Genomic DNA, 72,089 nt, shown 5'->3' on the forward strand with positions numbered 1-72,089 from the left:
GTGTTTCCCTTGTTGTGAGCAATTTCGGAAGGCCTATCAGTTAAGGTTCTTCACCCCTATCCAGCCAAGAGGTCGGCATGGGCCCAAGCTGAGTCAACCCAGATTATTCTGGACATTTTAATCTTGAACAGAACAAGGACACAAACTCAAGATAACCCAAAACACGGACACTTCCCTAAAGACAGTGTCCCTTACTTCCTGCTCCCTAAATTCTCAGGTGCTCATACTTTCTGATACTTGGTCTTCAGCTTTGGCTCTTAATAAATGTCTACTACATATCCTTCAATTAATTGTTTTTTTTTTCCCCTGTGAATTGCCAGGTTAATATCTGCAACTTCACAGTAAAAGGGCCCTAAATTATAGACTTTTTAAGCAACGAAGCCCAGAGCTCTACACCTGCTCCCACCGCTGAGGCCTCAGAACATGTTTATGTTACGCACCCTCTGCTAACTCCAGTCATCGGTGTGAAAAAGCCCCAAATAATTGAAAAACAAAAACAAAAACAAAACAAACCCAGGTCACTCTCTATCTCTGGTCTGCTGTAGAAAACAAAATGGCAGTTGCAAGAAGCTAAGGGAAAAAGAGTCTTAAAAAAAAAAAAATCTTATCTGTCTTAAAAGCCATGAATGAAATAAAGAAAACTGTGTTCATAGCACCTGCCTCACATGATTACTGCAGGTCAGCCATCAATATGTAGATAGAAAGAAAATAATTGGCATAAGCTCCTTGAAATTTCTGCCTACAGCCTCCCCAAGGAGGCCTTGGGGAGATCCAGACAGCATTTGAACAGCTAGGGCTTAGTGATGAGAACTGACATTCTAGTGTGTAGTACAAAAGACGCCTCCCTCTTGGAACCAGGAAAAGTACTTTAATCAGCCAGAAAGTTGCTACTGTAAAAAAAGAGAGAGAGAGAGCGCGAGACTAAAATAACCCCCCTCATTTATTGTTTCTCTACCATTGCTAGGCCCGCTGCTACTAACTGTACCAGCCCCGTGCCATCATCTGTGCCTACCTCGTTAATGCCATTTGCTCATTGCTATGCCAGAAAACCCAGCTGATTAACGGGAAATCCTGAGCTGAAGGTTGCCTGGGTTTCAAGTTGCTTATGCACACAATTCACACTCCATGTGTTAGGAGCTCCCTCCTTTCCTCAAATCGCTCAGTGAGTCTGGAAAGTGGGAAATCGGCTTTGAATTGTCTCTGGCTCCTCACTGACCGGTCAAACCCCAGGGTGCCCGTGGAATATTTGATTAGTTGTAAACTCAAAACAACCATCACAAAGAAAGATAAAAGGTTAAAACCACAAGCAAGGCACCCCAGAGTGAACAGCCTGAGACGCTGGAAAAGGTAAGCTGAGAAAATACTCAGACCCCCTCTAGCAGAAGCTAGAGATAAAACACAGCGTGTTTTGTGCCCAAGGCAGAAAATTAAAAATTGAGCAGGTTCCATTCTGAGAGGTGTATTGTAAGGTGAGGCCTCCTTCTCCATACCGCACCCCCAGCTCCTGTCATCCTCTCTGGAGTCCAGTCTTACCTGCTGGCGTGCTGGGTTTCTCTTTGTCCCCTCTCTTCTAGCTGAGACAAATACCCTGTTACTAATAAGTGTGCTTACCAGTGTCATCAGCAGACAATATTTTCAAGGCAATAATCACAGAAAACATTAGTGAGGCACCAGATCCTGAGGGCTTTGGGTGTGCACTTTGGGAATATATGCAGACCCCATTGTACAAATGGCCATACACGTCCTTGAACACATTTTCGGAATCTAAAGGCTGGAATAGGGCCAAGGTCATGCCCCCTTCCTGAGGGCATCCTACATCAATTTACTGGTCCATGTAGGGGATAAAGACCTGGCTCCCTTGCCTGATTTGAGACAGCTCTGAAAATATGTTCCAACTTCAGAGTGCCCTATTTAAAAAATGGCAGAAAAATGCTGTAACAGCATTGGAGTTCAACATCCCCCTCTGCTCAATCCTGTTCTATTATTCCCTCGACAATGTTGATCCTGAGAATACTCTCCCAATAAACTTATTGCATTAAAATAAAATTGTTTTGAAAGCTGGAATAGACTGCTTGAAACCTACCCTCTTACTCAGTGATCATTGTAATCTCCTCTGTGATATCCTTAAGAGAGAATCAAATGGCCTTCCATGGAAACTTCCCTGTGGTTGGAGTTCCACATTCTCACACAGGAGTTAAAAGGAGGTGGTGCAACACTGGGGAGGCCCCTCTCTGACACCAGAGTAGACATGGAACACTGTAATAGGATGAACTAAGGACCCCCCCCCAAAAAAAAGAACAGCTTCTGGGAGGGGCAAAAGGATGGGATACAAAGGTATTAAAATGTGATGATCCGGTAAATAAGAGTGTCCAAAAGCTAGCGGAGAAAAACCATCAAATGATACCCTGGCATACTTTTCCTTACAAAGTCGAGCTAATAAAGGAATACGGTGGGCCATCCTGCCAAGAGCGGTATAGAAACAACACAAGGAATTTATGATAAAAGACCAAGGAAATGGACAAGAATAAAGGAGCTAAGAATACAAAGATACTATAGAGAGAACCGTTAAACAAGCATCATGCCCCTGGCTTATCTCCTTTGCACACTGAGCTCCCAGAGGCTTCCAACAGAGCTCAACACGGTGAAGATTGACACAGAAAGAGTTTGGCTTGTCACATATCTAGCATGGCAGGGAAAAGTAGAAGGAGAGATTCTGAAACATGGAGTCAGACAATTTCTAGTAGTCAATCAAGACGCTAATGTTTGCAGTGACTGTCTGCAGACGTGGTCATCAAACTTTGTGAGGATGGCCTAAACTCCTCTGGGCAATGCCTAGATGAAGAACAAGGGAGCTGGTGATGAGTTGGTGTAGGTCTTCTTTTGGTGGGAAAACCTCCATAAAAGAGCTTCAACTGATATCAGAGTATGCATTGTTCAAGTCAACTCTAGATAGGGGACAGGCAATTTGCCTAAGCATGTTACTTATCCAGGACAAGACAATAGGAAGTGGGTCATCTCCTAGGCTTTACTTAGCAAAAACATTTCCAAATGTTCTGCTAGCTAAACTATTATTTTTGTGGCTGAATTTGGCTCTCTGGCTGCCAATTTGAAACCCCCATTCCAAAAGAGGAGGACCTTCCAAGATTGTCTCAAGCAATCACCTGGTGCTACCACTGTTCACATTCACAACTGAAGTGGTCTCACAGCTACATTCATGTTTATTCCATGTCAGAGAATAGCCTCCCACATACCCCTCTTCTGTGTCTTCGCTGCCACCATCCCTCTCATCATTTCTGGCTCCGAAAAGTAAGTCAAAGCAACTGCCAAAATAGAGGGGAAGAAATTGACCAAGTGGAAAAAGAAAAATGTTGAATAACAGTGAGCAAAACATGAAGGGTAAAGACCTTCAAGATTGTTCAGATGTGATATCCCAGCTCTTTATACAAAATCAGACTTTAACATCTAAAGATAGCTTCCTCCTTCTTGAAGAAAAGGAAAGCATGAACATCTATTGAATACCTGGACTATGCCAAGCAAATGCCTGGCACTTTACCCAGAGGGGCCCAGAGAATGTGGGGTGGTGGTGGGGCTGGGGCTGTAATCTACCTTCTTCCTTGCAGACCCTACAGACCCTCAGGCTACCCAATCTGTAGCTGCTCAGCTGATTGACATTATTTAACAAGGCATTATGCCCAGAAAGCAGGAATACCGGAACCAAGGAACAACCTATGCATTCAATGTTTGTAACCAATAGTAATACAGAACAAAACTGAGAAAACACAAGCTTAAGGTGTGCAAACATGCATGAGAAGCTTACTTCTATTCCCGAAGTTCATAAGCAAGGCTTTGCTTGACTGATGTTGTCCATACACTCTTTGGTTCTCTGAGGCTCTGATCAAAGGGTTGTCCAGGCACCAAGTGGAGATGGAATTGGGAGAAAAGGCAAAAAATTCAAAATCAAAACCAAACGGAGCCATTTCCAATGGGACCACCCAAACTACACACTGGAAAGGAAATGGAGGGGTTTTTTAAGCAGATAGATCTTCTACATTGTTTCTCATTCCCTCTACATAGGAAGGCAACAAGGCCTCCCATGGTTACATTATGAGACCAAGTTTATAGGCCAATTATTATTTCAGAGGTCGAGGAAATCGTGCGAAAGCCTAGCTTCCATTTCAAACTTCATCTCCAATTTTTAAAATAATTTTGTCTCATTCCCGGAATTATTTGTGCCTCAGGCTCTCCCTCATTTTACAACACCCCTTCAACTCCTAAAACTCTACATACATTTATTTGACAAATATGTATTATGCACCTAATGTGTACCAAGCCCTATTCTAGGTGCTGGAGATAAACTAGACGGAGGTCAGTAGAGAACCAGGTAGATAAACAAGGAGCTTATGTTCCAAAAGGAAGATGTTTGGAAGCATTTGTTGGCTAAGAACATCACATTTATTAATCTTCTTTCATTAAAGTTAATTTTTCCATGAAACTTAAATCATCTTACTCCTTTACATAAGAGTTCTTACAGAGAAGGAAGTTAAGCTTTCTTAGAAACCAGATGCAAAGACTTACAGCTTCTGATATGTAACAGTATTATCGTTATCACAGTATTAAAAATAAGAATGCTAATGCAGGTCACAGCCATTGCTTGCACCCACCCCATGACCCCTGAACCTCAGCCTACCGTAGAATCTAGAAGTGCTTGGAGCCCATCACTGAGGGGCACTGGAAGACTACTGGAGACAGACTAGCAAAAACAGGAAGGAAAAGAACAGATGAGACAGAATGGAGAGAGACGGCCAGGAGAAAGATAACCCTAATAAAAAGAGAACTACAGAGAAGATGGAACTAGGGAGTAAAACAGAGAGAGAACATGGGCATCCAAATGATAGGACCCATCAGATGACAGGACCAGGTTGAGGAGTTAGAGGCACCTAGAGTACCAGATTTAAGGAGATGCTCACTCTCAGTCACGCAAAGACCTAGACACTTGATTTCCCTTCCTAATCCCAGCATTGGCACCCAGGACCCCTTAGTGACCACATCCGTGCAGCTGGTACCCAACACCGACCTCTAAGTGCAGTTGCATCTCAGCATCTCCCTGTTGGATGTAGAGACATAAGAACTGTTGAGACTCTGGTTCTTTCTACCTCTCACACCATATCCTTCCTGAAGATGTTTTCTCATTCCCAGCCACCCTGAACTCTTCCTCTTCTCTGTTCAGGGTCGTTGAGCTGTTCAACACTTAGGGGATTGCTAATTGTTTCACGGGTGTAACTGTTGTGTCTCCAGCTGGTGTGTAAGCAATTCAAGGACAGACACCATGTCTAATGGTCCACGAGGCCAAGGGAAATGATGGGCACACAGTAGGTGCTAATTACATGACTAAACGAATGATTGATTCGTTGTCAGCTATAGAGACAGCAACAGAGAAAATGACCTTCGGCTCATTATTCCCACGCCACCCAAGTCATTCCTCATCTCCTGAAACACAAGAATTGCCCCATCACATTCCCCTAAGCAACTACATGTCACACACGAAGGTGTGAGAAGAGCTGAGGGTGACACTAAGGAGGTATCAGAGACCTCCCTGGACAGCGGCGGAAGAAGAAAGCAGAATACAAAACAATTGTCTCTGCGAAAAGGAAGATGAGACTGGAGTAAACTAAGAAACGATCATCTTTGCTTCAATAACACAATACCAGGCTGTCGTTTATTCCCACTTATGGGGCGGTGGGAGCTCTACTGTGTATGTAGCTGAAATTCAAAAGAACCCAAACTGCACAGAAAACTCCCAATTTCCAATCCACTCAGAATATTGTTAGTTGCAATGTTAAGCCAAACACTACAAAGGAATTATAGTCTTTGGTTTTCTTTATGCTTGTAAACAATCCCCCAAGCCCAAGGAGGGGAATTAGCCACTACTTAATACCTATCTGGGGCATGTAATGCCTAACTGGTCCTCAAAGTCAGCCTGCCCATCAGCAGAGCAAGCACAATCTGGCCTGCCTGAGTGAGTAGTAGACAATTGTGGGTGTTTAGGACAATCACCCTCAAACACCATTTGCTTGATCACCACACCATTTGCTTGATCACCACCCCTGGATCCACAGCCTTTTTGAGGCCACCCTCTTTAACTCCTGTTTGAACAAGGTCCCACCAGTGCTTGACCCTTGGCTGCCCCACCTCTGGCTTTCTGAACCCTGTGTTGCATCCCATGCAACACAGCTCTTGCCCCATGGGACGTGCCATGTGGCTGGTATCTTGACTGATCCAAGCATGGTAGCCCTGGGAGTGCAGTGACTCAGACACCAGGAAGTCACTGACGAAGCAGCAGACAGAAATGGCAGCAATGACAAAAGTCTCCACTACACTGGAACAAGGTCTGCATGTGGCTGGCAGAGGAGGCCAGACGAAACCCCCATTCCTGCTGCTATTTACTCCAACTGATTTACTCGGGGCCCAGGGGGACCTGGAGGGAGCATGTGATTTCTGGGTACCAGTGGGATCCAAACATATGGACATAGTAGATGGAGTGGAAAGGAGAGGGGGAGGGAAGGCAGCCCAAGTCAGTTTGCATGGAGGGAAGGTGGGGCACCTGATAAAGTCCACGCCATGATGGGAAGAGCCGGGAGTGTAAACCACACTCAGCAACAGGTTCTAAAAGTCTGAGGGAAGTCACGGTTCTGACTCAAGCTGGTGGCAGGGATTTGGGTGTTCCCACCCCAGCTGCCCCACATGCATACGCCAGGGAGAGAAAGGAGTACGTGTGTGAAATACAGGGCCACCTTATTAAACCCTATCTTAGACTGGAGCAGAAGCAACCCTGCTGTAGGATCCCCTGCTGCTGGACATATCACAGGGGAAGAAGGTCTCTCCTCTTTGTTGTCAAAGCCTGCCAAGTTGTCAAGGCCTGTGCGGTTGAGGAGCGGTTGGTGCTGGGGCAGAGGCCAACTGGGTCATCAGGGCCAGGAGATAGTGGTGGCTTCATGCAACACTGCAGGTCAGAGGCTCGGGCTCATGTGTGGGCCCGTGAAGGTGCTCCTTAGGCCCTCTTAGGAATACGCGTCGGTGGAAGGGTGCAGAGGATGGAGAAGAGTTTTGCAAACTTGTATGGAGATGTGAGTACCAAACGTAATGGGACCTTATTCTTGCTCACTGGCTGCTAAAGCTTGGGGATCTTTTCACTATGCCGGTATACCAAATATTCTTGTCCCTTCTGAAGGCTGTCAGGAGACATCTGATCTACCAGAACCAGTCCTGTTGGTTCCGTCCGAGTGATCAGAGGTCATAACGTGGGCACCATTAAGCACCTGAGCTTCCATCGTTCTCTCCATACAGAGAAATTGGAAGTGGTTCAGAACCGCTGTGCCCACACTGCCCCTTCGTTCCATTATGAAAGCCACCTCTGCCATCCAAAGCCTCCCCTTGCTCCAGTGAAGATGACAGGAAGCCGTTATTGACACGTGCATCCAACGTGAGCCTTGTCATCCGCCACATTCCAATATTGTCTATTGTACTTTATGCACCTCCAGCCAGAGAGGACAAGCAAAGCTTCCCATAGTGTTCTTTTCGTGTGCCTAATCGTCCCAGACATGCCTCTGGTTTCCTCCCTGCCCCTCCAAGCTCACAGTCTGTTTCCTTCTGTGGTAAATTTGGGCATGTCCCACGGCTCAGGGTGGAGAGCCATGAATCATGAAGGAGAGGCTCTGAGAACGCCGCATTTCTGCTGCTTCACCCACATGTCCCAAACAGCCTAGTGAGATCCAACTGTGACCCCAGTGGGGTTCTTCTTCCATGACTGGTGCCCTGAGGAATGTGCCTGTGGGAAGCAGAAGAGTTTGAAATACAGTAGAACGGAGTCGTTGACTTTTTTCTTTCTTTCTTTCTATGCTGGATTGCAAGCAGGCCCCGAAGGTTGGTGGACTGAACAAGTAAGTAGACGCAGAGACCCGAGTCCTGCTGCTGAGTCATTTCAACCTGTTTCAGATTCGATTTGCTCAGAGTATGGAGAGGAACAAAGCTCCCAGTGGAGATATCATGTAGCTACAGCTTAGAAGTATTTTCTTAATAGATGAAATTTAGAAAGAATTTGAATCTTTTATGCTGGGGAGGTAAATGGCCGAGTGAAATGGTTGGGAAAAGGAAACGTTTGGCCCTGGTGATTCCAAAGGACATTTCACGGATCTAAATATTTGTCCAGCTGAATGGCTACGTCCACTCTCACCTGCTCGGAATCGATATGTTCAAATCAAACACAATCATCTGCATCTGAGTGGGGAGAAAGAACTTAGATCTGAGCTGGCAGCTGGGAAGGTGAGAGAAGAATCAGACAGGGAGCCAGACAGGGGAGCTCTTGTCCACTAAGCAAGGGACCTGGAACAAGTTTTTAATCCCCTGGAGTTGGCTTCTGAATTCTGGGATTTAATGGCAAGCTCCAGATCATCCGGGTGGTGTGAAGAACTTCGATACTCAGGACAGCGTGTGTGTTTTTTGGGAAAGAACTTATCTGTTGGAACGAACACTTTCTCTTTGCTTTAGCCTTGAATGTCTCAGGAGGAGACGTGCTGCTGTGCTCGGAAGGCACTGACGAAGCTGAGCGTACTGGTTTCCTCACTTTTTAAGGAGTTCCCTCAAGATGCCTGTGTCAAGGCCTTTTCATTCTGAGTCACTCGAGTCTTATCCCCAAAAAAAGCACTTTTTGATTTAATACTGTTTTTCATCAGATGTGTGCAAGTTGGGAGCCATCTGGTACTACACGTAGCCCAGGTGCTTGCTGCCTCCCGCATTAGCACCTTCCAGGCCCTGCCCGGCATGCAGCATGGAATTAAGTGTTGGCCCCGACAGCGAGGAGAATCAGGAAGGACCCGAGTCCTGCGGCTGCCGTGGGCCACAGAGGAGTCTGCACATTTGTGTGGACAGCTGCATACCCGGGGCCAATTCCCGCCACTCCTGTCACCATAGCTATGCAACCGAGGACACGCGGGATCTCGTGACCCACCCTCTGCCTGGGGACATTTGGAAAGGCGCTTCTGGGCCTTACACATGCTCTTTACGTGCTTGTCCGGAAAGGCGGATGTGGCGCTCTGCCGTGGCCCCTTTTGTTGTCATCCTTAATGCGGTAGATGGATTGCGAAAATGCCCCCAATTCTTTACCCTCCCCTGAAGCCACGCCTTTGCAGCGTGACTTTGCATTTCCTCCCACCCTCTGAATCTGGGCCGGCCTGGTGACCCGCTTCGACCCACGGAATCTGGTGTCAGTGCTGGCATGCCAGTGCTAAGCCTCGGCCTCAAGAGCCATTGAGCCCTTCTGCTCTTTCTCTTGGTCCCATGATTACCACATGTGGACGAGCTGTACTGCTGAGGAACGAGAGGTATGGCCCGGCCCCTCGCCACTCTCACCGACAGGCAAACAACTGCCAGACTTCTGCGTGAGGCCGTCCTAGACCCAGCAGCCCTGGGCCAACCGGCCAGTGGAGCCCAGATCCGCGTGAGCTGAACTAAGATTGGCCAAACCCGGCCCAAGTTAGCACCGCGGCCCAGCTGACCCATAGATTTGTGAGCAGTGGTAAATGGTGGTGTGGTAAGTCGTTAACTTTTGGGATGACTTGTAGCACAGCAAGAGCCAAGTGACACGCTTACTCAGTTCAGGCAGAGGCCACAGCATGACAGGGTGGAATAATAGGACCCTTCAGGCATTCGTGCTCCTTTATTCCACAGACACTGGCTGAGCTTCTGCCATAGAACAGGTATCGTGCCAGGTCCTGGGGATGCGAAGCACCTGCTTGCTTGGGGTTTGCATTCCAATGGATGAAGACAAACCACAAAGAGATAAGTGCATAAATAAATAATAAACACATCAGCTAGTAGTAAGTAATATACAGACCGTCTAAAAGGGCATATGATAAAGAGTAACCGGGTGTCACTTTAGCATCATGGCCAGGGAAGCCTTCCTTATTGAAGAAGCATTTAGCGTGGGGGGAGGGGGTACAGAGCATGTAGGGCTTTTAAGCCAGGAAAAGAATTTGGATTTTATGCCAAATGCACTAAGCAAGCTATCATCACTTTTTAAAACAAGAGAGTAATATAATCTGATCAATGTTTAAATGAACCCCTCTGGCTGACAGACTTAGAGTAGTTATTAAGGGCCAAAAGTGGAAGAAGAGAAACAGTTAAGAAGCTCCCGCAATAATTTAGCGTGGCCGGGGTTATAGTAATGGAGATTAAGAGAAGTATGGTTTAAGGGAAGAAGTAACGGGACTTGGGATGAGTTGGATGCAGGAGTTAAAGGAAAGAGAGGAATCTAGGGTAATGTCTAGATCTCTGTTCAGTCTTGGATGAACCAAGATGGAAGACATCAGGGGAGGGGCAGGGCTAAGGTCTCAACTGCTCGAGTCTGGGACTTCCATCCATTAGGACAGGGAGAGGCCACGTGAGTGGAGGACCACATGGCCCTGAAGTCTTGGGGAGGGGTCAGCACTGGAGGAGTAGGTTGGGGGTCACTGGCATGCAGATGCCACAAGTCTTGGACCAGACAAGGTCACCTGAGGACAGCGATTAGAAAAGAAGTGTGCCCAAGGATAGAGCCCTAGACACACCCACCTCTACAGGCTGGGCAGCTGAGAAGGTGCCAGCAGAAGGGACTGAGAGTGAACAGCCAGTAAAGGAAGGGGCAAATGAGGAGAGACTTATGGTGTCACCTCAATCAAGAGGGCAGAATAGACAGAAAGGAGGTTGTAGTCGATGGTGTTGAATGCTCCTGACTGACACAGAAGACAGGAACCTTCCCACAACCATTGAAGTTAGCAAACATTCAAATGCCCAGAGCCCTCCTCAGGACAATTATACACCCATATGTTTACAAAACATCAAATAGATTGTAAAATAATTTTCTAGGCTCTCTGTCCAAGCAAGCTTCTGTCACTGGATAGCTGGATGACTTAATATGAGCTATCTCCACCCTTCTGAATCCCTGTTCTCATAGGTTCAGCTATTCCTCAAATTCCACAATTCTCCACAGGCCCAGAAATATAATGCTCCCTCAGGTGAATCCATATGGACTCTCTGGAAACTCTAAGTCCCATGAAAACAAAGATGGCATCCATTTGCATACCCTGTATCCCAGCACTCTCTTCAGAACCCACCCACAAATAAATTCTTACAAATATTACAGACATGAAAGAATGTTCAATCTCGTTTGACCTCCTATCACCAGTACTGCACATGGATTCTTCTGGTAACCAGGCTGCCGCCACCTTATCTCCCTGGGGATAGATGTGAGGCATTTTCTCAACATTCTCCAAAATGAGGTTTCTCAGGGTGAGGATCCTGCCTTGCTCTTCAAGGGTAAGGTGTGGCTCGAAGGCCAGTCTCCTGATACTGCCAGTGACTTCTCTGATGTGGACTTCTCATTGGCTGACGAGACCTTCCTGGTGGCCTGCCCATCCCCATGGCTGGGACAAGTCATACCCCTAAACTATGTTTAACAGTCCCATCTCCCAGGACCTTACATTTAAGATTTTGTAAGTGTTTCTTGTGGAATTTTTCAGCTGCTTCGTATTCGATTCACACTTATGCAAGGTCTATATGGCTGGATGCTAGGATGAGTCTGTGTCAGCTTGGCCCAAAAGTTTTTTCTGTGTCGAAAAGTCAAGGTTATAATACCTAGCACTGATAACTGGGCGCATCCATGTGACTTTTTGATCCCTAAAAGGTATGGCTTTTACCCTGTAATTCTGAGCCTGGTGCTCGTGTGTGAATCAATATTAAAGTTTGTGCTTCCAGTAGGTCATCTGGACCCTCTCTCGGAGGAGGGCATTTGGTCACCATTCCAAATACACCTAGAAGGAATCACCTGCTAGTCTGAGTGCAAGTCTGTTTTCCAGAACAGTCAGGTGTTAGAAGGTAGAGCACTGAAAAGTCAACCTCAGCGGACCTGAGCAAAAGGCCACCCTTTCTCACCTTTAAAATGATTTAACCTACAATCATTAGGATTTTTTCAATTTTGAAAGGCTTTAGTAATTCTTCTGGGCTTAACCCTATAACTTTCTGCTACCACTTCCTACCATTAGTAACTCATATTTGCTTGGCCTGTGAAAGGAAATTATCACAGAAGTAAAATCAGATTTTAGCTGAAGTCAAGACACATATTAAATCTGATGCTTCACAGATGAATACGAGCCCCTCCACCTCCAACAGGCTTCTCCCAGCTGTGTGCAGACACTTAATAAATGCTTTTGATGAAGGTCCCTCTGTCTTAAAAGGAAATTAGATTGTTCTGACAATATCTCCTCATCGCTAAACTGCTGGTTATTGTCCAGCAGGCTGTGATTCTCTAGGTGTTTGCAAATTGATTGTTTAATGTTTTGCATTCCTCTCTGTCCACATTTCCAGGGTCAGCAGGCACATCTACAATTCCCAGTGTAGGTGATGATGTGTTTGTCCTTTGCTGGTCTTTGGGTGTTTCACTGAACACACACACACACACACACACACACACACACACACACACTTTGTTTCAGAACAATTTCCCAAGCTCTTCCTGCATTCACTTCTTTGTATTTATTGAGTACAAACATGTATGAACTAGCACTGGGCTAATCACGGGGGATACATTGGAATGCAAGACAGCAGATTCATGTCCTTATGGAGCTTAAAATCTAGTGACTGTAATTTCAGATCGTAGTTAGGACTGTGGATAAAATAAACAAGTACTATGACAGAAAATAGATGGGAAGGCCTCTCTGAATGGGAAATTTTAAGCTGAGCTCTGAAGAGTATAAGACAGAGGGACAGCCTTAAAAAGTAGGTAGAAGGAAGTGATGAGTGCAAGGGCCCTAGGACGAGACAGAGTCTCATTTGGTCTAGCACCTAATGCAAGGCAAATAGGAGTGGACTTTGGAAAGAGCGTGAAGTGAAGGTAAGAGGCAATCCTATTATCAGGATCCTTATAGGTTGGGTAAACATCCATTCCAGTTTGCCAAGAACCATCCTGGTTTGACCCTTGTCCCTGTGTAATTATTGATAAGGCCTCCTTTCACCCTCAAAAGTGTCCAGAGTCATACAATAAATTGTATGGTCATCCCACTTAAAGGGCATGCTAAAGAGTTGGGATTTTATAATACGTAAGATGGGAAACCATAGAAGGATATTATAGACCCCTCTCAGGGGTCTGAGAGGACTGGATTTATGTTTCCAGACTATTCCACCTGTACTCTAAAGGGGGCCAGGTATGCAAGTGAGAGAGAAAGTTCTAGTAAGGCTATAGTAGTGGCCCGGGGAAAAGTAGATGGTCAATAGAGAATCGTACTTGGAAAATATCTTAAGCGGGGGTGCCTGGCTGGCTCATTTGGTGGAGCCCGTCACTCTTGATCTCAGATTCTGAGCTTGAGCCCCACATTGAGTGTACAGATTACTCAAAAATAAAATATCTGAAAAAATATATATCTTATATTAAGCAACTATCTACCACCTTTTTTCTTTTCAAGCCCCCAGTGCTGGTTCCAGTAGACTAGATACTATGGTGCCCTGTGGAGGCCCCACCCTTTCAAGACTGAACCCTCCCTTCCCCCAGCTACCAAAAATGTTAGCTGTTGGTAGCTCACAGCTGAGTCCCTCCCCAGGAATTACTGAAGGGAGCTGCCTTGCTCTAGGATATGCCCCCTCTGGGGGCAGCGCACATCTAATTAATTGGTCATTATAGGAGTACAAAGGGCCCACCCCCCCCCCCTTGCCTCAATTTGGGACATCTCTGAAGGGCCATCCCAGCTCCAGAGCTCCAGGTGGGACCCACTGAGGCCTCTGTTGCAGGTGCAGCACAGCTCAATCCCACCCTGTCCCCAACAGGGGCTGTTGCCACAGCACTGCCCCCAAACCATGCAAAGAGCCACTGCAGAGTCCGCTGCGTGGGGAACCTGGCCTACAATCCCAATGTTAGCGCAACTTTCCATTTAAAACACATCTTTACTGTTATCCCCTGACATCTCCACATCTAATCAAGAGGTAGAGCTTCCCCGGGTGCTTCTCTGCTGGGTATATGAAGGATCTTTTCCTATTGTCTTTAATGTCCTTTGTAAATTGAATCACCTACTTTGTTTTGACCTGGATGATTTTATCCGCAAACAGTGTATCGGTTCATGCTACTGGCTCCCTGTAAGCTGGCACCCTTCCCGCTTTTTACTGCATTCCACATGCTTATTTCAGATCTTGCAAACAACAGCTCTTCCTTAAACACCTTGATTTTTGATTACCTAAATTTAGTTTCTTCTTTTGGTACTTGAATTATTTCCTTAGGAAATGTAAAGATCCCATAAATTCCTCCTTTATTTCTTTTATTCATGAGATTATTTCTGGTATTTCTATACAGTAATTTGAAATCTGCTGAAATAAATTACAGTAGGACCCCATTCTTCATAGCTCATTATCACCAAGAATGCACTACATCATGGATTAAATCATGCTTTCCCAAAACATAACCACAACCAACAAAAGATGGATGCTGGGTCGTTAGAGTATAATAGGAGAGAGTCGGTAATCTTTACAAAGTAACACATCATGTCTTCACTCCCTCACAGGCATCAGAGGGAAAATGAGCATGCAGGTGATGGGAAATGGACACTAGAAAGGGGGAGGAGAACGTTCACGCACTTTGAGCACAGGGGCTTGCCTACACATCCTGATGAAGTCTCTTAACTTGTTTCCATCCACATGAAGTCGCCCCATCTCCACCGGGAGAAGGGAAAGAGTGTTTACATACACTTGCATACCTTAATTCTCCCCATTCATTCACTCAAAAAATATTCTTGAGCACCTACCACAGTGCTGTGCCCAGGCTGCACTCTATCAGGCATAGAGCATCTCGGGAAACGGCTCATGTTCCCTCCACCCACCCCTACCTCCACCACCAGTCATGACTCACCAATATGCCTCTTGGTCCTGACTCCCAAAAGAGTATAATAATAAAAATATCCCACTGTTTTTTTTTCCTTTTAATAAGTTTCCTTTCATTAAAATTCAGAACTTCTATTTCAGATTATCTGCCCTAAGCACATCTTCTACTGTGGAAATCTTTAATCCTTCAATTAAAGTTTCCAGTTATAGAAAGATTAGAGCAAAAAAGTATCTTCTTTAGTTGACCCAAACCAAACATTGTTCCTAATATTTTTCAATCACTTGCTTACCCTTTTATTTCTAAAACATTGGTTATATTATGTACTTATCACCACCAGCTTACGTCATAGTAGAAAGCATGTGGAAGCCAGTTAGAACTTCAGCTCTGTAATTCATGAGCTGTTGGATCGGTCTCCTTATTTAGTCTCTCAAAGCCTCATTTTTCTCATCTGTGAAATGGAAAGAACACCCAACTTAGAGGATTTCGTGAAGATCAGAATGAATCCTGGCAGTAGAGGCTTGAACCAAGCCTGACACGTGGTAAACAGTCCAACCACAGATTCCGTTCACCTTTCTTGCCCAGAATCTCTGTTCATTCATTCGACAAATTCACACTGATGCTTACGTTGTGCAAGGGCCTGCTTCGGGGCCTAAGGATATAAAATGGGGAAGTAGGACAATGTACCTAGTGTCATCCAGCTTCTATTCTAATGGGAGGAGACAGGCAGCGAATGAATACGAAGATAGCAGGCAGTGATAAGTTCTAGGATTAAAATTAATCAGGAAATAAATGGCGAGCGGGTGGTGGTGTCTGCTTTGTGTTGAGTGGTCAGAGAGGGCCTCTCTGGGGACGTCAAGTTTGAGCTGAGATATAAATGACTTGTAAAGAAGTAAAGTCAACTGAACATCTGAAAGAAGAGCTCTCTAGAAAGAGGGCAGAGCTATGAGAGCCCTCGGGAAGGAATGGCTTTGGAGGACTTTATACAACGAGTGGGAGAGCGATGGGCAGAGCCTCCAGCGTTGTGGGCTACATGGTCAGAGTTAAGAGTTCGTATTTTCTTCTCAGTGCAATGAGGAGCCTGTGGAGAATGTGAAGCAAAGGAGGAACAGGGTCTGACCTCCATGAGTCTGAACCATCTGGAAGGGTAGGCCAACAAGAGTAGAGAGGGGGAGATCATTATGGAGGCTATTATAGTCATGCAGGGGAGAGATGGGGAGGCCTGGAGTGCCATGGGGGCCACAGGGATGGTGAGAGGTGAACAGGTGCTAGAGAGATCTCAAAGTAACAATACACAGATTTGTAACTGAATTGAATGGAGGGGGAAAGCAAGGGACCAAGAAGGATTCCTAGGACTTGACTAGCCACAGGGATGCCATTTACCAAGATAGAGAACTTGGGGGAAGGAGCATCTTTATGGGAGAAAATCAAGATTTCAGGGCTGGACATTAAAATTTGAGATGCCTCTTAAACATCTAAGGGAATTTGACTACAAGACAATACAGGTGTAAATAGATGAGTGTGGATTTCAGAAGATGGACCAGGGCTTAAGAAATAAAGGTATAAATCTGAGAGACATGACACTAATGATAGTATTTAAAGCCACAGAGCTGGATGAGATTCCCAAGGATGTAGATGGAAAAGAAGGGTCAAAGTGTATGACCTGGGAGCCAACCAACACTTAGGGGTCAAGTTGAGGATTCTAAGGAAAAAAGGCCGGTATAGAAAAACCAAGAGAATATGAAATTAAAAAGCCAAGAGAGTGTTAAGCGATGAGGGTGTGATTTACAATCGCTATAGTCACTGGGTTTGCTTCACGAGTACCCCATTATCGGCAAACCAGTATTACGCCCAATCACCCACCTGTCAACCCCAAGAGCCATTTCCCCACACACTCCTCAGATATATCAGGGTTATAGGTTGCACTGTGTCAACAAGATAAGCTATGCTGGCGTTCTAACCCCAGTACCTCAGAATGCAGCCTAATTTAGAGATGCGGTCTATACAGAGGTAATCGAGTTAAACGAGGCCATCGAGGTGGGCCCTAATTCAATATGACTGGTGACTTAGAAAAAGAGGACACAGAGACACACACACGCGGGGAGACCACCCAAGAACAGGGAGATGGAGCAGAAGCCAAGGAGTGCCGAAGATCGTCGGCAAACCACCCCAAGAGCCAGGCAAGCACCGACTCTCCCCCACGGCCTCGTGGCCCCAGGATGCGACATCTCGATTTTAGACTTCTACTCAGAATTCGGAGACAATAAATTTCAGATACGCCACCCAGTTTGTGGTCCTTTGGACAGGCAACCTTAGCAAGCTGATCCCGCCGGCATGCAGACAGGAAGCGCACGGGACTCCCTCAGAGTGGGGGGTCTCCTCTCCCCGCGTGCAAAGCACAAACTAGATTTCTGGGACAGCGTGAGCCACTGTGGGAAACCTCCACGGGCTTTGTTCTCAGTGTTTGAAAACGGAACTGTGTTGCCCACACCTGTAAAAATACTTGGAACAATATCACACAAGGTGAGTAGTGTGAAGGCTACCAGCTTCGGGGTAAAAACGAGACAATGTGTTGGAAGGAAGCAAACACCAAGCATTTATTCAATACAGAAGTAGCGGGAAAAGCCTGCCATCACAGAAAGCGTTGCCCACGTGACGTTGGGCCCCAGGAAGTAACCCCAGGGGAAGGGAAGGTGTGACCCCCTCCTCCCTGTCTGCCCAAATTAGAGCTGACTCGTTTTGACAATGGACATGCTTTGAAAGCCTCCTCTTTCACTCTATTTCTGTTCCCGCAAGGCACACACTTCCTCCTTTTATCCTAAATTTATAAAGTTCTAAAGAAAATAGGACTTTTTTGAACATTCAAAATTTGGAAAGTACCCTTAAGGTACTACAGTTAAGCTGTTTTTTATTATAAGAAGCAGACATTCCACAAATGTGTTTAACTCAGATTGGGGGCAAGGGGTGAGTGACGTCAGGAGCCACGTGAGCTGGTAAGAGAAACATTCAGTTGAAACCAAGAGCTTTTGTAATGAATCAATCACACTTACGCAGTGTGCCAGGCACCCTGAGAAGTGTTTTACATGTGTTAACTTATTTCTTCCTCACAGTATCCCTTTGAGGTGAATACCGTACTTGCGCCCATTGTACAGATGAGGAAACCAAGGTTAAAAAAAAGATTCTGTGCCTTGCCCAAGGTTACAAAGCTAGCAAGTAAGGAGCCAGGATTTGAACCAAAATAGGCAAGCTCCAAGGAATGTTTCTCTAAGTACTGGTCTATGCTACTTCATGGGAACCCAAATGGAATGGAAGCAGATTAAGGATTCTCCCTTTCTCCCTCCTTCCTCTACCCTTCTCCCCAGCTCCTTCTCCCTTTCCTCTCCCTCCACCTTTATTTTTCCACTCTTCTTTCTCCGCCTCTCTCTGATTCTCTTAATATTTCTCTCCCCCTCTTTCGTGTGTCTGCTCTTCTCCTTTGGACACTAACCAGTTTATTCTTTCTGTGTGCTCAGTGTTGCCCTTTTGTACCCAACAGCCTCTACTCAATCCTAGTTCCTACACCTTTACACCTTCAGCATAGACATGGCCCACTTTGGTTACTGCAGCCTCACATTGGTCACTACCTCACTGGGATTCTTAAGAAAATCCCACTGGATCTGTCCATCAATCCAATTGGCTGTGGCTACCTATTGAGTCATAAGGAACTAAATATGGCAGCCCACTCAGGGCAGTCGCCAAGGATGATGCCCAGTAGGCGAAGTATCACCTTTGTTTTTGACAGAAAAACTGTCTACTGATCACTTCTGTCACAGATAAGCCTGCCAGCCAGTCCCCACCCCCCCCTTGCCCACGCCTGAGCATACGATGCCCCTGGTGTAATAATGCTCGCACACGCTGTGTATCTCTATGCGATGGCAGTAGCTGATTGCAAGTGAATAAACGAGAGTCCTGTCTGGCTTCTCCAAGAGAAGACAAATGGGCTGAAGTTGCAAGGCATATCTGATTAAACCCAAGTATCCAGGCATCGGGAGGAGGCAGGAGACAGAACCACGTCTTCCCGTGAAACTCAGCAGACACCTGCCTCTTCAGTAAACCAGAGGTCTCCATCTGTGTTGAGAGTGAAAGCTGGAAACCAGAAAAGAGAAGCTGCCTTGGTAAAAAGTCAAAGGGAACTCAGCCTAGGCCAGGGATAAGCTCGTATTTGAACTAGAGAGAGAATCTCAATTTTCCTGGGAAAAAAGGGAAGAGATGCTGAGCTACAGCGAGGCTGGGCTCACAGAGCCAGACTAAGACATCTTGCTTCAAGCACATGGAGTGTCTGTATCAGGCTTCTGTGGTCACCCAACAGTGAAGGGGGCTCTGCAATGAATACCTGCATCTGCAGGCCTGAATACGTAAAGATGTTTAGAAAGCAAGTCGGCTCGCAATTTCTTTTTTTTTAAAGGTGACTCTATTGCAAATAAAGTATTTAAATGGTACATTACTATGTATCCACATAATCCCTTAACAGATATGAACAGACTTATGATAGTGCTGGACAGGTGTTAGTACCTTGCTTTATCCCAGCATTCCACACCCCGCAAGAGAGCTCAGCCTTCCTTCTAGAAATTTTGCTTTCTTCTTTAATACACTGAATTCCTGAAAACAAATTTTCCGTATACTTAGAGAACAAAAATATTTTTCTCATCAAAAATAGAATCACAACAGCCACATGGACAGATATCTAAACAAAGGGTCCCCCCAGTCTCATATCTGGATAGCTAATCTATTTTTCAGTACTGCCACAAACACCTAACAAGCTATCCCTACCACTAAATCAGAATTTACGGCAGTAATATAATGTGTTGATGATTAACCTTGTCAACTTATTTCTTAAATAACCCCTTCTCGTTTATGCCATGGTAGTAAGAAGTTCCCCTCTCCCAGGCAGGAAGTCCAGAATGAAAGTGGGTTGTTGCCATGGCAACGGAATACAAGGCAGAGAACTCCAGAGAAGGGGGAGGTCTCTATACCCAAGGCCACAGCCACAAGAAAGCCCCAGGCCCCAGAGTGGTGGCAGCAAAGAGAAGCAACCTGCTATGACTTCACACTGCCAGATGGCCCGCTGTTGACACAGGGTTCCCCCCAACTGCTAATGATTTGCATAACTCCGGATCATTCATTCAAAGGAAAATGAAGAATTCACTAAAATATGCACTGATATACTTATCAGTTTTTCTCTTTGAACAGCCTAGCATTGGAAACTTTCTCCAACACTTGACACGGAGCCGTACACATAAAAGCTACTTCGGAAGGGTGTATTTAGCTGACTAGATCCCTTCTTGAGCCAGGTATTGCTCAAGACACAGAGAGGAAAAAGACCAGTTCCCTCTCCTCAGAGAGCTCCCTGCTCAGTGGGTAGGCATGCATATATAAGCAAGAACGCGGGCTTGAGCCTCCAGCCTTGCCCAGGGTCGGGGGTGGGGAAGATTCAGAGGACCGGCAAACCAGGGGGAGAACACAAAAAAGGGGAGGAAGGCAGACAGGGTACGCGCCACATGATCTGAGTCCTAAAGGATGAATAAGGAGCTAAGGGTGCTCCTTGTTTGTTTGTTGTTTGTTGCTGTCTGCTTGCTCTGAGCTCCTCCTAGCAGAGAGGTGGCCAGAGCCAAGGCCCAAAGGTAAACAGTAGCACCATCCATGTCGGGAAAGTATATGCAGTTTGCGATTTGGAACGAGAATGTGCAAGGCAGGGAATGGCAGGGGCGGAAGCTGGAGACACAAGAAATTGAAGTGTTGACACAACATGGAAGTCCTTCCCCTGGGGGAGCCTGGACTGTACTTTCTGGACCATGGAGGCACCAACATGGCAGAGCCTGCTTTCTGGAAGGACCCTTCTCAACAGTGTGGAGAATTGCTTAGCAGATAACCTGTAATCAAGAGGGCCAGTCCCAGGCTGCTTCACACTTCAAGGCAAGAGACAATAAGAGCCCGAATCAGAGTAGGGTATTAGGGATGGGAAGGGTAAGCATGGATTCTAGAAACACTGAGTAAGTACAATCACATAGCTCCTTAGGACGACTCACCTCCCCAAATCCCGAAGACACAAACCTCCATCCTCCTCTCCATACCAATTTTAACACTTAAAAAACCTGGGCAAAAAAAGATAAGATTGGCAGCCACTGACGTGCCTTCCATAGTACGTAGCTATACATTCATTGAACCACTTAAAATGATCGTACTCACTTTAAACCCTATTGGCTGAGTTGATGGACAGGCAAAAATATTTCTTTATTGGAGTTATTCCAGTACACTGTTTCCCATCATTATTGGTCATGGGGGTCAGAAAAAGAAAGGAGATTTTTAGAAAGATTCTGAACAATATATCAATGCCAACTCGGAGTGACAGGCAAAACAAAACAGATAATGTTTCGTGTTGAGATAGGATCATTCCTTCGAGGCTCTCCTGGTTTCACAGTGAATATTAATTTTTAGAGCATTCCTATAAACTAGACAAGTGGCAAAGGGGGTTGGCTCCATTTCAGTGGGGAAAAAAGAAAAGATGCTAGTGCCTGGAGAGATGAACTGATTTATCAGAGGCAAGGCTAGCTGGAGGCAAGCCTGAGGACAGAGTTCTCGGTTTCCTCTCCTGGTTTTATCATCTAAACCTGTCCTAATGAGGTTATTGTATTTAACATAGCCTGTCCAGATCTCATCTGAAAAGAGGAAGCCAAGACCTGGGTAATTTTCCAGATAATTTCTTTAAAAGAGAAAAAGCAACCTCTCTTTCCTCCAAATTGTTTATAATTGGTGCGATACAGGAAGTCTCACTGCTTTTTAATGAGTTCCCAAACTCAAATTCTGCCATTTAAATTTTTTTTTTGAAATCTGCATTTGCCTGAAATATCTCAGTAATTCGAGTGAAAGGGAGGTTTTGCCTAAATTATGAAAATGACCTCAATTTGCTTCTTGGTGTAGCTAAGGGACAAGTGGGCATTGCAGGGTGGTACCGAGCCCTTCCCCTGTGGGGGCCTGAGGTACTTGGACCCCTTTTGTTGATGGGATGGCGGCAGAGGGGAAACCCCATGCTGGAGCTTGACACTACCATCCTTTCTGTTCGCCATTAGAAATGTGTAGATGGTTTTGCAGGAACCAGGACTACGACAGACGTCACCTGCTTTGTTTCACTTTTACGCAGGTAGAAATGTAAGACTTATACTGGCAACTGGAAGAAATGACTCAGTTCTTACTAGAAGGTCAGCCTTGGACTTGGTATATATATATATATATATATATGATGGGTAAATTGAGCTAGGAGCTATGAGGCAAGGAAAGGATTGCATTGCTTGCTTTTTTTGCCAAAGCACATGTCCCCGTTCTTTGTCTGACTTTAGTCCCTGTTCTCTGCATGCTGCTTTTGTCCTGCCTCACTCAGCCACTCTTCCCTCGATCCTTTTCTTCTCGGACCCCTCCAGGTAGAGTCACATGGCTCTGGGTGAAAAGCTTGGATTACAGTGCGGTCCAGGGGCAACAGTTCTGGCGAAGAGAAGGAGCCCTATCCCAAAGCACTTTTGGAGGCAGCCGATGAGTCTAAGAGGACCCCACGAGTTTGCCTTTTTATTGGGGCTCACAGACAAAAGCTTCAGATCTTAACTCTGAACAGAGGCAGCTCCTCCGGGCTGGCGTGCGGGGCTGTCCTGCTGCTCCCAGCAATCAGAAGAGCCAAGAACAAAAGATGCTTGCCAGACCACCCTGATTCCCAGTCACCCGCCGGAGAGTCCAGGTGTCTTATACATGCTGCCCCCCCCCACCCCGACCCTGCGCACACACCCAGCGCGGAGTTCGCGCTCTTCTGCAGGCACACGTCTCCCGAAAGGAGGGCCCCTTTCTGAGATGGAATTACTTCATTTTTACACCCTAAACAATTACACATGATTTCCCAAAATGTGAGAGCAGTCAGCAGACTCTATCCAAATAATGGGCTGTAAGGCTGGAGAGAAACGGAGGGAGGCGGGAGATGCAGGGGAGAGGGGGGAAGGCAGGGGCTCCAGAGTCTTTGTTTCTCTCCCATCTGGCTGGGAGCCAGAGGCGAATCGAAGAGACCTATCCTTTGTCCACTGATCTGACAGTCATCCCATGTTCCCACTCTGCAAAATCAAAGTGGAATGCATTCACACATTCGTGTCCATTGCTCGAAAGGTGACTGAGAAATCTAAGGCTTCCTGTGCCTGGTGGAGGCAGGATTTCCGCACAGCATTGCTGTTTTCAAGGTCACAATAAAATGGAGAGTTCCACTCGCTCGGCTAGAGTCTGTCATTGTTAGCACTCTCCTCGTCCTCCAAGGAGACCGAAAGCATGTGCTCTGCGGCTTTAAGGGAAGAGAGAATCCTTCCCAGGCTCTCTCTATCAAGTCTGGTTAGGTTTTAGCATGTAAAGTTCCAGGCCATAAATAATTCAAAAGGCATGAAGAAGATTTTCTTCATTCTCCATCTATCCCTGCACACAACACCCCCTCCCCTTTCTGGCTTATAACAAATGCTAATTTAATCAACTGGCAGGAAATTGCACTGGTTGCTGACTCATGCCAGACACAGCCCCTACGGACTTGACAGAGCTTTGCCATCCCATTTGGAAATGAACAATAAAGAAGGGCAGTTCTGAGCTGTCCACCTTTCTCCTTTTGTCCTCCTTTGTCTCCTCCTTTTCCTTCCCCCCTCCCCCAAAAAGGATCCTTCACAAATGGATCCCTGGTGTACACGCAGGCAATTCACATCGCAGCCACGCTGCCGGCAAGGGTCTGTGCTGCAAGGGTCTGTGCTCCGTGCAAGTCCGGTGGCCTCCCAACCACCCCTGATGGCGGGGAGTCCCCAGTGCTCCTGAAGGCTGCTGGCTAGATAAAGCCTGAGCTGCAGCGGGAGGGAGGCGGGGGACCAAGAAGAAGGATGGGAAGCAGAGTGAGGCAGAAAGCCCTTGTTATCCAAGCTGTGAAAGCATGTGTGTCAGGAAGGCTCTTGGAAACCCCGTAGATAGCGCTTCACTGGCAGCTGAGGACCGGATGGAGAGTAGGCCCTTTCCGCCTCACCAAGCCAGCGGGAGTGAGGCTCCTGGGCTTCTGGGGACAGCTGGGAGTGGAGGGGTGGGGGCAGGAATTTCCTTAGAGACAAGACAAGAGGAGCAGGTGGAGGGCTGGGGACAGAGAGGATGGGGCAGGAAGAAATGTACCCAAAAGGAAATGACCAAGAGAAAAGAAAATATCTGTGGGAAGCCTAGAGTCTATTTCCTTTTCCTTTCGCTCTTTTATTTTAGCTATAAATATTTATCTTGTAAAGAAGCATCCTCCATCCCCACCCCAGAGGGATTCCTTGAAAACCCTCCCCATCGAGATCATCCAAATATTTGCTGAGCACTAACATATAGGAAGGAAATGGAAGGTTGTTTACCCTCGTCTTCCAATGGCCGCAAAGCACTTAGAGTGTTCCAAGCCCCGCCATGCCCGTTATTTTGTTTGCTTTCTCCTTCTGACCGCCCCCTGAAGTACACAGCTGGTAGCATTTGGCCCTTCTCCAGGCAGGCTGGGCTCCATGCATGGGCTGGTCGATGGCACAGTCACACCTGATGCTGTTTCCACCAGACCCTGTCTCTGCGGCTTTGCACACAGTAGGTCTAGCCGCTTCGACCTTAGGTTCCTTTTCTATTAAGCAAACGGAGTAACAGCAAAGCATCAGAGCTTCTGGAAGGGTCTCGCTCATCTGGTCACCAAAGCACTGACTATCCTTACCATCCTTTGGTTTATGTTTAATTGTGCCCCCCATGGGATTATAAACTCCTCCTGTGGGGAGTTTCTGTGTCCTCCACGAGGCTACAGAGGGGAGCTTACATAGAGCAAATGCAAATTTTTCTGGCTGGCTGTAAGCACACCTTGAGTCTTTTCAAGGGAGAAGCCTTGCCACTGCCACATTAATTTTCAAATCACCCCACTGAGGTTGATTTCATCTGTGGTCATTCCTCCAAGATGGCAGCTCTGTGTCCGATCCTTGGATTCTTTCATAGGTGTGTCTGTGTGTGTGTGCACACAGACATGCGTGTCTTCGACCAAAGCATTCTTGTTTGCCTTTCTTGGAGAGTTTTTTCTAGAAGACTCCCTGCTGACAAACAAGACATGCATAATTGCAAGGCACTTTTGCCTTAGAACTAGGAGAATGCCCCATCAACTTCCTGCAGGAAGCCCAGAAAAGGGAACAAACAGAAGCCCTCCTGTCCTCCAGCACCCTAGTTCCCATGCAATATTCTGCACTCCTTTCGTCTAATTCATAGCTCCACAACTTTGGGGCGTCACTGAGGAGCCAAGAAAGAATGGCCCAGCATTGGGGAGTCTTCTGCATCCAGCACACGGCATTCTAAGGGACGTGCTTCCCTGCCAAGAGTGGAAGGCGTGGTTCACACTGTCCTTATTTGACCAGAAGGCTCTGCATGGCAGGCTGCCTCAGTGCCTTGGTTGTAAACTCCTGGGGCGCCATAAATAAATGCGGGGCCTGGGATGGCTTCTGGGCTAAACGTTTGCACAGTAACTCAAATGAGGCAGCAGACATGAGTCAGGAGGGAGAAATAAGCTGAAGAAGGGGAGCGCGGGTTTCTCAAGCCTGCGAGATGGTACTTTACCGGGAGACACTCACTGGGTCTCCCGGGACAGACTGCAAGCCCTCCCCCTCCACCGCACCACCTGCCCGAGCCATTTGCACGTAGCCTGTGAGAGCTGCTCGTGAGCGAGTGGCCTGTCCATACTCCATGCATGAGGCCAACCAGGACCTTGCACGTTGCTGAGAGGGGCAATAAAAAGACACTAAATGTTTTCTCTATTTGGAACAGTCACAATTTGAATGAGGGTTTCTGTACAAGCTGAGAACTTGAAGCGCAGGGATGACCGTGGATCTGCAGGGTTGGGGCCTGGGGAACTATGAAAAGACAATAGCTACTTCATTCCAGGCATCGTTGTTACGCGTTGAGTAATCAGCGGATCACCGGAGTCATCCTGGCCTCCCAGAGACAGGGCGCCGGCGGTGGGGGCCAGGGGTTATTAAGTTTCCGTGGGATGCTTTGTTTTCTCCACTGGGGACAGTGAGAGGAAGGGCTTCTCTCAGCTGTGATATGCCGCCGTCCCGGGGTCTGCAGTAAAAGTCCACGCTGACTGAATGAACGCATTCCTTCCTTTATTTGTTCATAATAAAGCTCAGGGCTGTGCAGAACTTGGGCTTCTCCATTTTAAGTCTGTCTCCCTCCACTCCTTCAACAATCATGTCCACCTACTCAGGCTGTCACAACAGAGGAGCACAGACTGTGTGGCTTAAACAACCGAAATGTCTTTTCTCCCAGTTCTGGAGGCTGGATGTCCAAGATCAAGGTGCCTGTAAGTTGGTTTCTCCTGAGGCTTCTCTCTGGCTCGCGGATGGTTGCCCTGTCCTGTCTTCGCACTGTCTTCCCTTTGTGTGTGTCTGTGTCCTTATCTCCTCTTCTTACACGGAGATTAGGGCCCACCCATATGACCTCATTTTACTTTAATTACTCTTTTAAAGGCCCTATTTCCAAATGCAGTAACGTTTTGTGGTCCTAGGGGTTAGGACTTCAACATGTGAATTTGGGGAGCACACAATTCAACCCGTAGTGACAATTACGATTTCTGTGTCTCAGGACCCAGTATGTTAGTCTCTGTCTGCATAAACTCTTTGGTAAGCACAGCCCCTGTCCCTGACACAGAAAGACCCAGAATCTGCCCCTGCTGGCTACTTACCCCCAGGCACCACCGCTCCACCCACCCACCAAGGGGAGACCAAATAATTCCACAGCATTTCAGGTGGTAGTAACAGAAAAGAAAGTATTTGTTAAGTACTAACTTTTCAGCCAGTTGTTTTGTTGGTGAACGAAGAGGGGCAGCAGGAGTAAGCATTCTGGGAGGCTGTGAACCCCTTGCCCTTTATTTCTCAGTTCCTGCTAGCAGGTTCCCTCACATTGGTGGCCCGTCCCTTGGCATGAAGGCGGCTCCTGCCTGGCTGCCTCGGTATCAACACCACCTCTCACAGTCTCTTTTGGTCATAGAATGGGCTTCCATTTGTTTTTGGACATAGATGGGATTCAGCACTTGACCAACACAAGTTGCCAAAAAGCTCCACGTGTCAGGTTTATACCGACTCTTGGGTCTTGTTCTTCCTCCCAGGTCTTCCCAGATCCCATCAGCACCTTTTCACCTTTGCCCCAGCCAAAAATCGCTTTAAGGAGGCTCTTTTCCTACTTGTTGAAGCATAAGCCTGCACCCTTTGAAACTTACCCCTGCTAGATAGTCAACATCCACCCATTTCCAGGACAGGGACGCTGAGACCTCTCAGGCAGTGACCTTTGGCCTCATCACTATGGAAGAGTGAAATGGATAAGAGTCAACAAAGAATATTCCGATGTCATTTTTTAATGCTTCAAAATCTCCCGTTCAAAATTGTTCTGGGCCTATGTACGAGCATGCACGTGTGTGTATGTGTGTGTGTGTGTGTGTGTGTGTGTGTGTGTGTGTGTGTGTGTGTGTGTTGCTGTCGTTGTGTTGTTTGATGTCCTCCTCTGAGCCTGCATGCTGGAGGTGTGACAAATTTGGTCTTTCAATTCATATGCCCATCTAAATTCTAGAAATGCACACCGCTAGGTTTTAAGAGCATCTCCTGGTGATTAAGTCAGAGGTACATGCTGATGCTGATATACTCACGCAGACAAGGAAAAGTAATCGTAAGAAAGGAGTGGGAAAATATCTCCCATTTATCCTCTTCTGAGCTCATAATTCAAACCTACATTTCTAGAGATTTTAAAATATTACAGTAACAGAGTCTTAATTGACCAAGATTCCAAGCCGAAGAGTCTAACCCCAATGAACTAATACTATTTGTTTCTCCACTGTGCACAGGGGCGAGAGTGGGACATGCACATTCCTGTCCTCTGGGATCGTGGACTCAGAACAAGGAAACACAGATGCATAAACCATAATTATGACGGAAAGCAGGAAAAGCTGATCGGTTCCAGCTCAGTGGGACAGACTCTCGGTGCTGTGGGGTTTTGGAGGCGGGAATGATGGCCGCAGTGAAAGGATCTCAGAGGAGGTGCTCTGTGCGTCAGATTAGGGGCTTAGATCTGGTCCGAAAAGCTCACTGAAGACTCTCAAGCCAAGGAATGACATTATAACAAAACCGGTGTCAGAGGTGAGTGCCCAGCACAGAATACTCTGGGCAGGTGAGAAGCAAGGCTGAGAGACCCGCTTGTGGACTCTGGGGGTGGCCCAGGCCCCAGCGACTCCCACCTGAGCCAAGGGTTGGCGATGGTGGGAAGAGGGAGAGATAGACACTCAGGCGCCATGAAGAAAGAACAGGCAGAGCGATGAATCTTACTGGCCGTGAGGGGCAGGGTCTAGGGTCCGGGGTCCTGAGCCCTGGCCCACTCTCATGCGAGGACAGCTGTCCAGAGGGACAGTGTCGTCCTGGCTGGGCAGCTTCCTCACCTCCTCACCTTCCCCACAGCCTAGAAACAGCAGCATCCCCCGAACGCCAGCGTCCTCAGTGGGAGTCCCAGGTCAAACCCAAGAATGCAGCCCTGTCCTCTCTGAACAAACAGGAAGAATGTTCAGGGCACAGGGACTAATTATGTAAGGCCAGTTTTCAAACGAAAGTCCTAGAGCTCCCTCTTGGCCTTTGTAATCCCTTCAGCTTCAACCCCAAAACCAGACCTCCAGCCTGATTTTACTGAAATGGACATAGTCTGGCTATGACCTCGGATCATTCGGACTTCAGATCACATACCTCTGTTCCCTGTTGGATTTTGCCGTGATTTTGAGTTGGCCCTGTTAAGCATGCAGTGTCTTCTCTGCCCCTTCCAACAGCCCTTATTTCTATCTGCATCTCGCATAGGATCCCCGGGGGTCACATGGTCTAGGTTAAGCTCATAAGGGCATCGCATCCGCCTGGCCTTGTTGACATATTTCAGCTCCCGGTTCAAATGTCCCCTGAAGCAAGACACCTCTAAACTTTTCATTTATATGAAATAACTTTCGTTTATTGTCTGACTTCTGTATTTGGTTCCTTGAACTTAAAAAGCCCCTGGCACAGGCTCTCCGTGTCATTGTGTCATTGTGGCAAGGGCTCTGGGAAGGAAGGCAGGGCACTGTCCCTCGAGGTCCCACTTTCACATGAACTGGCCAAGTGACCTTTGCCAAGGCTCTTCATCTCCCTAAGCTTCAATTTGTCCAGTGGTAACCTGTCGGGTCATACAAGCTGATCTCTACCGATCCTTCTAGCTCCTGTGACCTGACTTCACAGGCCCCACTGTGTTGCCGAGGCCCTGGCAAACCTGACCATTCCCTTCCTGCTCTGCCCTTCCAGACAGCCGGGCGGCTATCTCCGTGTGGCCCCCACCGTGAGCTAGGAACACCAGGTGGCCTGCCCTTTCCGGAGGGCCTGAGGAATCAAACGTGGTTCCAGGGTTTTGAACACGTGTAGACGTGAATGGACAGTAGCATGAACAGAAATAGAGCGTGGGTGTTTTCTTTCTCTGAGGGGGCAGGGAGATACCGGGCAGAGGGAGGGGGCCACGGGGTGGGGGTAGAAAGCAAAGTCGCCCGCAGGCTTACAGAAGTGGGGTGAGGGGAAGACAGCCAGAAAGGAGTGTTCGGCTCTCTGCTGAAGACTCCACACTGGAGGTGAGGCTCACAAATTCGAACAGAACAACAGCCAGACGAGTCTGAAGTGAGCGCAGATTAATGAGGGGCCAGAGCTGGAGACAGAGAGCCTCCCTGCCTGAGATATTCTGATGGAGGTCGTGACAGGCAGGCAAGAGCTGACACCGGGGGAGTGGGGAGAGAGAAGAGAAGAGTCTGAAGGACTTAAGCCTGACAGACATCATGTTTTACCAAGGAAAGGTCAGTAGAGATGAAGGAGGAAACAGAGAAGGGAACGAATTTCCCAAGTTGCTGCTACACGCCGGGCTCTCCCCATACAGCAATGCGTGGAAAACCGAGAGTGAGGGCAAGGAAGCCAAGGAGGAAAACACAGCCCAGGACAGGCGTCCCTGGTTCAGTAACGGGGCAGGGACCGCGCAGGTCAGCAGTGCCCAGATCTCGGTGCACCCCGAGAACGATGGGTCCTGGTCTTCGGCATTCGAGAAGGTGGCAGATAGTCCCAATACCCTGCATCGCACCCCCTCACCTCAATTCAGACTCACTGATGAGGCCCACCTCAAGCTTGCTCCTTTGGAGAACGCGCTCCGCTTCCCTGCCTTGGGGCCTTTCCTGAAGCGGTGGGGCTTCACACAGGGAACACCCAGCCCGAGGGAGGGCTTACTGCCCCCCTCCCCCAGCCCTCAACGAGCCCGTGGGGTGATGCCCAGCCCCCGTCTGCGTACCTGCAGCAGACACCTCTGTGATGCACCCGGATGTTGGCTCTTCCCCCTTCCCTGCCTCAGTCTCCCCACTCCTCACTCCTCTTTCCTAGGATCGGACCCCAAATAACTGTGCACATCCAGTCCGTGGCTGAGACCCTGCTTTCAGGAGAACCTGGACCAAGACAGAGGGGAGTCGGTGGCAGCATCTGGCGGAAGCCCAAGTGCACGTTTCCTTTAAAGCCCCGGATCGTTAAATACACTGAACAGATTTCTGCTCCCCCGGGGAATGAGCACGAGCTGAGCTGGGTCCCGTGGGGTAGGCAGACACACTGCTCGGGTACGATCCACAGGCCCTTGGTCATCAATCCCCTCTTGCGAGCGTGAACAGGCAGTGTCAGCTCTCCGACGGCTCGTGGAAAACACAAGCAGGTGTGAGCCCCATTGGCATCAGGGTAGAGCGGCACCTTCCCCTTCGGAGGGTTACCCTCCACCGCCCGGGGCCGCAGCCCAGAAGCCTGCAGCCGGATCAGACCCAAGAAAGTGTTTCTTTCAGTCTGACTCATCCCCACAGTGTTTTGAAAGCCAAGACCCGTTGGCAGATGGTGAAGTTTAATGGCAGTAGAAGGAGTTTAACACTGAGTTTACCACAGGTCCTTCTCTCCTCTATGCTACAGGCGGGCCCCGAGGCATCTGAGCCTCCAACCCCAGCTTTAGTGTACTGAAGAGGAAGGGCCTTGTCTCAGTCCACCCTGGCCCTGGTCCTGCAGCTGTGTCCTCTCTACCGCCTTGCCCCTAACTTCTCCTCTCCGTTCTACCTTGGACTTCGCTGATGGTTTTGCTATCGATCACCTCCTTGGACCTGCAACAACCATCTATCCTTCATGTCGTGTTGTTTCCAGCCTTGGGAGAAGGGTGCTTTGGGGAAAGTGAGGCAGCCCTCCCCCATCTGCCACCCCAACCTAGACTCTGACCCATTGCATAATTTCCTGCCACATTAGGGCTGTACCAGGTTACGGATACTATGGAAGCATTGAGAAGATCCCAAGGGAGTTTCAAGGCCAGAAAAGGAAAATGAAAGCCCAGGCCTGATATCTCTATTCCCGAGTACATCAGCACTTGTGGGTTCTCTGCCTCCTGGTCCGTGGCCCAACATGTCGCTGAGGTTCAACTCGTTCAGCCCTACTCTGTCCTGCCATTCCTCTCTCCTCCAGACTCCTGCATTGGGCTGCTACCAAGATGTCCTTCTCTTCCCTTTTGAAAACTAATCTACTATCTTTTGGCATGGGACCTTCTTACCCTGGGTTGCATTTTTTGTTTTTAAAGGTTTTTAATTTAAAGGACACCTGGGTGGCTCAATCGGTTAAGCATCTGCCTTCGGCTCTGGTTGTGATCACAGGGTCCTGGGATTGAGCCCCGCATCGGGCTCCCTGCTCAGGGAGGAGCCTGCTTCTCCCTTTGCCCGCTGCTCCCCCTGCTTATGCTCTCTCTCTCTCTCTTTCTGACATATAAATAAATACAATATTTTAAAAAATAAAAGTTTTTAATTTAAGAAATTGCCTTAATAAAGCAATTTTAAACATAGGGAACATAGTCAATGGTAATTAATAGCGTTGTATGGTGACGGATGGGAACCACCCTTGTAGCAAGCACAGCACAACACAGAATTGTCGAATCACTGTGTTGTACACTTGAAACTAATGTAACTTTGTGTGTCAACTATACTGCAATTAATTTTTTTTTTAATAAAGCAATTTTAACTGTTCAGGGAGCCAGCATTCTCCTTTTAGAGACGGGGCCCTTGCCTTTACATAGCCACAGGTTTGGCCAAGATCTTTCTTAGAGAAAACAGAGTAGAGTGGTATTATTTCAGCATTAATCAACACTCAGACTTCAGCCCTAACCTGGATTTGATGCATTGCCACCGTTCCATAACCCTCGCAATAACAAACACATCTTTTACCATCTATAAAGCTTGTCAAGGCTTCGTATTAAAGGGAATAAAGTAAAGCCTATGGCCCAACAGGAACACTTGGCATTCTCCACCCAGTGCTCATTCAAAGCTAGAGATTTGATAGCTGCCTCAGAGGCAGAGAGGTCTGAAGGCCAGGCATCTGCACACAGCTTTCCCTTCTGTTTTTACCTTTCATCTAGGGCCGAGATTTTCAACTTTCAGTGTGGATAGAAATTTGAATACAGGGTTGTATGTTTTATGGGCGATACAAGGGCTTTCCAAGGCTACTACTGAGTTTATAGGATGGTCACGTTACGTGTTGATTATAGAACCTAAAAATATCACGCTGAAGATGTGACTCTTCCGTTTGGAACGCTTTCCTCAACATGACTTTTGCCAACAGACTAGAATTTCTAAACGGCTGCAAGATTTTAAATAGTACTTTTTTCTTGGTCTCACTGCCCTTGGAAAGAGAACTCAGCCCCTCGGGCCTCGAGTGCCACCCCTGACCCTCAAGTTACCACTTAACAGCCTCTCTCTGGTGCAGTGGGGGGTGGAGAGAAAGGGGGCGTGGGGGCCTGGCTTTCTTACTAACCAGCCAGATGACCTGGGGCTACAAAACTCAATATCATTCATTTCGTCTTGGCATTTGAAAGCAGCGATCTCCCTGGGCCCATCATATGCGTCCTGAATTTCCCAGCTTTATTTTGAGCCCTATTTCATCTGTCGCTGCTTATACCTCTGCTCGGGTTCATGGTAAATGGTCTGTTTCTGTCAATGACTTTTTCATCTATGTCAGGGAAAGGCCCATTAGACAAATCCAATGGGACAAGTTCAGAGATTTTGTCAGGCCCCGTCACTTTCCGGGCTGGCAGTGCAGCGGAGCACAGACGCGAAACAGACTTGTCAGGATGGGCGGCTTCCTCTGGAAGAAGTTTATCTCAATGGAGAGAAACACGTGATGGATGAAAAACAGCCAAACACCGACGCTCCATCCTGGGAATGGCACTGGGAGCTGAAAGAGCTGTCTGGGAAGAAATTAAAATGAGTCCGAGTCTCAATGCCCTGAGCCCAGGCAGAGCGGGGAGACAAGAGTACATATCCAACACTATTAGGGGGTGTTTGGCAAGAGCCTGACCTAAACGAGGAAGCAGTCATTTCTGATCCGTTATTTTCAACTTATCAGTAATCAATAATTATTGATAGGAGAAATGAAAGACAGTATTTTGTGTCTTATTTCACTGAGAAAGCAGAAAAGAATACTGCATTTTCCCATTGGCAAACTAAGCTCCCCGCACCACCCGCTCCCCAGGCTGCATACACGCGGACCACCCCCGACCAGCAGCCTTCCTGCAGTGAGACGGTGTCCTGCGTGCAGCGCAAGACCAAATCCTCCTGCCCACTGCCCTCTCTTGCCCCGCTGCCTTGTCATATGCTCACTCCGAGTGTCGTCCCCTGCTGCTACATCAGCACTAACTCCGTCCTCCCTTCAGCTTGCAAACATGTTGAAGCACTCCCATTAAAAAACCAAAAACGTCTGGACTCCATTTCCCCTTTTACTTGCTGCCCATTTTTCTGCTTGCTTTTTAGCAAAATTCCTTTCTCGGCTTCCTCCTCCCGTTCTGTTGAACAACCCTCAGGGAATAAAAAGTTTTATCAAAGTTACCAGTGATCTCCACGTAACGAAACCCAACTCTCAGTTTCATAACATTTTCCCTAATTGGTTGCTCCATGTAAAATATTAATATTATAATATAATATAATAATTTTCTTGCTTGTCTGTTCATTATCTCCCCCACCCCACTGTGATAGATGAGCCATTCTCATGAGAAAACAGCAACCTTGATCTCTTTACCAGGCATCCCCAGCTCCTAGAATACTTAGCCCGGCACACGAGGTCCTCAGTAAAAGCCTGTTAAATGAATGCTTGAATAAACAAATCAATCAATTAATTAATTACCATTAGGGGTTACAACAGGGAGCGTGGCTGGGCTGGCACCTGTGTATTAGTGAAGAGCAAGAATCAAAATGTCTTTGAGACACAGCTGTTGTTTCTGTAGCCTCGTATTTGCAGTGGTCTGGGGAGTGATGCCGTCCGCTCTCAGGAGTGGAGTGATAGGCAAGAAAAGGGGAGCTAATACTTCCGAGTGTCTACTACAGGGCAAGTAGTGAACTAGCCATTTTCATATACATTTCCTCACTCCTCACAGCTCATAAGATAGGTGCTACTATTATCACCATTTTGCAGATAGAAAAACTGAGGCAAAAAGAGAGGCTAGGGGCACCTGGGTGGTGCAGTTGGTTGGGTCTCCAACTCTTGGTTTTGGCTCAGGTCATGATCTCAAGGTCATGAGATCAAGCCCTGCATCAGCCTCCAAGCTTGGCTAGGAGTCTGCTTAAGATTCCCTCTCTCCCTCTCCCTCTGCCGCCCTCCCCCACTTGCTCTCTCCCTCTCTCTCAAATGAATAAATAAATCTTTTAAAAGAGAGAGGCTAAATAACTTCTCTGCATTCACCCAGACATGAGTTCAGCGTGAGGAGCCCATACGGCTTGCCAGTTCTTGGATACTTGATATTGTGAATTCACAGAAAATTAGGAATTCACAGACAATCAAAGGACTGAGCTGATTCGGACAAACATCCGTCAAGGTTTCTAAAGTAAAATACACATTCGTTTGGGAATATTTGTGTTGTTTTTATTGTCAAAGAACATCAAAATGTCACTAAAGTCAATATAACAACTGAGTTCAAAGTGATGTTATTGTTTGTTTCCTTTTCTAAGCATGCTCACAAGAGGCTTATAACCATTATTCACAGGATATGTGTAGTTGCAGAGTGGCTGTCTGGCTGGGGCTGCCAGATAAAATGCAGGATGTCCAGTTAAATTCGAACTTCAGATAAAACATAAATAATGTTTTCGCATATATATGTCGCAAACATTGCATGGGACATACCTACCCTTAAATATTTATTGTTTATCTAAAATTCAAAACTAGCTGTGCTACCGCATTTTATTAAGTCCGGCAACCCCACCCCTGGTCAAATGCTCCCTCACCCCTCCCGGGCACGCCCCCTCGCTCTGCCAGACAGGTTTTATCCAGGCAATAAGGACAGAGAAAAGGGAGAGAGGGACACTCTGTAAAGACTCTGAAGCAATAAAAGACAAATGATTGTCATCCTCCCTTTCCTGAAGGAGGGATGAGGACCACTGTGAGATGCATTTCGAAATAGGTTACGTTCACTGTCAGACACGTTTGAGCTCCACGTTGGCCTCTTGGGCCTTCTGTCTGTTGCTCAGAAACTGAACAATGTGGCAAATCCCTTGCATTCTCCAGCCTCAGTTTCCCTGTCTGCAAAAAGCAGCCATCATAGAAGTTAGAAAGGAAATGAAACAGGTGATGTGACATTACTGACTTCTGGGGGCATGGTGGCTGGTCCGGACCACTCTGAACCTCTTTTTTTTTTTTTTTTTTTTTAGATTTTATTTATTTATTTATTTATTTATTTATAGAATGAGAGAGCGTGAGCAGGGGGAGGGGCAGAGGGAGAGAGAATCTCAAGCACATTCAGCGCCGAGCACAGAGGATCTCACGACCCTGAGATCATGACCTGAGCCGAAATCAAGAGTTGGGTGCTCAACCAAGTCACCCAGGAGCCCCGAACCTCTTAAACAGGAATCTGAATGATTAGAAGAAAGCAGCCATGTGCAGAGAGAGAGAGTATGTGTGTCTGTGCACCTACAGATAAGACAGAGGAGATGAGGCCCAGAGGGGACAGCACATTCGAAATGTTTAATGGGGACAGAGGATTCCACACTGACCTGTATTTTAACAACAATAAAAGAAACCAGATTCCGAGTCAAGTAAAAACTAGACAATTGGGGCAAAGCAAAACTAATCTATAAATCACGTTCCCTGAAGTTGATTTAAGTGGTGAACTGAAGCTCGTGCTAAGTGAGGAAGAAAATATAAAGACTGGGCATAAACACAGCTTGGAGTTATGATCAAATTAAAGTTAGGACAAAATAAACTCCATCAATACCTGATACCGTGTATCTTGAAGTAAGGAGCTGCTATGAACCGAATTGTTTCCCTCCTCAGATTCCTACGTTGAAGCCCTTTGTGACCGTATTCAGAGATAGGACCTTTAAGGAGGTCATTAATGTTAAATGAGGTCATAAGGGTGGGATCCTAATCCAATGGGACCAGAGACTTATAAGAAGAGGAAGAGAGAGACCTCCCTCACCCCACCTGCATGCACCTCCATGTGCGGACCCACGGAAAGGTGGCCGGCTGTCTGCAAGCCGGGAAGACAGCTCTCCACGGAACCTGACCTTGTTGGCACCCTGAGCCCAGACTTTCAGCCCTCAGAACTGTGAGACAAAGTTTTGTTGTTCAACCCACTCAGTCTGTGGCACATCGTTGTGGCGGCCTGAGGAGACTAAGACAGACAGTGGGGAATGAAAATCTGTTTGCAGGAGCATTGACACACCCATTTTAAGAGCTGTATTATGTGAAAAGGCTACAGTTACTTAATATCAAGTAGAATACGGAACAAGAAAGAGAAAAGAAGTCGGTAGGATGAACAAAACAACCTCGCAGTTAATGGAATAAATAACTAGGAACAAAGCTCTTTTCCAGTGTCAGGACCAGCCCCCGTTTTACCAAGGTCCCAAATGGAAGGACTTGATCATGGGAGATCAGACATCTCACTTAGAGCACACACATTGAATTAGCAAAGGCAATGCGCAGCACCGGGAGAGTATTTGGCACCAATTAGAAAGATATGAATTCCAATTTTAAAAATTCTGGGATCTTTCATTTATTATTTTATCCATTCTCATTATTCTTTTGCTTGGGTTACAAAGAAAAAGAACAAGGAACCATCTCTTGTCTAAGGTTCCCTCATTCAAGGCATCACATTAGGAATTTAAGATTTGATGACATGGGCTTCCTACTCACGAAGATGTACAGCTCTGTAGGAGAGGTGCTCAGAAGACCTGAGCATGGTGAAGGTGGGTTTGGAAAGACAGTGGATGAAGAACTGTCGTAAGACCGGATGGACGGAGGGATGGATGGATGGAGGGATGGATGGGTGGATGATAATTGTTACAGAGGCTCCAGAAGAGCTAAAGTTCTGAAATGTCAGCCTCTGGTTGTCTTCAACCTATTTAACCATAGCTATTGAACGTTCTCTGACAAATGATAACACCCTATTAATGCCTCCTCCACTATGAGCCCCTGAGACACATGGACTGCCTTATTTGCATTTCTTTTCCTGAAAGCCTATTTTGGCTCCCTGACCTGGGACCCTGTCAATCCCATTGACTCTTGCTAACATTGTCTGAGCAGTCCTGTTCCCCTGGTCATCACTAGGAGCCTAGTTAATAAACTTATTCATTCATTCATTCATTCAATCATTCAACAAATATTTATTAAGTGCTCACTATATGCTCTGCATTGTTCTAAGTTCTGGGGGTACATTAGAAGGCAAACATGCTTATAGCCAAACTCTGGAAAGAGTCCAGATAGATGTCCGTCGACAGGTGAATGGATAAAGATGTGATATATATATATATATATATATATATATATATATATATATATATATATATCTTACCATTTGCAACAACGTGGATGGAGCTAGAGGGTATTATGCTAAGCAAAGTAAGTCAATCAGAGAAAGACCATTATCACATGATCTCATTGATACGTGGAATTTAAGAAACAAGGCAGAGGATCATAGGGGAAAAGAAGAAAAAATGAAACAAAATGAAACCAGAGAGGGAGACAAACCATAAGAGACTCTCAATCACAGGAAACAAACAGAAGGTTGCTGGAGGGGAGGAGGGTGGAGGGATGGAGTAACTGGGTGATGGACATTGGGAAGGGTATGTGTTGTAATGGGTATTGCATAAGACTGATGAATCACAGACCTATATCCCTGAAACAAATAATACTTTATATGTTAATTAATTGAATTTAAATAAATTTAAAAAAATAAAAATTTTTTAAAAAGAAAGAAAGCAAACATGCTTACATTCTGTTGGGAAGAAACAAGAAAAAAAAACAAAAAATAAAAACTATGGAACATCAGACAATGAAAAGTGTTATGGAGAAAAGTAAGGCAGGGAAGAGGGACAAAGCAAGCCAGAGTCAGGGCTGCCATGTTTAAAGGTGTGGTCAGGGAAGACTCACCAGGAAGGTGACCTGAGAAGCAAAGATCTGAAGAAGTTGGAGGGATGGCCCATGCTGCTCTCTAGGGGGAAGATGCCCCGACCAGAAAGAAAAGCGAGGTTCTGAGGTGGGAGTATGTCTGGAATGAAAAGGAAAACAGTGGACAGATGAATGCGTCAGGACAGAAGGTGGGCGGGAGAGAAAAGCAGGATACGATGTCAGAGAGACGAGAGGAAGGGAGCGGTATATGGTCTTGTCAGCCCCAGTAAGGATTTTGGTTTTTACTTTAAGCCATTGAGGGGTGACCTGACCTGACGGAGATTTGAACGGGATTAATCTGGTGGCTAGACTGACTGAGGAGTCAGGGTGGCAGAGGCAAACGCAGGGAGACCAGTTAGATATTTTGATAATCCAAGTGAGAGGGGCTGGTAGCTCCAACCAGATGTTAGTGGCAGGGCTCGTGCGAATATCAGATTTTTAAATATCTTTGAGTAGAGTCAATAGGATTTGCTGACGGTCTGGATGTGGGGCTTGAATAAAGAGGTGTCTGTTACCAAGCACCCCAGTATCTTCTGCTAAGGGACCTCACTTAACTGATTGCTAGCCCAGTTTGAATTGGGATGCTTCTAGCACCACCAGTTCCTGCTCCCCTCTGCCAAATAAATGTGATTTAGATCACTGCTCACTCCATCCCTTCACCCTCTATTGACTCCTCAGCCTCTTTCTCAAGCCCAACCCAGGGTCCATCCCATAAATCCTGTATATCTACACCTCCCCGCTTGCACTTAGATTCCCACAAGAATGGGAACTATGGGTTTTGAAGGAAGAAAAGGATTTACCTAAATGGAAATGGGTCCTAGTGGGGAGAGTGCTTCCAAGCCAGGATATCGATGAAGGGGAAGCATTGAGCCACATAGTGTAACATTGAGATGATCAGAACGACAAAGCCAGATGTTGAAAATTAGCACCTTCCAACTTCCTATCCAACACCTGTTTCCAGATTTCAAGACATTTTAGGTCCAAACGAGATGTATCCGGTTGGCATCTGAGATCAAGAATAGATATCTAAAGATAGTAGCTCTTGCAAACTGTTGGTCTTAGTTACGATTATTTAGGCAACAAAGAGAGGAAGAAGGGAGAGAGAGGAAGAAGGAACAAACATTTTTTGAAAGAAGAAAGACCGGTTCTTTCTCATTAGCTATTTTACAGAAACCAGCATTCTATACAATCTACCTAACTTTTGAAAAGAATCCAAGCCATCAACCTCCTATATGTTATTTAATGATTTAGGACAGGGCTTTCCTGAAGCAACTGTTAAGAAGAAATCCTCTCAGGGAATGAGGCTGAGCTCGCTAAGTCTAACCAAACCATCTTTTGGTAATGAGACACACGCTGCGTAAACACTTGGGACACACTTGATGCAGTAGAGCCTGACTTCCTGCTTTTCAGATTCCTGATCAGGATTTCCAGGCATTCAGAAAAGCTGGGGGCTACGTGCGCACGTGTCGCTGTTTTAAAGGACCCAACACTATACTTCTTGCACGTGGAAAGTTTCACTGACTTCAGTTTTACTGCTATAATCCCCCAAGTCCTCCAAGATCGGGCTAGGGAAGTTTGGAGGCACGCTTCCAACCTCCTGCTGGAATAAATTATAAGATGTGATGAAGTAGTTATTTTCTAGGACTTGTTGTGTTTTTATTCCTCCCACAAACAAAATGCAAACCATCACAAATTAAATAGATTCCTCAAGGTCCAAAGGAGGCTTCTCAGGCCAGCTTTTGTTTACTCAGCGGTACTGTCGGAAAAGATGTTAAAGGGCCAGCCTCACGAGGAAACGATGTTAACAAAAGGATGTGAATGGGAAGCAGAGGACTGGAAGGCCTTACCCTCAAGAAATCTGGGTAGTAAAGTGACATCGTGGGTAAGCACCAGTGTCAGCCCCTGTCCAGCCCCTCCCCTTTAATGGGTCTCCCTCTGAGGTCCTTCAGGTGACTAAAGCCACAGGTTGTCCAGAACTCTAGCTCCCTAGAACCTACCACCCTTGCCTTCACCTCAGTCATCCAGAAAACCGTGCCAACAGCCACAACGATGATGGACTTTTCCACCAGACACTACTCTTCACCCGTGTCCCTGCAGAGGCTTTTCTCTGCCGAGACTGAATGGGCCAGATTCACTGTCGACTGGAGTACTTGGCACTGCTCCTGAGATGTCGAATTCGTAAAACCCGGATGTGCAACTCAGAACTCTGAAACCACATCTGGGCAGCATCTCCACGCACCAACAGCAGGTGCAGGGCCCGAAGAAGTCATATTGTGGCTCATCGTGTGTGTCCACCTGCGTCCTCGCTCTAGCTCCCAGGTGCGCATGGAATCGTACAGGCCTTTCATACCGTACACTGTCTGTAATTGGGAGGCCGCAGGAGTGGGGCGACCAGAGACATCTGAAATAGCTCTAAGAAAGTCCCTCCCTCTGCCATTTTATGTCGCCATCAGTCTAACTCCACTCCTGACCCTCCCTTTACATCAGCTGATCAGAAATACAAGGTGGTGCTCAGCTTTGGGGGGGTGCCTGTCAGTTTTAAGGTGTCCATCAGTTTTTGGGGTGCCCATCTACCCACATGCTTTTTTTAGCATCCTCCCTCCTAAAGGCCACTGCCACAAGGCCTGATGCATACTCTCATGTTTGTGCCAAAATGAAAATATGCATAACAGATAATTTATTCAAAACCCAAAGTCTAGTTAGTGTGGCAATAGAAATTAATAGGCATCACATTCTTCATATTCTCTTCTCCTTTAACATACCTCTGGATGGAAATTATAACTGAAGTCAGAAGTTACAGGCTTCAGTGAGCAGATTAATGAGAAACCTTGAACGTTTGGGAGACAATGAACACAGGTGTTTGAGTAGACAAATCTTTCAGTTAGAAATTACATCTTGATAAATGGTTGAGAAAATTATTACGGAATATTTACATACCAGTTACCATAACTTAAGCTGCTACAATGCAGTGTCTGTACTTTATCTTAAAGCTGGGTTTCTAGGCCTGTTTCTCACTTTCTGCAAAGAGATTTCATATGGTATTCAAAGATCTGTTTCAATAGTTCTCAGAACTATTATCGTATGGCCTCAAAACGATAAATGTTCATTGTGGGAAACCACATATATTAAAGTTTGTTGTAGAAATGTGTTGTTGAACTTCGTGGTTTGTAGTCGAAAACAATGTGTGTTTATTCGCTCCAAGTTTGTCATAGGAGCTGGAGAGAAACCACCAATCTTGTGATAATTACCTCAGTATTAGTTCGCCACTTTAGATCTAATGTACTTAACCACTATAAAGGGGCTGTGCAGTATCTCTTAAAATTAAGAACACAGCTAACGGCATACCTGCTCATAAAGATTTATTTTACAAGTATAATTAAAGCGTTGATAACTGTGTGTCTTTCAAACACAATGAGAACATGATTTGCCACGTTAGTAACAAGATTCTAGGGATTCCACCGCTTTCCGTTCAGAAAAGGATGTCCTCTACATGGAGTTTTTAAAGAAACAAGTGGGTAAGTTGAATAATGAAAAGAAAGTCACTCAAAGGGTAATTTTCATGACAACCTGAGGAAGATGAGAACCCGGGCACGTGGGAGTCTACACAAAACTCCCTAGCTTAGAAGGTGGTGTATGAGAGGCGATCAATGGACGCACGCGGAGTCTGATTCCAACAATTGAAGTTGTTTCTACTTTCTACTAAAGGTAGTCAGCCTATTTCTAGAGACAGAGGTACCAGACAAAGGTCAAGATGCCAAGGGTATTCTCTGGAATGTTATCACCTCCCCCAGGGCAAAAATTCTACTCTATCCTCAAGAGGAAGCTGTGAGAAGGAAGTCTTCTATCTGAAATGCCCCAAGAAGAGGACAGGTACATTGTTTCTTCTCTAACTTGGGTCACCTTTCTCTGCTCTTTCAGGAGCCTTTCCCAAGTCCCATGAGCTTGGCTTGGGATACTTGCCCTGCCCCATTAATTCCTTCCTCTTCCTGAATCAGAGAGAAGCAGTCCACCTCCGAATTTACATACCTATCCGGTAGATCTGCGGCCCTGACACCCAGCTTCTCCTTCGAGGGAGGAGCTGAAGGGAGGAGTGCCGGCCATAATCCTCCTCCAGCCATTCAGGGTCTGTCTCAGCTACAGAGAACCTCCTCACCCCAGGTCACACTCTTCCCCGACGGCCCACAGCCCTTGCTGAGGGAGATGCCCACTGGGCACGGCTCCAATGGGCAGCATTCCCTGCAGTGCTCCTGGCCATGCTGGCCAAGGCCTTTCAGGACATGCATCGTGGCTCGGCTTCTTCCCCTGCCAGGTCTTGCTTCTGGTTCCTTCCCTTTACAGGTGTTGGATCTGATGAGCATGCTGCTCCAGAGACTTTAGCTCAGCATCTGTTTCTAGAGACTGCCTGGACAGCTGTTATATATTTCGATCTCTTCATGGGATTACAGCCAAAAGATCAGCCCGACAAATAAATTCAGGTGAAGGGAGAAGAATGTCTGGAAGCTGATTAGACTACATCAGTGGTCCTTAATATTTGAGTCTTAAGAAGTAGAACCCTGTCTTCAAATAAGACCTTTGCAAAACCGTGAAGGAGAATAAAGGGGAGCATCTCAGTTGCAATGCCCCAGAGTCCCAGAGAAATGAAAGTCAATGGACTGAATAGATCAGGCATCAGAATGCTTGGGGGCATTTGAAAAATACAGATGTCTGGCCCTCGCCCCGGAGATTCAGTTTCAACATTGTAAAAGTCCTCCAGATGAATCTAACACAGGGCTCAGGCTGAGAACTCATGAGCGCTAAGGCACTCCCCTGGTTCTATAACACAAGATTGCCCTTTCCCCAATGTGGACATTTGGAACAGGGCCTCAACTACCCAAGACTAAAGAACCAACTCCAAGCCTTTACACTAACAGAGGGATTTATTTATTAATTACTCCTGTGATAGCATTGGTTATATTCTCCAAAACTCAAACAAAAGAAATTACAGATGAGCTCAAGTTCCCTTTGACGTCCCTCATGCCCAGTATTAAAGGGCTTCTCTTGCTGCTCGTGGATCCCATTTCTCCTCTGCTGCCAAATCTCCTAAATTAGCCCCAAAGTTCTGCCTAGGAGACCATTTAATGTGGGAAGATGCTACGCTGGCCTTACCTGGGCTTCCACAGCAGACATCAGTAGGACACCGGCTTTGTTGTTATCCAGCCCCTATCTGAAGAGTTACATTGCATAGCTTTCCTTCTACCTTCTGAAGCTGGAGAAAGACACAAAAAGATCCCTTCTCAATTGGTTGTCCTGCCTGTCACCTTTTTTTATAGGACATTTTCATTTCCTATATCTTACCAAAGAGGAAAGAGCTAGGATTTAGGTAGTTCTTATATATGCTAGCCCCATGTTGAGTCTGTCTAGCCCCCAACATACTTGAAAATTAGTATGATTGTATTTTCTCTAGTTATGTGTAAAAATAACCCATGTTTTTTAGAATTTTATTGGTTCTCTCTGTAGAGGTGCTTTGGAATATTTGATTTTAAATGGGTTTTTGTTTTTTGTTTTGTTTGTTTTTTGTTAAAGTTGATAGCTAGTGTTAAAGTATTATACACAAAGTTTGAGATTATTCATGATCAACTGGTATTCAAGGATCCTTCAGTTCTTGGTCAACTTATAATTTCAACTCCATTTAGTGCAAAAAGCGACAAAAATAGTCACTTCCTGTTCACCCCTGTTGCTAAGAGTCCCTCTCTTAGGAAACTTGGATATACTCAATGATCTCGTCTCCAAATTGATTACAACACTGATGCAGAAGAATCGTGATAGTCAAGTAAAATTGCTGTGATTCTAGAGAGCCAACATACGCTGAGCACTGAAGGACCTCTCCAGAACTATGTACACATTATGCATATGTTCATGGAGAATATGTGGTATTATTTTATGGGTACTATAGAAAGCCTTTTAGCATCTGATTTCAAAAACATATAAATATCTGATTTGTTTTTTAAATAAATGTTTATTGAAGTATAATAGACACTAAGAGAAGAGCACAAATCCTCAGGGTAAAACTCAAAGAATTTTTACAAAATGAACATTCCCCATTTAGGAACCAGCACCAAAATCAAGAGATAGAACATTACCAGCACCAAAGAATCCCCCCTCACGTCCTCTCCTTGTTTCTAGCCCCCGATCAATAACCTAATTTCTGTATCATGTATTAGTTTTTCCTCTTTGCCTACTTCATGTCATGAAATTATAGAGGGTGTGCTCTTTGGTGTCTGCTTCCTTTTAACATTATCCTTATAAGATTCATACACGATTTGCACATAGCAATAGTTTGTTATTTTCATTGTCTGAATACAACACAAATTATTTATCCATTGTATTACTGATGGGTGTTTGGTTGGGGGGGTGTTATTATTAATACAATCGCTCTGCACACTCTTGTATGTATCTTTTAGTTTATGTATGTAAGCATTTCTATTGAGTATAGGTCTAGAAATGGAATTGCTAAGTGATAAGATGTACATACATTCAGCTTGGCAGACGCTGCCAAACACCTTCTTAAAATGATTGCGCCAATGTATATTCAGAAGTATATGAAGTTCCAGTTGCTCCACGTTCTCGTCAGCACCTGGTGTTTTTTGTCAGTCTTTGTTTTTATTCTAACCATTCTGGTAGATAAGCAGTAGCATCTCCTTATGGTTTTAATACATATTTTCCCTAACTATTAATAAGTTTGAGCACTTTTTAATAAGTTTATTGAACATGTGGATATCCTCTTTTATGAAGACTGTTAAGTGTTCTGCCTATTTTAAAGCTTCAGTAAATTAGGTCAATGTATTCTGGCATAAGGATAGACAAATCAACCAAGGGAAAGGGTAGAAATTCCACACATATATGAACACTTGATTTGTGACAAAGTTATAAGTGAGGAACAGTGGGAAATGTCTTTCCAGTAAATCATGTTGGGCCAAAGGGATATTCATATGGGAAAAAAAATTTTAACCCCATCTCACACCTTATCAATGCGCAAAGTAAAACAATAAAAAAATTTTAAGAAAACAAAGAATGATATCTTAATGACCATGAGGAGGAAAATTATTTCATAAACAAAACACATACAGCACTAAATATAAAGTAAAACAAATTTTAAATTATAGTACTTTGAATTTCTGTCTGCCAAAAGGCACCATTAAGAGAGTGAAAAGGAAAACCATAAAAGATATTTACAATACATACATTTAACAGAAGACTCACATCCAGAACAGATTCTTTTAACTGCTGCATATTATTCCATAGTATTGTACGTCATAGTTTATGTCTAAGCCCTAGTGATGACCATTTACTATTTCTGTTTACTATCTAAAGCAGTGTGGTAATGAATACACATTTGTACATCTTTGAGTGTTTCCTAATAAATAACCCCATTTCATGGGTTATAGCAGAGAGTTTCAAACCACAAAGGCCATGGAAAGATTTTTGTTTTTTCAGATGGGTTTTCTCCCATCTTGCAAATCTCATTCTGAAACTAATTGTCCGCACTTTCTTTGCCTGAGCCTTACCAATTTTCCTTTTTGTGAACCCCCTAGCGTAGCTTCACCAAAGTACACAGGCTCACAGAGAAGACTGAAGAATTCTGAGAAGGGGGAATAAAAGGCAGTAAGAAAATGTTTAGACAAAAAAACTCTAATGTTCTCTCAAAGATTTTCTTCTTGGCTTCTCAGATTTCTTTTTTAAAAAAGATTCTATTTATTTATTTGAGAGAGAGAGAGAAAGAGCACGAGCAGGGGGAAGGGCAGAAGAAGAGGGAAAAACACTTCCTGCTGAGCAGAGAGCCCGATGCAAGATTTGATCCCAGGACCCTGGGATCATAACCTGAGCCCACGGCAGATGCTTACTGACTGAGCTACCCAGGCACCCCACTGCTCAGCTTTCTAAAAGAAATTATATTTCTGTCATAGTTATTGACTTGAGCAGTAGGTCTTGCATGTTGATGGTTGCAAGCATTCTGAGGTCTTTTAAAATAAGAAATTTATCAAGTACCACCTTCAGTTAACTGATTAATTTGGGGGTTACTAAATAAAGATCAGACATCTCTCATTTTCAACATTATTTATTGAAAATATTTTTCAAACATATGTTAGTCTACTATCTTACTTTGGTAAATCCAACATCCTGAATATAGCTGATTATTTCTTTGCAGGTATAAAATCTTAGGATCCTTAGGACCGTAATTTGAACATGAATCTTATCAAGCATGACATTGATGAAAGAACATGTCCCTAGAACATTACGCCTTATAGTAGACTATAAATTTTTTAAAGGCAAGAACTACATTCAAATTCTGATTCTATCAGATATAAGGTTTGTGATCTTGAAGGAGGGTGTCTGATTCTCAGTGCTCCCATCTGCAAGCACTGAGGCTGTTGGAAGAATGCAAGTTCCTGGTATATAACGCATGGCACATAGCTGAACTCTATGAATGTTTCTTTCCTTTCTCGGAAACAATTTTTTCTGGAATCAAATGTAAATGAGTATAGGAGATAGAAATAAATTTTCTGATACTAGGGCATAAAAGAAAAAACTTAAAAGCCTAATATGATTTTTTTTTTGCCTTGTGAATTGCATCTCTCATCTGAAAGTGAGGTGACATAGAGAATTCTAGCATACTGAGCTACCTAATTATTTGCTTCCCATTAGTGATTGGGCAAACCTTCAGGCAAGCAACTTGGCAACATGTATCCCATTTCCTTTGCCCCAGAAATCCTCTCTACTAACTCATCCTAAGGAAATAATTGAGCATGAACAAAGAATGAGTGAACAAGGATATTCACTGGAAGGTTGTTTATAATATTAAAACATCAGAAACTCATCAATAGGAGATTGGATCATGCATAGAACAAAATATTATGAAACCTTTAGGAATTACAATGTAGCTTCATAGCCATATACTTATAAGATGCCCACAAGATATTGTTAAGTGGATAAAACAAATTAAAAAATATTATATATTAAATATTCTATTCCACTTCCGTCAAAAATGTATGTACGTATGCATAGAAAAGAAGTACATATTGGTGTGTATTTTTCAAGACTACTTTTCTATGCATACATACATACATTTTTGACAGAAGTGGAATAAAATATTTAATATATAATATTTTTTAATTTGTTTTATCCACTTAACAATATCTTGTGGGCATCTTATAAGTATATGACTATTCATGTACTATTTCTATAATCAAAAGATAGTAGAGCTATTTTTATTTTGAAATTTTCAAAAAATTTTTTGCAAAAAAATGTCAACTGATAATCCTGTATTAAGAAATCCTGAAAAAAACCAACTGTCTATGGACTTTCATTCATCCTCAATTAGAAAGGAGAAGTCTCATTACTGCTGCATATATCAGAGTTTCTCAACATAGGTATTGTTGACATTGGGGCTAGAAAATTCATTGTTGGGAAAGATTGTCACTTGTCTTCAAAGATGGTTAGCAGCATCCCTGGCCTCTACCCACGAAATACTAGTAACACACAATTCCCTTCCTCCTGAGTTATGACACCCAAAAATGTCCCCAGACATTGCCAGATGTTCTCTGAGGGCTAAATAGCCCTAGTTGAGAGCCACTTTTCTAAGAAACCGCATGTTTGCCACTTAGTAGCTGAGCGATTCAAACTCTCTGGGCTTCCACTTCCTCATCAACAGAATGACTACATTAACTTTAAGATATCTTTGGTCCTGAAATCTAGAGTTTTATGGGCTTGCAGAAAATCAATTGGTCCAAAGGGAAAGTGATTGGTCCAGAGTCAGGCAGAAAACCAAAAGTACAGACAGAAATGTAGCTTGGTCTCCTGATTACAATTATACACTTAACCTTCATTTATGTGACAAATATTTATTGAGTGCCTACTATATCCTAGGCACTGTTAAAGGCACTAGGAAAGAGTAATAAAGGAGAAAATGAGAGTCTTGTTTTCACGGAGCTTACCTTCTGTTGAGAAAAATAAACCATAATCATGTAAATTAATACATGGGAGTATTCTCAATAATGATGAATGACCTAAAGTAGGTAATGTGGTAATGGTGGCCACAGGAAAGGTGTTGGGGACATTAGATGGAGTGGCCTGGGAAGATCCCCAGAGGAGCTGATATTTGAACTAAGACCTGAATGATAATAAGGATAGAACCAAGCAAAAATCAGTGGGAAGAATGTCCTCAGCAGAGGGAATGGAAGTGCAAAAGCAGTGAGATGAAGAAGAGCGTGGAACGTACTTGTGACACAATAAGGGCAATGTGAACCCGAGAGAAGAGTACAAAGGAAAGAGGGTCAACTTTTACTCTTAACAACACGGGGAAAAGGTAAGTGGAAAAGTAATCTCTAATTTTTCCATAGGAGAGTGAACTATGCTAAAATTTAAATCCAGAAAAAACCCTCATATCATGACCTTCTTCGATAATGCAATTGAAAAATTTGCGTTTGGGGGACTTCTGGAAACAAATGCCCCAAAACTCATCAATGCCTCTCTATCACCATTTAGTACCAGGAGGGGGGGGGTGCCAAGAAGATGTCACTGAATTGCTAAAGCAATAAATTGAGGGGATAATCTTTTTCGTGGTTGGTATGCTCAGGGGGAATGGGTCCAGCAGATAAAATGATAACTAGATTTAGTTGACAATTTGCTTTGAGTAAAATGTCGAGCTTGTAAATAATTTAAAAATAGCCTGTCATTCAATTGCAGCATGTCCTTTAAGAAATTTTAATCGATGCAAAACACATTTCTCGAACACAAGCTTCTAACCCCTGTGAAACCAGCTAGCGCTCTAAACAAAAAGCTGAGACACGGTCAGAACAGTGTGTGTGATGCTTCAGAAGGAGAGTGAATTAAGCTGCAGCCCCGGAATCCAGTATTATGACAATATCCCGCAACTTAGGAATTAGCTATTGCGACAACATGTAATGTGCAAACACACCACTTGCTCAGCTTTTTGCTCAAGGGCACCGAGAAGCTGAGGTTTCCATCCACGCCTCGGAAACAGTCAACATGCACATCAACTCTGTGTGTTCTGGCTGCAAAAGGATTGTGTATTTGTTATATTTGCCAAAAGCATAGCACCACAGAGAAAGAGAGCAGGAGGGAAAGGTGGAAAGGGAGGAAGACAGAATAACCGTCTGAAATGAGGGGGTAGTGTCCCCTTGAGAAGAAGAACTCAAGGACAAAGAGGCACAGGACAGGATTTGGGGATGGGGGCTCTCTCCTGATTCCCACACCGTCACTAAGCTAAGCTAAACCGCTCTCCAGCCCGCCCTGCATGTTGCAATGGAAGGAAATGGCCGTCCTTCCAAATGTGAGCAGAGCGGGCAGCCACCTTTTCCAGGCCAGCTGCTTTCCTGCAGGACAGCAGGAAGCAGAGGCATGGCTTCTCTTCCTTTGTGCTTTCCAGCGCTGCCCAAGCCTGCACTGCTGGGTCACACAGCCTGGTGGCCTTCTCTGACTCAGCTGTTCTTTTTCTGTAGAACTTTTTATCAAAGGAAACCAATCACCATCCAGCCCACAGCACCAGGAGATGCGGCAGCAAAACCCCAAGGACAATAGAAAGCTCTGTTCCTGTGGGTTGAAACTCCTGGAGACGGTGTTTCATTTTTTCCCTGCTTAGATCCCAAGGGGCTTTTTTCTTTCCTTCTTCCTTTTTCTTTTTTTTCCCCAACATTGACATAGATTATGAAGGCATCATCCTAAAATGCAAGCGTGGCAGCGCCAGTTTGGGAAATAGACCAGCACCGTTGGAGAATAAGGACACTCTCTAAGTCCTGAACTCAAGTTGGCTACGTGTTTGTTTTTAATGAATTGGTTATCATTGATCATCACAACATATATGTATTGATTTTATCCCTTAAATCTTTGATGCTAAATAATCTGCAAAGCTGTTAATCCTGGATAGATTTAAAGATAATAGATAATGGTACATTATTCCTAAATGCTGTACAGCAGGATACCCATTATACAACCGTTAATCTCCAGCAGTATCATTTTCATATTCATCTGTTATTATTTCATGCAAACCAGATTTTCAAAAATTTTTGAAATGTTGATTTTTTTTTAAGATCTTACTTATGTATTTATTTAAGAGCGAGAGAGCGTGCAGACGAGCAGGGGGAGGGGGGGAATAAGCAGACTCCATGCTGAGCATGGAGCCCAATGTGGGGCTCAGTCTCTTGACCCTGAGATCATGGCCTGAGCTGAAACCAAGAGTTGGCCACTTCACCAACTGAACCACCCAGGTGCCCCTGAAATGTTGATTTTTTAAATTACTTTTATAAAAAAGCATCTCTTCCTCCTTTCAGTCTAATACAACCATGGAGACTGCATGAGGATACTGCTTCCTTCCCTCCACCCCTGGCCCAGTTCACACATGGCCACACTCACAAAGACGTGCATACATGCTGCTTGGCTGTGTTCTTGACTGTTGAGTGGTTTCCAGCCTGTCTTTGTCCCAAGGTCAACCAGAAACAAGCTTCACTTTCTGTCTTCGTGTAGGAGCGCTCCTCGTTGGTGAGCCTATTGAAACCCCTTTGCAGACATTGAACCGCATCTGCTCAGGCTGCAGCCTCCTGGGGCCTTTCACTCGGGGCTAAATATAAATAAGTACTCATGTAGGACAGCTTTTGATGAAACATTAAAGATGGCTCTGGTGGTATGGCTTCTAGATTCTCTATTTTGTCTATGAAAAATCCATGGTGGTAGAGAGAACCCTAGCCACGGGAAGGGGAGATTTGCAAATTGCTGCCTATGAACCCCCTGGGACTTAATGGCACAGGGCAAAGAAGCAGCTGATCTTGGCAAAAAGAGCAAGATAAATAAAATTAGCCACTAAATCAGCTTCCCTGAAAATACCAGCTGTCAACTTCTTCCAACATTTATGAATTTGGGGGCATGTTACTGTCACATTGAGTCTCACCCAGGATCAAGTAGCATTGTTCCTTTCAATTGGGAAAGGGTCCCCTGGCTCCCCACATAGGTGAGGCCCCAGCAAAGGTTTGCCTTCTTCCTTTCACCCGCTTCCCCTTTCATGTGTACAAGAAAGAACCCAATCCAGGCCAACTAATATTTATTGCTATAATGATTGTAATTGCTGTGGTTTATTTTTAAACTATGCTCCCAGTCATCCCTTCAAAGAACAGGAGATTATGCACATGCCTCTTGGAAACTACCATCTGCTCACAAAAGTGATTCTGTTGGTAGAGACGGAGGATGGGTCTGGATGAGGAGAAATAAGACAAAGATGGGAATCGTGCAAACTTGGTGGGGGGTGCCTCATCCCTCTCCCGTGACTCCCCAGCGGGACCAGTCCTCCGCAGCTCCAGGACAGAGGCTGGTGCTGCTCGAGAGGATGCCGGCACTTGGAGTTACAGGCTAACACAGCAAGCAGGCAGTAACAACGTAAAAGCTACCCCTAGCCAGACGGTGCACTGGTCCCTTGATAAGCTTATCTCATTGAATGGTCAGAACAACCCTCAAGGTGGGTGATTCTGTGGCTCTGTTTTTAGAAACGAGCAAACTCAATAGTTGAGCATTTGGCCCATGCTGCTGTCCGGGGGAAGAAGCCCCATACAGCCCTGTAAGTCGTGCAAAACACCCTACTCTCACCGGACGTGAGGGGGATGGCAAACCACAGTCACATCCCAGCAGCAATCGTTCCTACCTAAGCTGAAAGCAGGAGCGTCCAGCTGCATACAGATCCTCCCAACCTTGTGAGAACCCAAGCCGGGCCTCTAAACAGAGCTGGGTAAGTCCTCCAGGAAGAATCAGCTGGAAACATATGGGAATCACATGCAGCACATGGGAACCTTAGGGGGAAAACATTGATAAGTCCTACAAGTCCTTCTCCTTGCTCCCACATACACCGTTTTGAAGCCACAGACGAGAACCTGAATGGGATCAAACACAGACTAGCTATTTTACTCTTAATTTGCACCTAACGACGTCCTTTGGCTGGCGGCCAGGAGAAATTCCTATTATATTTTATAGAAGCAAAACTGTGAAGCCTTTCTCTTATTTTGTTATTGCTTCTAAAAAAGAAAAAGAAAGCTTACAAAGCTGAATCCATAGTAGGCACATAAAGACCATGTGTTCGCTCATTAAAATAGTAATTTTTTTGTTATTGTTTATTTAAAAATACATGAAGCTTTTCCACAGTGCCTGGATAAGAACCGTGGATAATCCAGAGAAAATACGATCTTCACCATTCCAAAAATGGGCAAAATATCAGAATACAAAGAGGCTAAACCGACACCCCACAAACTGAATGAAAGACCTGAGGCGAGCGAGTCGGAAGAGTTGGCACAATTCAGGCTGGGGAAAAAAACCTAGTTTTCACTCAAGTATAACAAAAATTATGATTTACTCTTATAAAGCTCTTTCCAGTGACATGACTTGGTTTGAGCTTCACAAGACAATGAAGGGATGAGTGGTTATCCCCATTTCCAGACTCAAGCCTGCTAAGTGACTTGTCCAAGGCCACGGTCAGTGGTGGAGGGAACTCAGGCTGTTCATGGCCAATTATTTGACTAATCCAAGAAAATGGAAGTAGATCGGGATTTTTCCACTAGAAATTTTAGCATAAGAGCTGGTCATTGGCCCAAATGAAAACACGCACTCCTAAATGGCCCTTTCCCTTGATTCCATGGGGGCCAGCTGGAAGGAAGTTACACATATGCCTGAATTCCTCCAGCCACCTTTTCAGTTTCTTATAGGAGGTGGGGATGGATGGGTGAGGGCAATCTTGTGAAGGCAAAGGGGACAGCAGTGACAAAACAGAGTGGCTTCCCTCCATCTTTCCCTCCCAAGGGGAGGGTTCCGGCTCTCCCCTCAAGTTGCTACTTTCCTCACTAAATTACCATGCAAGACACGTGGTGACAACACAGAAGGGTTTTCCATAAATTTGAGTTTAAAGGGGATAATACTCGATGTTAAATCATGAAATTAAATCATTCTTTATAAGACATTTTTACAATTTCAAGCCATTTTCCCAACTAGAGCTGCATAGTAAATTAATTACTACATTAGTAGTTCATTGGTGACTCTTGTAAACATGCTTTTACTCAAAACAAATACACACAACTATTCTCCAAATGTTTGTTCACATATTTTGAATCCATTAAAGTGCTTGTAATTTTAGAGGGAAACGTATTCTTGGTAATTTCACTGCTTGCCTCATTTTGTCCCGGGAAGAATTATGTTCGTCTTCCAGTTGGCGTATAGGATAATTTATCACAGCTACTTATGTGATACTGGCTAACATAATTGAGGACTTTTTAGGAGTTAAGCAGTGTCAGGAAAGAGTAGTTATTAATCTAGTTTAAAATTTTAATATTTTTATTTTTACACACACTGAGAGGAAAGATGAACTATTTTTTTCATTCCTCAGGCTGAAAATATGAAAGGTAAAATCTCATGTTAGATAAACATACAACAAGTCACATACATTATATCTAGTTGTGCTCTTTCCAAAAAATGATTCCCTTCACTTTTGTAAGCAAATGCTTAATCTTATAAAATAAGCAATATGTAATAAAGAGAACATAGTTTAGCAAGATGACCCCCAACTAAGATGGGTAAAAAGCACGGTTTAGGTCAAAATGTTTCCTATATCAGTCATCTGAAAGTATGCTATGCTCAAATTCTATGAGTAACTTGATTGGTTTTATATGCAATTCAACCTTTTTCTACAAATACATACTTAATGCACAGTTGAAAATCACAAAGCATCAAAATATCCATAAGCATATGTTTATATGTCTTATAGCTGCAAAAACTATTTTCTCCAAACCCAAACTTGGCATAACTAATTTGATGAGTTCAAGTATAGACAGTGGGTATATCTGAAAGCAGAATATTTGCTATCAGGTATAAGCGCTGCCATCAATGCTCCCTGGCTGCTGTATTTCTACAAAGAATGAGGTCCTACATTATGCACACACATTTATGGGACAGCTGTATACACCCTGTGTAAGCAGACAGAGGCACACTAAAAGAGAGCTAAAATCCCAAGCTAAAACCACCCAAATGCCCATGAACAGTGAACTAGGTAAATAAATTGTGCTGTATACGGACAATGGAATACTAAGCGGAAATTACAGTGTGTGAACTATTACGAACCTCGCAACATGAATGAATGTCACGCCCATGATGTTGGGCGAAAGAAGCCACACCTGTGAGGAACAGTATATTATGTCATTTCTGTAAGGTTTTAAAAGAAGCAAAAATAATCTATGGTGTTGGAGGTCGGGACAGTGGTAATCCTTGGGGGGAAGAGGTGGGGCATTGGGTAATGAGGGGTCTTCTGGAGAACCTCATATCTTCTATTTCTTCATCTATGGACTGCTTATACAGTCTGGTTTCACTTTGTGAAAATTCATCCAGCTATATACCTAGGATTTCTGCACTTTTCTGTATGTAAGTTATACTTCAATAAAAATCTTACTTAAAAAATAATAATAAAAATATAGTTAAGATAGCTCTCTCCCAAACACAGCTGACCCAAAGTGCCGCGTAGGGTTTAAGAAGGGGAGCAGGGGAGCAGAGCCCTCTGTATTTTTTCGGAGACTCAAGGAAATGGGCGCTCTCAATCCTGAGAAGAGCCCTCATCTTCTCATGCTGTGCGGTAAACAAAAGATTGTCACTCAAAGAAAGGGGAAGCCCATGGTCTCTCTGAGCCAGATGTCCTGTAGTGTGTGTTTATTCAGCTTAGCCATAACCCAGCCACACAGAGCCAGGGGTTCCTCGGAGGAGATGTCCATGGCTCTAGTTAGATGAACTGTTTGCCGAAAGTGTAGACAGCCTCGCTCCCTAGAAGAGACTGTTTGGGCTTTTGGCAAAACAACCTGGTTGGGAAAAAACGCATTCCACAACTACCACCGAGCATGACTCGGGTTTGAGAGGATGTTGTAAAGGCAAAATTCTCGTTCCGCCGTCAGAATTAAGAAGTAGAGCCTTTTCACTTAGCCTGAACTTTCTTCCAGAAATGCACCAAAGCTGATGCATCCTGGTCTGATTCCACTTGGGGAACATGGAGCTCTACCACCTTCACCCAGACCATTGCTCTGCCTGGAACCCAGACTCTCCTTGGAATGCAAGACAAGGAAGTTCACAAATGGGGAAACAAAGCCCGATGCTGAAATTGGGACTGGGGGGCAAACACTGATATAAAAATGGACAAGACAACCAAAAGAGGCAACAGATAAATACCCTGTCATCTGTCAGGAATAGGCAGAGAAACATTCCCGATTCTGGCTCTGCTGTCTCTTTTTATCCTATATAAATTATCGTACTTAACTGAGAAATGGGTATGTAAGGCTTTCTCCAAGCGGAAGGAAGAAATGCTGATGGTTGTGAGGAAAGTCAAATTCATGGTGTGTATCCATGCTGTGCTGATGAAAAACATCTTTATCAAGCCTGACATTACCATGATCATGACCCTCTGGTTTCCGGCAAGAACACACTAGATCTGTAATCTTTAGTTCTTCTTCTAACCCTATCACTTGCAACGTCATCTTCACTGCTAATTTAAACTCTCTGGGCTGCAAATACTGTGCCAAATGAAATTGCCCTTATTATTCTTCAAATACTCAGAGGAGCAGGATGAAGGATGCCGGTACATTGCTTTGACCATTCACAAACTTAAGTGATTCTGTGAACGGGAAGGCCAGCCTTGCTTTCTGTGCTCCCCGTTCCCATCTCCTGTGTAAGCCCCACCAGCTCCACCAGGAGGATGGAGCCCTGCCTTCCATAAGAGGTGGGGTGGGGCATACAAGTCTCCTGAGGTGAGGAGAAGCTGGGTCATTCTCAATATCCTTTCATTTTTAATTAGTGGCCTCTAGCTGCTACCCAGACTCTTGCCAGAGTTTTGACCCTCTGGTATTTTCCCTTGCCTTGACTTGAAGTGACTTCACAAATTCCCAGTTAGATAAATCCAAGCTTTGAGGAAGTGATAATTGCTACATCATGATAAAAAAAATTTTAATACTTATTTTTATCATGTTTTGGTAGGAGCGGAAGGATAGTTGCAACCATTAACAATTTAGAAAGAGGAACATACTTCACAATTCAAGTGTTGGAAGTTAGCACTCAGAGAAGGTCAATGAGAAACACACTGAAAGCATTGCTGAGACTGTAACTCAAGCCAAGGGGAAAGTACCATTCAATTTCACCCCAAAAGGGTGATTTTACATCCACATGTTTTAGGGAACATGTTCTCATCCATGGTGAAAGTGAGCTACCCCCATAGATTACGTTCCTCCAGCACTTCCAGTAATGTCAGTGCAGTATTGAGAAAACAAATGCTTCTCTTAGTCAAGCATGTAATCACATATTTCCAGATAAGAGGCACAAAAAATGATTAAAGGTTTGGGAAATTGGACCCACACAGAAAGACTAATGGAATTGGCTTCCTATATCCTCAAGAAGAAGAAAAGATTGTTAGGAGAGGGGGGCTCTCAACTCCGTATGTGAAGGAATGTGTGGAGCCAGGGGGTCCATGAAATAGCTGGAAACAAAAGCAAGATTGTTAAAGAACAACCAGATATACCTTACTTACATTTTAACAAAAATTTTAAATCTTTGAGTTTTTAAGCTCCAGGAATACTCAGAACAATTTCTAACAAATACCAAAAGAAGTCTTGGGTCTACCTGGAAACTCTGGAGCGAAATTATACCTGGCTTCCTTTCTGGATTGGTTTGGTTAGCAGTAGAGAGAAGACCAGAAGGACTTCGAGGAGCACCGCTAAAAATTGTAGTTTTAGGATCTTGACTACATTAAGCTCAACAAGATGGCAGCAGTCCGATCAGAAAATAAGAGTTACCCTCCACACAGCTTCCTCAATGACCATCCAAATGTCATCGTAGGTCTACATCATGTTCTCAAACAACGGGGCTGCCCTGAACTGATCAGCTCCATAAAATAAGTTCTTTAGCTTGACTTTCCTATTTCTGTAAATGATGTCACCTTTTTTTCAGTCATCCTGGCATGACACTTCAGAGTCATTTTAGACTCATCTGTTTCCCGCGCTCCTCACTGGCAGTCTGTCAACAATGCCTGTTGAGTCTTCCTTCTGTCTTTTCCATCTCATAGCCCTCCTTTCCTTTCCATTCCCAGGGCCAACATCCTATTTCAGGTGATCATTAGACACATCAGTTAAAAAAATAATAATTTGACTGTGCAATTCCTGTCTCCTAAATTCCAAACTCTTCCTCAGTATTTCTCAAAGGGTGGTCCAAAGATCACCTCCAAGAAAATCACCAAGTGAGCTTATTAAAAATGCAGAATTCCCAGATCCCAGACTTCTATCTTAAAATATCTGGTGTTGGCTCTCAGGGAACTGAATTTTTAATAAGTTTCCCCCATATGATACCTGTATACCCTACAGTTTTAGGGACCCTCCTCTATCAATTCAACCCACCTGCAGTGTATTCATTTACCCAACAACATGAGCCACAAACAGTTTTTCTTTTCATTGAGCCAGCCCATACTTTAAAAAGTCTTAAGGGTGTCGATCAATAGTAGAAAGTACAAATAAAATGTGATGTATTCATACAGCGGGTTACTATACAGTAAAATAAAGAACCAACTACTGCTACACACAGCAATGTGGATAAATCTCACGGGCAATAATGAGCGAAAGGAACGAGACATAAAAGAGTATATACAGGATGATTCCATTTATATGAAATTTCAGAACAGACGACAGGGGTAGACATAATAGTGGCCTAGGTAGAAGCACAAAGGGCACTTTCTGGAATGCTGGAATTGTTCTATGGCTTAATGTTGGAGGTATTTACATGGATGTGTATGTGTGTTAAGAAACATTTGTTGAGATTTGTGCACTTTACATATGCAGGTTATTCCTCAAGAAATATAATACAAATAAATAAGTGCAGTTACAGTCTTCTGCAAGAAGAAAGAGAGAGGAAGGAAGGAAGGAAGGAAGGAAGGAAGGAAGGAAGGAAGGAAGGAAGGAAGGAAGGAAGGGAGGGAGGAAGGAAGGGAGAGAAAGAAAGAGAAGAAGAAAGAAAGAAAGAAAGAAAGAAAGAAAGAAAGAAAGAAAGAAAGAAAGAAAGAAAGAGAAAGAAGGAAAGAAAGAAAGAAAGAAAGAAGAAAAGAAAAAAAAGAAAGAAAAGGGAGGGAAGGAAGGGAGGGAAAAAAAAAAAAAAGACCGTAAATCATCATTGCCTGAAGGATAAAGTTCGAATTTCTTAACATATTTTGTAAGACCTTCCACAATATATTCATAGCCTAAATTTTCAAACTAAAGTCCCACCACTTTCCTCACATAAAAACTCCTTTCTAAGGGTGCTTGGGTGGCTCAGTTAGGTAAGCACCTGACTCTTGATTTTGGCTCAGGTCTCAATCTCAGGGTCATGAGTTCAAGCACTGCATAGGAAGCCTACCTAAAAACAACAACAACAAAAAACTCCTCGCTAATCAGACTGACCTACTTGTGTTTGATTTTATTGAATAAAACTCATGGTTTCTTACCTTCCTCTTCCCCTTCTCCTCTTTCACCTTCTTTAGCAATCACACCTCACCCACCTAGAATGTTATTTTTTTTCCATCCAAATCTTAACCACATGTGAAAGTCCCATCCTATTTCCTCATGACTCCTTTTCCTGATCACTTGTTATGGGTTGAATTGTGTTCTCCAAAAATATATGTCCTAACCCTTGGTACTTGTTAATGACCTTATTTGGAAATAGGGTCTTTGCAGATGTAATTAGTTAAGATGAAATGATACTAATAGGGTGGGCACGAAATCCAATGCCTGGCATCCTTATAAGAAGGTCATGTGAAGACATAGAGACACAGGAGAAGAATCCCATGTAAAGATGGACACAGAGATGCATTCATCAGAAGCCAAGAAAGAGGCAAGCAAAGTTTCTCCCCTAGAGCTTTCAGAGTGAACACTGCAATACCTTGACTTTAGACATCAAGTCTCCAGAACTATGAGAGAATAAACTTTAGTTGTTTTAAATCACCCAGTTTGTAGTAATTTGCTGTGGCAGCCCTAAAACACAATTCTACCACTCCTATCCATGGTCACCCTCTTTTACTTCTCAACTTCTATAGCTCCTAAATTCTAAGCAAATCATCTGGCCCTGTCGCAGCCAGCCTCCCCATAATGCTGCCCACCTCGTGGTATTAATACCCTTGTGTATGTGTAGGCCCTCCCACATTGAGAGGGCTGATCTGTGTTGTCAATAGCATATGATGGAAATGATGTGTGGTTTCTCAGGCCAGGTCGTAAAAGACTGCAGCATCTGCCTTGCTCTCCTGGACCATTCACTCTTGGAGAAGCCAGGTGCCATGTCATTAGAACATTCAGGAAACCCTATGGAGAAGTACACATGGTAACAGTCATCACCAACTCCCCATTTATGAGAGTGAGCCAACTTGGAACCATATCCTCCAACCCTAGTCAAACCTTCAGGTGACTGTAGCCCTGGCTGAGATCTTGACCGTAACCTTGTAAGAGACCTTGAACCAGAACCACCTACCTAATCTACCACTAGATTCCAAAGCCACAGAAACTATATGAGATAATAAATACCTATTATTTTATGCCCCTAGGTGATGGGGCAATTTTTTTCAGCAGCAATAGGTAAATAATACAACTCTTATTTATCATATACTAGCTCATATTTCTTAACTCTTCTTGGGAAAATTTTTACTTCTCAACTAAGTTGCAAACTTTTTGAGGGTGGGTATCATTTCTTATGTTTCTTTGCATCCTCAGCCATGCCCAATGATTTTATCTCCATACTGTGTACCCTGGTAGATAAGCTTTCAGAATATTGCATTGAGCCAACAAGCATATCTCTCATTTAAAGATCAAGTTTGTGGAAACTTCCATCACAAGCAAATCACTTGAGAAAAGCTGCACTTGAAGCCATTTTGAAGCAATGCTTTTTTGCCTCCCACCCATTTCCCTACTTCTCTGTTGTTGCTTGTTGGCTTCTGAAATGTAGGTCACCTCCAGTGGCATGACCTAATTAGGAGATGTAATTTAAAAGAAAGAAAGAAATCCTCTGAGATGGTGGATTTGAAACAAAGAAAAGTGGTTCTTTCATTTTATGTTTTTGGCAATAGCTTCCTTACTAAAGTTATCCCCTTGCTACCCCCAAGCTACACAATTTGTAAAGCACAAAAAAGAAAGGTAGAAATGAGTTCAGGAGCAGCTGGAAATGATGAATTTATGATGATCACAGAAGGAGTAAGAGTAAGCTTTACTTCACTAAGTGGCTCTGTGGGCCTGCTTCCTGGCAGTGCAGTGATGAGGCTTGGAGGGAGACGTATCGGTGAGGCTGATGCAACGCACCGCACGTTCTAGGGATAGGAGGACACCTTATAGTTCTTCTGATCCATCTGCTCAGGAAAGGCTCTGACACCTGTTGTTGTGTTTGTAACGTAACAAAATGCCATATATAAAGCATCCAAACAACAGAGGTTTTTTTCTTCATACATTTGGTATTCTTGTTTTAGAAAAGAGAAAAAGGGAAGGTAAGCTAAGTTGATTTTAAGGGGTCATTACAAAATTAACTTCTGAGGGATGTCACTGGGCCAGATTGGATTCAATCCATCTCCCTCACCTCTTCCTCTCAGAGGCATGATGCTGGGTTCCTGTAAAATGCTTAAGTGCTTTCTGAATCACCCCAGAAACACTTAACTACACTGATCATAATTGAGTATATTATTAATTATTTCTTTGAAAACTGATACTCCATGTTTATCATTAGACAATTCCATTTATCTAACAAAACTCAAAAGTCTACAATGTGTCTGACCTGCATTATGGCTGACATTTATTAAAGTGGAAACTGTTATATTATCCCATTTTACAGAGGTACAGATGGTTAAATATCTTACCTAAAGTCAGACAGCAAAGAAGAGGTAAGGCCAAGAAGAAAAACCGAGGCAGTCTGACCACAGAAGCTGTGCTCTTAATTTCCTACATAACTTAAAAACTAACTAAAAAACTATATTCTTCATCTACTTGGGATCAAAGGGCATTTACTGCATAGGCGGCATATCTGTTTCTCTCTGCAAGCACGTCACCTTCCTGATAGGAAAGAACCCTAGTCATATTTAGCCTCCTCTCCATCCCAACACAGCCATGGGAAATATCACACTAATACTCATGGCTCATGCACAGGTTACTCTCTCTCTGTTGCTGAACAGGGCATTCTGGTCTGTTCTCCTACTGATGATCACTCCTGAGAGTTAAGGAATTCCACTTGAGGCATGACAGTATGAAGAGCTCTGCAGACCCACTCCTCAGGCAAACTGGTTAAAATTATTTTTAAAAACATAATTTAAAGTTTGTGGAAATGTTTCTACTGGTATATAGCAAAGGAAGAAAAATTCATTCACAAAAACCTACTAAAACTCCATAAGAACTATAAGAAGTAGTAGTATGGGTACCCACAACTCTTGGCCACATTCACCTGGTACTTAGCTTTATCAACGGTGGCTGGGGGAAGGTGAAAAATGCCACTTTCCTGCCCATCCCAGGGAAACAGTCTCCGACCGGAAGCTGGAAGGAGGAGGAGTCCTGTGTTCTTGGCCGCAGGAGTCTGGAGTGGAGTCTACCTCACTGAGCCAGGAGATGGAAGGAAGGGTGTGGGTCTTGTTTCAAATACTACTAGAGGCTCCATCTTGATCGCAGTGCCGCTGAGAATACTGTGTCCCCGATTATGTTTGCCTGGCTCAGTTCCGTGCCAAGAGAGGCACGCTGAGGAGACCTGGGCTGCTGCCCTTCCCATCCACCAACATTCAGCTTCTGAAGCAGGGGTACCCTCAGAAAGGAGCACACCATTGTCCCTGCCTCCTGCACCAGAACTGTGGCTCACAGATTTTGCCTGGGGCAAGCAGTAGACCATAGAACAGAGAGCTCCAAATGCCTCCCCAAAGAAACAGACATTTGCAATAGGGTATGAAGAAATTCAAACCCAAGGCTGCTCTCAAAATAGTGGAAGTTATGGCAAAAGGCAGTTGGGAGAAGATTGATAGAGTCATTGGAGATATAGCGTAAACTGCGGGACAGCTAGTTTACTGTAGAGAAACGGGTGAAAGAGACATCCTACCCTCCTGGGGTAAGAACAGATTGCAAACACCTGACCTCAGAATTTTCCCTTCAAAGGAGCCTGAATTTGATTGGATTAGTCTGTGAAGCGATTTATGCCTCAGGGCATTGTTGAAAACAACAGAGCAATCAGCCAGCAATTAATTGAATTTAATAGCTAAGTCTAGTCAGGAAAAGAGAGTCAAGGAGAGCCCAGCCAAAACCACAGTCATCCCAGGATGACAGAGAGCACTGTACCTCTGAAGAGCAGCATCAGAGACCTGACACTGTGGGCAGGGTCAGATGGTGAGAGGAAATGGATTTCACTAAATAATCTAGCCCGTCACTCAACAAGTAAACAAGCAAATAAACATAACAATGCCTGGAGAGCTAGCACTTAGAATTGCTAAATACATTATCTAAAATGCCCACTTTCTAACAAAAAATTATGATATATGCAAAGAAATAATAAAGTATGACCTTTAGTGCTTTATACAAAACAGGCACAGAAATTGAGAGTAACCAGATGTTGGATATAAAAAGATTTCAAAGTAGCCATTATAAATATGCTCAAAAAACAAGGAAACCCTGGTTAGATAGGTAAAAGATAAACTGACAAGGTTGCATCCATAAAGAATATCAACAAAAAGATAGAAATTATTTTTGAAAAAAGAATCAAATGAAAATTCTGCAGTTGATAAGCATAATAACTGAAATGAATTCACCGGAGGAGCTCAACAGCACATTTGAACTGGCAGAAGAATGAGCAGACTTAAAGATGGATTGATAGAGCTTATGCAATCTGAAGAAAATTTTCAAAAAGAAGAAAAATGAACAGAGCATCAGAGAAACATGGGACACCATTAATTGCACCAACATATGCATAATGGGAGTCCCAGAAGTGGAGTAGAGAAAAGGAGCAGAAAAAATATGTAGTCTATACACATCCAGAAAGCACAATGAACTCCTAGGATAAACACAAAGAGGTCCATAAATAGTAAAAATGCTGAAAGCTAAAGACAAATCTTGAAATCAGCAAGAGAAAAAATGACACATCGACACATCATTTATAAGGAAACTCCAATAAGATGAAGAGTTGAGTTCTCAAAAGTGTTCTTGGAGGCCGGAAGGCAATGGGCTAACATATTTAGAGTATTCAAATAAAAATCTTTCAAACAAGAATCCTATATCCAGGGGCGCCTGGGTGGCTCAGTCAGTTAAACATCTGCCTTCGGCTCAGGTCATGATCTCAGGGTCCTGGGATCTAGCCCGCATTGGGCTTCCTGCAGCAGGGAGCCTGCTTCTCCCTCTCCCTCTGTTCCTCCCCTCCTGCTCATGCTAATACACTCTATCTTTCAAATAAGTAAATAAAATCTTAAGGAAAAAAGGGGGGTGAAATAAAGACATCCCCAGATAAAGAATTTGTTGCTAGCATACTTGCCTTACAAAAAAATACTAAAATAGGCTGAAAGCAAATGGCCCAAAACAGTCATTACAATCCATACTAGAAAATAAAGAGCACTGGTAAAAGTAATTATGTGACTATAAAAGATACCATACATGTGTATTTCTTGTCCTTTCTTCTCTTAACTGATTTTAAACTCAATTGCATAAAACAATATTCATATAGTGTATTGGCAAGCCTACAACATATAGAAAAGCAATATATTTGCCAATAACAGCACAAAGGAGGTGGGTGGGAGCAAAACTATTTGGGGCTAAGGAAAGTTTCAGATGGTAACTGATTCACAGAACAAATGCAAAGAATCAGAAATTTAAAAAATGACAAGGTTAATATAACAAGGGCTATACAAATATACTTGCCCTTTATTCTCTTAGCTTCCCTCAAAGAAAATAATAAAATATTTAAGAATAAATATAACAAAAGAAGTGAAAAACTTATAACCTAAAAACTATACAACATTATTATAAGAAATTGAAATCAAAATAAGTGGGAAATCATCCCATATTCATGAATTGAGAGACTTAATATTGTTAAGATGGAAATATACCCCAAATTGATCTACATTTTCAATGTAATTTATATACCAACAGACTCCCATCTGTCTTTCTCATAGAAATTGACAGGCTGATCCTAAGATTCACAGGGAATTGGAAGGGATCAGAATAGTCGAATCTCAAAAAATAAAAAGGTTGGAGGACTCACACTCTCCAATTTCAAAACGTAATCAAAACAGTGTGATACTGGCATATAGGTAGACACAGAGATCAGTGGAATAAAAGTGAGAGTCCGGGGGCACCTAGGTAGCTCAGTTGGTTAAAAAGTCCAATTCTTGATTTCAGCTTGGGTTGTGACCTCAGGGTTGTGAGATCAAGCCCCGCCTGGAGCTCCATGCTGGGCGTGGAGCCTGCTCGGGATTCTCTCTCTCCCTCTCCCTTTGCCCCTCCCTTCTCTCTGTCTCTCTCCCCCTCTCTAAAAAAAATAAATAATTAATTAAAAATTTAAAAATTAAAAAATTAAAGTGAAAGTCCAGAAATAAACTGTGTCTCTAGCCAAATGACTTTTGAAAAGGGTGTCAAGACCGTTCAATGGGAAAAGAGTAGTCTTTTCAACAAATGGGGCAACTAATAGATACATACAGAAGGATGCAATAGTACCCTTACCTTAGAACATACATGAAAATTAACACAAAATGGATCAAAGGCCTAACTGTAAAAAACCAAAATAATAAAATTTTAGGAAATACAGGAGCAAATATGCATGACTTGGGATTTGGTAATGAATTCTAAGATAGACAACACAAGCGTGAGCAACAAAAGAAACAAGTAAATTGGACTTCAACTTTAGAATAAGCTGTGCTTCAAAGGACACTAGCAAGATGGTGAAAAGACAACCCACGGAATGGAAGAAAATATTTGCAAACCATGAATCTGATAGGGAACTTGTATCCTGAATATATAAAGAACTGTTATAACTCATTAAGAAAAAGACAGATAACCCAATTTTAAAATCAGAGGCAAAGAGTTTGAACAGATTCTCTCTCCAAAGAGTATGTTCAAAAGTCCAATAAGCACATGAAAAGACACTCAACACCATTAGTCCTCAGAGAAATACAAAACAAAACCACAAGAAGACATCATTTCACACCCACTAGGATGGCTGCAGTCAAAAAGCTGGGGTATAACAAGTGTTAGTGAGGATATGGATAAATTGGAACCCTCATACTCTGCCAGTAGGAATTTAAAATGTCGCTTTAGAAGACAGTCTGGCACTTTGTCAAATGATTAAATATAGAGTAACCATATGACCCAGCAATTCCGCTCTTAGGTATACACCTGAGAGAGATGAAGCATATGTCCACATACACATTTGTGCATGAACGTTTATAGTACCGTGATTCATAATAGCCAAAAGGTGAAAACAACCCAGTGTCCATCAACAGATGAATGAATAAATAAAAGACGGTATAGTCAAACAATGGCATATTATTTGGCCATGAAAAAGAGAAGCATTGCTATGGTCTACAGCCTGGGTGAACCTTGAAAACATTATGCTAATGAAGGACACCAGCCCCAGAAGACCATACATTATATGATTCCATTTATATAAAATGCCCAGGAGAGGCAAATCCATGATGATAGAAAGCAGATTCGTGGTCGCTTGGGACAAGGGAGAATGGCAATGTGGAAAGGTGAGTGCCAAAAGGTTTCCTTTTGAGGTGATGCAAATATTCTAAAATTGACTGTGGTGGTAGTTGCGAACATCTGGGACTGTACTAAAAAATGTATACGTTACTGGGTGAACTCTGCGGTATGTAAACTACCTCTCAATAAAGTTGCTGTTTTTTTTAATCGAGGAACGTTCTATAAAATACTTGACCAGTACTCGTCAAAACCGCAACTTCATTAACTAGAAGAAAAGTCTGAGAAACTGTCAAAAAACAGGAGAGACTAAGGAGATATGGTGAATAATGGAATGTGGTATCCTGGATGGGATTCTGGAACAGAAATGACACAACTGGGGGAACGGAGCAATCTGGACAAAGTATGCAATATAACCGACAGCAGTGCGATGTACCGGGGTGGGTTCTTTACCTGGAGCCAGAGATGTTCTGTGGGGTGTCGACCAAAGGTGAAGCCGGGTGAGGAGCATATAGGAACTCTCTGTACCATCTTTATAACTTTTTGTAAATCAAAAAATATTTTAAAATAAAACTCTAAATTTGGAGGAAAAAAGAATCATGACCCTAGATCGGTGTTGCCCAACTTCCCTTCATTCTAGGGGTTAGCTTAAAATGACTGAATTTGCCATAGCCCACCTTTGTGGAGAGGCCAACGAAAAATGATGTTTTTTAGGGGGAGACTACTGATGGCAATGCGGGGGGAGGGGCATCACACTGTTGGACATCAGAAGGAAGAGAAGTAGAAAAAAAGCGTGGGGGAAATTGGCACCTAATCCTGGTGGCCAAATTTGAGCCTTGCCTACAAACATTTCGGAGGTCAGAGGAGAGTGGCTTGAGAAGAGGGAGAACAAGGGCTGACGGGTGGAGGGGGCCAGGCAGGGATGCTGGGTCAGAAACTGGTTCCCTAGAAATCGTCTGTACGGGTACAAAGGTACACAGGTACAGGTACTAAAGACTGTACAGGAGCCTCGACATTTCTCTCCAGGTCTCAAACTGTCATTCCTCCCCCTACCAGATAATTCTTTATAAGTGTCCACTCCTCACAAAGCACCAGAGGGGATACAGACAACTATAGACATCTTTTCTCCCTGTATCTCCCACTCGGCTAGCATCCTGCAAGTCATATGTACTTTGGGAAATGTTTTAGGACAAAGTCTTACAGGAATATCTTACAAACATAGGCTCCATTGCCAAAACAAGCAAATGCTCAGGATGTAGTACTTTAATAAAAACAACAAGACAAGAATCTGATCAGAATATATAAAGGAAATCACTTAAAAGACATTTATTAGACATATCCCAAAGTCAGAAGCTGCAGATAAGACATAAATGCACTATTGACCACTAAGAACTCACAGTCAAGGTGAGTGTGTATGGGAGGTAAGGAGGTGAAGGAAATGGTGGCCCAGAGGAGAGACCTCAAAAAGAAAGAAAGAAAATGAAAAAACACACAATACAATGTCAAAGAGCTAATAATAGAAATCTAAGCCAATCTCTTGCCCCTCCTGCCGAAGCCTGGGTCGGAAGGAAGGAAGGAAGGAAGGAAGGAAGGAAGGAAGGAAGGAAGGAAGGAAGGGAGGGAGGGAGGGAGGGGGGAAGGGAGGGAGGGAGGGGGGAAGGGAGGGGGGAAGGAAGGTGGAAGGAAGGAAGGAAGGAAGGAAGGAAGGAAGGAAGGAAGGGAGGGAGGGAGGAAGGAAGGAAGGGAGGAAGGAAGGGAGGGAGGGAGGGGGGAAGGAAGGGGGAAGGAAGGAAGGAAGGAAGGAAGGAAGGAAGGAAGGAAGGAAGGAAGGAAGAAGGGAGGGAGGGAGGGAGGGAGGGAGGGAGGGAGGGAGGGAGGGAGGGAGGAAGGAAGGAAGGAAGGAAGGAAGGAAGGAAGGAAGGGAGGGAGGAAGGAAGGGGGGAAGGAAGGAAGGAAGGAGGGAAGGAAGGAAGCAAGGGAGGGAGGGAGGGGGGAAGGAAGGAATGGGGGAAGGAAGGGGGAAGGAAGCAAGGAAGAGAGGCAGGGAGGGAGGGAGGAAGGGGAGGGAGGGAAAGAGAGAGAGAAAGGAAGGAAGAAAGAGAAGGAAGGAAGGAAAGAAGGAAGGGAGTGAGGGAGGAAGGGAGGAAGAAAAAAAGAAAACCCATCAAAGGTTGTTCCGAACATAGAGGAGACACGAAGAACAGGGATCCTGACTAACGCTCATTGGGAATTAACTGCATATCTGTCAGAGCCATGCTAAGACCTTGACATGCATTATGTCATCTAATGACACAACTCCTCAGGGAAGTACATTTTTAATGCCCATTTTCCAAATTGTAAAATTATGGTTTAAAACGGTTAAGCGAGGGGTGCCTCGGTGACACAGTCAGTTAAGCATCTGCCTTCGGCTCAGGTCCTGATGGTCCTGGGATCCAGCCCCATGTTGGGCTCCCTGCTTAGCAGGGAGGCTGCTTCTCCATCTCCCTCTGCCTGCTGCTCCCCTTGCTTGTGCTCCCTCACTCTCTCCTCTCTCTCTCTCTCTCTCTTTCTGTCAATTGAATAAATAAAATCTTAAATAAAATAAAATAAAAAGGTCAAGTGACTTGCCCAAGGAAACACAGACTGGAAATATTGGAACACAGTCTTTCCCCAGATCACGTGCTTAAACTCTACAGAACAGCGCCTGGGCAAAGGGACGAGAGCTCAGAAATGTCCTCAGCTTATATTAGTGTCCTTCCACCTCTGGCTGTTAATGCTGAGTTCAGTTTTCAGTGGGAAAAGCACAGGACCTTAGTGCTGGGGAGCAAACTAGAAAGCATTTTGTCTGACCCTCTCACTTTATAGATGAAGAATCCAAATCCAAGATGTTCGGTGGCTTATTCAAGATCATATGACTTTGCAAGTCTGGTAAACATCCCGAGTCTCATAAACATTTTTAAACTTGGGCTCAGCCTACATGGCCCAATCCACTGAGAACATCATTACTTCCTCATTTTAAAGTGAAATTTTGCACAGGGAGGAAAGAAAAAAAATTAAGATCTAAGTCCTTCATTCTTAAATCCATCCTAAAAAATAGGGTTCGCCTCAGCTGATGAAGGAAGATGGAAATAGGAGGAAAAGAGAAATGGCAAATGCTCTGGTGTTTGCCCCAGTCCAGGGAGAGCCTGTTCTTCTGCAAGAGGAAGGAGGAAGGAGCCTCAGCTCCGAGTGAGCACTCCCATGCCAGCTATTGACCCAGGGAGACAGTGACACAGCAGAACGAAGAAATGTATACTCAGAGCCATTATTGCCTCAGAGTAATGTGTGCACCGGGCTAGTGTGTATTTTAAGGTGGGCTGGGGGCGGGGGTTAGTGCATATCATTTCCCAATGATAGTGAAAGAAGGGGAGAAAATGTTATGTTGAACAGCTGCAAGGAGTCAGAGAAGTTTATTTTTTTGTTAGAGCTGGGAGATCAAAGCTCCTTTGGACAGAGGCCTTTTGGCGGCATTAGTGGATGGATCTTCTAGTTAGGCACATACACGAATGCTGTAGGTTCTGAACAATATGTAGAAACGGGCCCATTTATAGTAACACGTGGAATTGTCTTGGCTCTATTTCCCACGCCAGAAGATGTAACCAAAGTAGGAGTAAGCGTGGCACCTGAGACGCATTCTAAGAGCTATCGCTCAGTTTGGTATCACCCAGACATTTGGGAACAGTAGGGCCCTATTCAACCCATATATTCAAATTCCAGACCTCAGATCTCTCCATCTTATCCCATCATCCCCATTCTAAGAGCAAAGCTGGCTCTCCCACTTGTCACTTTTGCCTGTTGCTAATGTGGTTTCACATAACATAAATCTGAATATATGAATTTAAAGAAATTATATATGAGGTGTGAATATCTTTGCATAGATGGAATCTACTTGAAGAATCCTTTTATAAAGTCACATTTTCTTACATTTGCCAATGAGAATTTCATGATAGATTCTCTTTCTTAAGTCTCTTTAGTATATCCATTATGTACGCCGATTCAGAAAAATATGACTTGGCAAAAGCACGTACGTTGTGTAAATTGCATGTTGCTGCTTTATTGAGGTGGGGCTATTGGAGGAAGTTGTTGTGTTGGATGCTGTTTAGGGGAGACTGTATCTGGGGATCTAGTTTTTCCTAGCAACAGTCCTCAGCTTATATTGGAATATCCTTCCACCTCTGGCTGTTAATGCTGAGTTCAGTTTTCAGTGGGAAAAGCACAGGACCTTAGTGCTGGGGAGCAAACTAGAAAGCATTTTGTCTGACCCTCTCACTTTATAGATGAAGAATCCAAACCCAAGATGTTCGGTGGCTTATTCAAGATCATATGACTTTGCAAGTCTGGTAAACATCCCGAGCCTCCTAAACATTTTTAAACTTGGGCTCAGCTTACATGGCCCAATCCACTGAGAACATGAAGTGGTTATGGTAAGTTCCTCTCCTTCCCCTCTACTGCCCTAAAGGACATTGAATACCATTACCCTGAAAAAAATTAGAGTTTTAGGGGCCGGTACAGGTTTTGTGAGGTCTGAAGTTCATAAAACTTGGAAGACCCTTTGAGGAAAAAAATGCTAAATTACAAATATAGAATTAGGTATAAGTAGAAAAGAATATAAATTTAGAATGAGGGAATAAAACAGCTCATTTTAAAGACAGGATAAATACCACATATATAACAAGTACCCCCAAAAGTAGTATTTTTTCAAAGATTGATTTATTTATTATTTGTGAGGGGAAGGGGCAAAGGGAAAGAGAGAGGAAGTCTCAAGCAGACTCCTCGCTAAGTGTGGAGCCCAATGCAGGGCTTGATCTAACGACCCTGAGATCATGACCTGAGCCAAAACCAAGAGTCCAGATGCTCAACTGACTGCGTCACCCAGGTGCCCCAGTAATATTTTTATTAATTAACTTTCTGACATGACTCTATAATACTTCTTCTCTACATTTTGGGCTGCTTGTTCTTTGATGACTTCTTCACATGACAATGATTTTGTCATATCTTTCTTACAGAGAAAACAGAAGGATAATTCAATTTTCCCTCTAACACGGCAGATCAAAATTTGCCTTTTATTATTGATAGTGTGGAGAAGTTTTTTCAGTTCCAGACCTCATTCTTGGTATTATCATATAAACTATTAAAGTGGTTGTCAGATTTGGGGAAAACTTTATCAAGTTTCTTTCATACATATGAGCTATAGGATTTGGAAGAATTTTCCACAAACTAGCTTCTGGCTCGACACATCTGAAATGTTTTTACTCCCTGTATACATGTGAACTTCCAATCTTAGGCATCTTATTGGGAGACTATGGGAACCACCCTTAGCCCAGCCAAGAGGGAATCTGCACTTTACAGGGCTTCATTCTGCCTCAGTGTCCCACCACACAGAACAAGGAGTCTATGGGGTCAAGGATAAATGTAGACTCAAAAGCCCTGCCCCCCACTTCTTGAACACGCTCCAAATACATGGGACCCACTTAAGCTTTTTCCTGAGATTTGTCCTTCCAAGGGAAGGCGATGCTCCCAGTGTTAACATTCCTTGACCAACCTCAGAGCCATAGACAGAGCCCATGTAAATGAGAGACCCTAAAGGTTAAACATCACTAGTCTTCTAGCAAACCCACCTCTACGAGGCTCCCAGAGTCTCTGCAATGAAGGCTATTTCATCTGGCTCCCAACCCAATCTGAAAATTACTCCACTCAACGAAAGTACAGTCTATGAAAACCTCACCGCCACCTTAGTATGGCAACCAAGCAGGGGAAGCAGACAGAAAAGGCTCAGAGAGATAGAGATATATGTGCCTCTGAACACAGTGAAATCTTCCTGGATGATATTTAAGTGGCAGCAGACATCCTGGCTGTCTGCACTCTTGAACCATCATGGCTCCATCTTGACATCCCTCAGAGGGCAGCCCCATTGCTGTGTGGGGACTCTACTGTCCCCAT

The sequence above is a fragment of the Ursus americanus genome, chromosome 1 (genome assembly GCF_024610735.1).
Source record: "Ursus americanus isolate L20-20 chromosome 1, mUrsAme1.1.p, whole genome shotgun sequence".
Taxonomy (NCBI): Eukaryota; Metazoa; Chordata; class Mammalia; order Carnivora; family Ursidae; genus Ursus; species Ursus americanus.